This window comes from Rutidosis leptorrhynchoides, chromosome 1, assembly GCF_046630445.1.
Source record: "Rutidosis leptorrhynchoides isolate AG116_Rl617_1_P2 chromosome 1, CSIRO_AGI_Rlap_v1, whole genome shotgun sequence".
NCBI lineage: Eukaryota > Viridiplantae > Streptophyta > Magnoliopsida > Asterales > Asteraceae > Rutidosis > Rutidosis leptorrhynchoides.
The window spans coordinates 557799406-557871494 of NC_092333.1; the positions used below are offsets into that span (position 1 = coordinate 557799406).

Below are 72089 nucleotides of genomic sequence, written 5' to 3' on the forward strand. Positions count from 1 at the left end.
CCACCACGACACCATAACAAACAAACGTTGTTATATATAATTTTATGTGTGTCTTCGTTCGAACCACACAACAATCTCCATCACCATTATGAAACCCATTTACTATTTCTTCTCCATTCTACTTCTTTTTGTTCATGTTTTATAATCGATCACCAACATCAATACGCACTCTAGTCAACCACTACAAGATCATCACGAGCCACCACCATCATCAAATTGGTAACTTCTTTGGCTCATCTTCGTTTCCTGTTTCTTTTTGAATCACTAAACCACCACACCATATTGAAGCCTACTTGTTTGCTTTATTTATGACCACAAATTACTCAACTTCTATTAAAAACCAATCACCGCCACCTTATTACTGCTCGAGAACTATTAAGAGTAACCATGACCACCCATGTTGCTCGAAACCATCAGCTTATCTGTTTTTTTTTTTTTTTTTTTTTCCGATTCACCACAAGTCACATAAATCGCCACCCTACAACCAAACCACCCATCGAACAACACCTTCCATTGCACCACCAAGAACACCACCACTTAAACACCATTACAGCCCAACCGTCGCCCTACACCCAGTTGCTACGGTTTCTACCGCAAGTTTTTTTTTTGTTTCTTTTCATTTTCGTATCTGTTCGAAGAGGGAGAATAAACTAGTATATTAACATACATTATTAGTTGATTTTTGAGAAAAGTAGCCAAGTGGATTAGTTGCAAGATAGTAGCCGACCAAAATGGACATTTAGGGACGTTTTGTTTTTATATTCCTTTTCTTTTGAGTGGGGCTACCATAATGGATTAAAAGAAGTGTTGAAAGATCATGCGTAAGATTTTTTTGTTTTACCAACTGCCTTTCGCATCCTATGCTATTATATTTGGGTTGTGGCCAAACGTGTTCTGTTATTGGACCGAAGAGTTTAAAGGTTGGGCCAAAAACTGATTTTTTTTTTATTGCTGATGAGACGAGGATTGATGATGCCCGTGGAAGATGATGTTTTGGTGATGTTGTTAAATGATAATGATCGAGTATTACATGATATTAATGATGTCGATATGATAATGAATTATGATTATGATACGATGTATATATTATATATTATAATCATAATGGAAGATGAGGAAAGATGACAGTGATAACATGTTGGTGATGATCTTGACAGTAGAAAACTGGGACGTTTGGTTGATATACATTAAGTCTTGGATTAACCTATTAAATGGGTTGATATCTTGAGCCATTGAATCAATTAATGGACTCCATCAATTTTGGGCCTGATTATTTATACATGGACTTTTTAAAATTACTTATAGGACTAAAAATAAGTGGGTTGCTTAAACAGGCTATTGCTTGTTGGGCCGGAGATGGATTATGATGACGATGATGTAGAGATAATAGACGAGGTCGAGAATGTTAAACACGATTAAGTTTGTAGAAGAAGAATAAAATTGGACGAAGGGTTTGGGTTGTTATTGGGTTAGCGGGACATCGCGGGTTCAAAACCCGGACTTGGGCATTATTAAGGGATACTCCTTTGAGGTAGTTAATTATATATTTATTATTATTATTATTATTATTATTATTATTATTATTATTATTATTATCAAAACTAATTATTTTCATTATCATTATTATTAAACTTATTATTTTATTGAAAACTACTATTATTATTAAAAAGTATTAAAATTATCGTTTGTATTAAAAATTCTCATTTCTAATAAAATTACCTTTATTATTAAAACTATTATTTTTATTATCATTATTATTATGAATACTATTATTAAAATATTTTAATATATTAGCATTAATGATTTACCTTTTAAATTAAAATTAAGTAATTATTTCAAATATTGAAAATAAATAAATTTAAGTTATTTATTAATATAACATATAAATTAAAAATACATATAAATAAAGTATATAGTAGAAATTAATAAATATAATAATATATAAACTTGTTTAATTATTAGGTGTTAATATATATACTTGATATAGGTTCGTGAATCCGAGGCCAACCTTATAAGTGATCAATGATGTTATATGTATTTTTACTACAAAATACATTAGGTGAGTATATAGTCCCACTTTTAAATTTTAAATTTTTCGGGATGAGAATACATGCATTTTATGATTTACGTTATAGGCACAAGTGACTAAAAATATATATTCTACGTTGAGTTGTACCACTGGCATATTTTTCCTGTAGCTTGGTAACTACAATTTACATGGGTATTGTAAACGCGAATCCTGTTGATAGATCTATCGGGCCTGACAACCCCAACCGGACCGGACGACCAGTATTTAACGGTTGCACAGTACTTCGTTTCGTTACTACACTTGGTACGGTGTAGGGAGATTTCATAATAAAGGGAATATGCGACGTTGATTAAATGTTAAGTATGGTTACCAAGTGCTCAACAACTTAGAATATTTTTATTAAAATGTTTACATATGAAATCTTGTGGTCTATATTTATATCGCTGCTAGCATCAAACCTATATCTCACCAACTTTATGTTGACGTTTTAAAGCATGTTATTGTCAGGTACGAATTAAGTCTTCCGCTGTGCATTAGCTCATACTAAAGACATTACCTGGAGTCGATCATCGCAAAGGAACCAAATGTTGAAGACTTTGTCCGGGAGGATTAGGACAGGGTCGTCACAACGCGCCTGCAGATGACAGTAATTTTCTCTCTCCTGCACTTTTTCACCTAATTACAACGGATAAAAGTGTGTTTCATCTTACATAATAACCTTCGGTTATTCATTATTCAAAACACACACACTTTTACTCTCAAAATCTTTTCAATCTTCAATCTTCAAATCTTCATCCTACATTCATCAATGGCAGAACAACAACAGCAATCACCACGTGCTGCAAGCCAGCAAGAGGAACAACAGCAACAACAACCTCAAAAAGTCGAACCACAACCTGCCCCACAACCGGCACCGGCACCGGAGGAACCGGTGGTTCAAGAACAAGTCGTTCAAGGACCACTGTTCAATCTCCACCCCAACCTGATTAGGGCTCCCAATGCACCTGATCACTCACTGATTCGCCTATCTAGAGGCAATGCTGCACATGCCCTCTCTATCCCCAAATCGAAGGTTAACAAAGGGTATGAGGCCCTAATCGAATATATCCGTCAATCACCTCTGGCAAGAGCAATCACCGGTGTACCTTGCCGATTCTATGCTGCCTGTTTGGCACGATTTTGGTATACTGCCACTGTTGCCACCACTCCCGGCAACGTTTCATGTATTCGTGGCATGGTGACTGAAACCCTAAATTGCTCTGTCACCGTCGAAGCTATTAGACGTGCTCTTCAATTGCCCGGTGGACCATTTGTTGATTCACCTACTAGTGACGAATTCAGAAGGGAGGTGTTGGAGACCATTGGGTTTGCTGGACCAGTGGCACATACACCGTTGAGAAAGCATATGCCACCACTGTGGTACTACTTCTTTGGGTTGATGACTCAGTGCATGAGTCAAAAGTCAGGGAGCTTTGACCAATGCTCAGATTTTGAGCTCAAGCTTGGTCATGGGTTGTTGTTCAACAGGAACATCGATTACGCCCTTGAAATTTATTTGAGGCTAAGGGAAATGGTGACTGCTAGAGTAAGAACCAACTTGATTCCAATTCCACGATTCTTAAGCCTGGTATTTGAAAGTGAACTGGGTGAAGCTTATCAGCAAATTGCTGATCAATCATTTGAGGTCCCAGTAAAACAAGGGGGCATGCCAAAGGATGTACCTGCTGCTCCATATGCTGAGTTGACACCAGCAATGAACGAGTATCTTGCTGCTCGTCGTGGAGCCACCCAATCGACTGCCTCTGGTTCTGCACCAGCTGAGGGGGAGGGTCCTCAGCGAAAGCCAGCAACGCGAAGGAAGCAGCCAGTTACCTCAACTAGTACAGCCACCGTCTCATATACTGGTAAAGCAGTAGTTGTATTAGAATCTAGTGCTCTCTGATCATAAAGAACAGCCCTAGTCTTATATACTGACTACCCAATTCTAGTGTTGGAATCTGTTGCTCATCTATTTCTTGGTTACAGGCAAACCTAAGCGTGCTAAAGCTAGCTCCAAGCGAACCACAGGGGAGATTGCACCAGTCTCAGCTGCTGCTCCTGCAAAGGATGTAGCTATGGAACCTGGTGCGTTTCTAGACCAAACAGCAGAACAATCTAACTTATTTGAAATTTTTTTAACTGCTGACTTGAAAAATGTTGAGGGAGTTAACGGTATAACCCTGGCTCCCAAGCTGACTGGTTTTAAAACAGGTGTCAAGAAGAGTAGCAACCCATACTCTTCTAACCAGGCACTTCCACATTTTTCTGAAATGAACTTAATGCAATACTTTCTGCTGACTGTACAACCAGCAGAGAACATAACTGACCCCCAAAGTAGGCTTGAGCTGGGTCTTCATCGTGTTGAACCAGCTCAGGTGACTGCACATCCAGTATGTCACTCGGATACTGATAAGAGTCACACTCCTACATCATTACCAGCCAGATCTCTTACACTATCTGGGTCAACATGTGTTGCCAATGAGTCAGCAGAGTCACCGCTGTACTTACAGACACCTTCTTCTGTCTCATTCGAAGGGCTGACCAAATCACAAGTCTGTCCCCAGAGACCAAAAACAGATGCAATTGTTGAGTCAAATTTATTTGGTTCTACAGTTGTTAACATAACTTGTTCTATTGTTTCAGTTCTTAGCAGGGTAGATGAACAGGCAGAGGGGGAGCAAAATAAATATGTTGTTATTCCTACTGGTGATATTGCTGCCTCTGCTACTGGTGTTGGTGCCACTGATTCTGTTACTGGTGGTGCTGATGCTGGTACTGTTGATTCTGCTGCTGCTGGTGTTACTGATGAGTTGGTTACTACCACTGTTCCTCCTCAAACTCTCAGTACCACTACTTCCACTACTGAGCATGATGTGGAAGATGTTATCATGGAAGAACCTCCTGTTCTTGAGAAGGTTATTGACAATATTGTCAAGGATGTTCTTCTTGATGAACCTGTCACCCAGCCAAGAGTGGACTCTGCATTAATGTCTGATGAGCCTGCTGATTCTTCTGATTCTTCTACTATGGAACGTCAAGTTCTTACAGAATCTGCAGTTCGTCATCCTATTGGTCCAATTTTGGTTGCTACTGAACCAACTGCTGAGATGGAGTTTGAAACCATTCAGCCGAATGCAGCTAATGTTATTGTCATTCCTGGTTCTGATTCTGGTATTGTTACAGCTGATGCTAGTGCTAGTGCTACGTTTCCATCTGATTCTGCTATGGATACTGGTACTAGTGCTACTTTTCCTTCTGATACTGGTGCACAGGTTGCTGATGTTAAGGATGCTGGTACCTCTGCTGACACAACTACTGATTCGACTACGGCTCCTGTTACTGAGGAAACAAAGCCATATGTTGTGCAGGTACCAGATCCAGATGAAGTTGTTCCTAACTTCATTTTCAAGGGAGCTTCAATCTCTCCCAAGATTGCTATGCTGGTCGATCAGCTGACCATTGATCCCGAATCTGCAATAGTCTCAGCCAGCAGATTACCTCGTGAAGAGATGGTTGAGCTATTATCTCAGCTTGATAGACCAGCTAGAGAAGAAATTTATGAGAGGATAGCCCTGCTGGAGCAAATCAATGAACAGCCTTACTATCATGTTTTTGGTATGGCTCCAGCTGCTTCGCCATTTCCTGGTACATGGAGGCCTCTCAAGTTTGTCATCGATCCTACTACTGGTAAGTGTGTTATGCAAAATGTCCCTGATTCGCCAGTACCTTCTTCTTCCTCAGCTTCTTCCTCCTCATCTTCTTCTGATGGGGATGCTGATGAAGGTTCTAGTAAGGGCGAATCAGTCATTCCTGATAACGTGACTGGTTCCAAAGACAAACCAGTGGATCTTACTGATGACAATGCTGATAATAATGCTGACAAGGATATCAGTGGTTCTAAGCCTTCGGGCGAAGGTAAAAACGATGGTGATCATGGTGATGTGTCAGCTCCTGACCTTCCACCTTCACCACCCCACGGTGATACTCCTCTGTTAGCTGGTGCTGACCAACCTTCAACCTCTGCATACTTAAAGTTCAATGCAGATGAGGTTGCTGATATTTCCACCTTTGCTGTCTATAAGACACTGCAAGGGATCACACCAAATTTGGAGGAAACTATTCGCAGAGCTATTGTTGATAGTGTCTCTGCTGCTGTGAGATCTGCTGGAGAGGCTGTTACAACTCCTATTGATCTTAAACTCCAGCAGGTGTGTGCTTTTGCTGATATGGCAGTCGAAGCAATCACAAAGCACCATGAAGATGAAGAGGAGCTTGAAAGGCGAATTATCTCTCACAATGAGTACTGTGAAAATATCACCCGACTCCAAGCTGATTTGGATGCTGCTAACCGCAGAAATACTTTCTTAAATGAGGAGAACAGGGTGTTACATGAGAGATTGGAATCGCAGGAAGCTCAAATGGCTAACATGATTCCTGCTGCTGCCTATGTTCAGATGGTTGAAAATATGCAACGAATGGCTGCTTTGCAAGGTGATGTTCGAGCCATCGTTGAACAAATGGCTATGGGTGTAGCCAGGAATGAAGTTAGATCCTCCAATCTTCTGCTAAGACAATTTGGTGTGGATCCTGGTGCCCATCTTACACCAGAGGTTGCTGAGTGGAACAATTTTGCCTTCTCTGCTCCTCAGTCAGACAGTGATCTTGATGCTACTATCTCCCCTTCTATTCACCCTACTGCCCGTGCTGATGACAAAAAGGGGGAGAAAAAGTCCAAAAAGAAATCTAAAAAGAGAAAACAGTCTGAGGGGGAGCATGAACATGAAAAGGCTCCTAAACAACCCAGGAGAGATGGAGATGGTGATGGTGATGGTCAAGACACTGGCCCTAAGCCCAGCAACGCTTATACTGAAGCTGGTGGTGCACAGGCAACTGGTGGTACTCAACCCAGTGTGTCTGCCACACCAGTGGATGATATTGGTTATGGTAGTAAGCCCAGTGATGTTTCTGATATGGCTGTAGCTGAAGCTTTTGTGCTGTCTCAATCTATTGAACGTAAAATGAAGAGGAAGTTAGAGAGACATCAAAAGCGACAGCAGGAACTAGATGATGCCTTCAATGCCAAGTTTGAGGCCTTTGCTGAACTTAAACGTCGTAAGATTATGCACAGAAGATGGCTGAGTCCAAAAGCAATGGAAATCGATGATGACCTGACTGCCTTTGATAAACACAGAAAAGAGGCAAGAAAAAGAAATGCCAAGTTCATGGTCAAATACGACAAACAGAGGGCAAAGCTGTATGCACAGAGAGCAGAAAGAATCAGGAACATGACTCCTGCTGAGATGAAGGATTACCTTGATTCTACTGAGTCAACTGGTGGAGTTAGAGCTGATATTTTCATGAAATGGGTTGATGCTATGTTAGAAGCCAGATCTACTCCTCAACCAGCATCTGCTGCTCAGCCAGCTACACAACAAACACAGCCAACAGAAACAATCATCCTTGATGATGATGATGCTATTAGTCAGGGGGAGCATCTTGCTACTGTTCCTTACCTGCCTCCTATTCAACCAGTATCGACACAAAAACCATCAGCTGAACCCAGGCCTATTGACAAACACAGGGTGAAATCTGCTCCTAGGGACAATCAGCCCCTGAGGAAAGGACCCCTATTCGAGGCAGCTGATGAAGGTACTGAAGTGGTTGAGCCAGCTGATACTAATCAGTCAGCTGGCATTGAAGACACAGCAAGGAGTGCTGTGATAGAAGACCCAGCCAGAAGTGTGCTGCTGGGTAGTACAAGTGTTGAAGACCCAGCAAAGTCGGTTGAGCTGGGTGCTAAACAAGTAGATGATGAAACGGTTGATCCTGCTGACTTCACAGTCTGGGGAAGAGACAGCCAAACATTTGTTCTATCTCCTCTTCCTCCCCAGATTCAAGTTTACTTTGACAGAACACAGGATAACCGGGTCAATCAGCATCCAGTTAGTTCATCTGGCAGCTATGAATCATCTATGTATCCTCCATTTTCCCCAAGGGTTCATGACAAACATATCACTTGGGAAGATGACTCAGTAACCCATGGTGAGCCGAACATCAGAAAAATGAACCCAGATGAAAGAGATGCCTACAGACTTCAGATTACTGTTCCAGAGCTGCTTGAACAAAGACAAATTGAGCTTAATGAAAGAATTCGTCAAGTCAGGCTGCTGCATCATCCTCTTGATCAGCCACGCTATATTGCTGCACTAACCTTTGGCATTGACATTAGGGTGTACTTGAATAACAGTGGTCTCAGGCTCTCCACTACTGATGAAAGAATTCATTTTGAAGATGCTCTCCAGCTGGGTATGGATATAAGGGAGTATTGTGCTGCCCTTAGTACTGAAGAGGGTAGAAAGATGGTTGAAGCAGTAAGATCCCTGAACATTTCTTATGATGATTATCTGATGGGTTTAGCTGCTGAAAGGGAAGCCAGAGAAGCTGCTGATGCTGAACTTGCTGAACGATCAAGGCTTCAGGATATTGAAGACAGATTGGCTGCTGACAGAAAGCAACAGGCTGAGTCCCTCAAACTAGCCAAAGCCATTGTCAAAGAACAGGATAAGGTTTTTGATAAGATAGAAGCTGCTGAGAAAGTACCTACCACTGCTCCTGTAGTACCTGATCACAATATTGAGTTTCCTGATACTTATTATAAGAGCAGGTATGGTAATGTGATGAATAGAAGATCTAATCCCTGCAGAATTATCAAGGTAAACAGAGGGACAAAAAGGGCTTTCAATGTTGTCAGGGATAACAATGTTCAAGAAAGGATTAGTTTTGATGACTTAAGAACTCTTGGATTCAGTGAATGGATAGAAATCTTGGAGTATTTCATTGGTAAACGTGAGAGTGCTATCAAGAGTGCTCTTAAGACTGAACTCCAACAGCTGTTCAAGAAGGCAACTAAGTTTGGGAATGCACCAGTAGTTGATGTTGATGAATTTCTTGCTCAAAAGCCTAAAGGGAAGCAACCTACTGGTGAAGGACCAACTGGGAGAAGCCGAATTGTTCTACCTCCTTTCATCCCTGTTTTTGACCCTGCTGAATTACCTCTCCTGTTCCCTGAAGCCTGGAAGATTAAACAAGAGGAGCTATCTGATGAAGAAAGAGAAAGAGAAAGGGATAAAGATAGATAGTCTCCTATGTGCTTAACTTGTATCTTTTGTAATTTACTTTTCATTACGAATTATCTTGTAATTATTGTATATATCCGATGTAACGAAAGTAAAGTGAGTTTATCTTCAAAATCATATCAAATTATATGATATAGATAACTCAGCAAAAGATCCCAAAACAAACTTAAAGGGACGAATTTACTGTCTACTCTCACTTGGTCCCTAAGTGCTGGCTTTAGTGTTTTCTCTTCAAGTCATAGGTTTTGTCATCATCAAATAGGGGGAGATTGTTGAGTCCCCAAAATAATTAAGGATTTAATTATGACAAAACAATATTTATTTGCACTAAAGTGTTATGTGCAGCCAGCACAAGTTTGTTTATGTATAGTCAGCTAATATAGCTGTGTCGAGTGTTTAGTATGCTGCCTAGTCTATCAGCACAAGGTAGAAATGTATTCTTCGAATCAGCACAGGATGTGCACCCAGCAAATCAAGAATATCAAGTGACTCAGCATATGAAGGACCAGTAAGTCTGGATATCAGCATACAACACAAGACAGCCATGCTCCATTACAAGCATGGTAAGTTTCCCTGAGTGGTCTACATCAAATGCACTATTCAACCTAAGTCGAAGACAAAGTTGAACAGAGAAGGACACGCGTCGGCGGCTGACAAGTGACCTTACAAGACCGCATGGGAATGCAGAAGTTTAACTTATGTGCAGACATAAGTTATCCGTTGTCAACACCTAGGGAACACAACATTCTATTTGTTTAATCAAATAGTGGTGCCAAACCGAATTGGGGTGTTCCTGCAAATAGCTACTAAAGAGGAAAGAAAGGGAGCACGCCTCCTTACACAATTGTCCCCTCAAGTACAGACATCCTATGTACCAGTGGACAAAAGATCAATTACACAGTTAATAGAACTACTATATATATTGTTGTATCCACTATTGTAAAAACTAGTGGTGTGGGTTTATCTGTTAGAGTCCAAACCGTGTAATAGCTTTAGTTTATCTCTTAGCTATAATCTAGGTAATCTGTATCAACCAACTATCATTTCCGCCAAGGATAGTTGTGATTCTTTCTGATTCAATCAATAAAGAATAACCGTTGAAAATTACCTGTGACTCTATCTTATTTACTACAGAATACTTAACGTGCTTAACTGACTAGTTTATTAAGAAAAGAATTGTATTCACCCCCCCTCTACAATACTCCTGTTGTTATTAAGGGACCAACATTCTAATTTGATATTTTTTTTTCATTATTGAATTATTTATATATCAACTTTCTGGTGCTCCAAATTTCATTTTCGTTTCACAAAAAAGTAAATAATAAATTCCTTCAGTTGTTTATGTCCATGATAGAAGAGGGGAAATAGTAAATATAAGTTTTTAAGTAAATAAGAGCCTGAATTAATTCGACAATGTCTAAATGTTTTCATCACTTGATGAACAATTCTATTGAATCAAATGGCACACTTCATCAACTCATATTCACATGTACGTAACATATAATGTATTTAGCTTCCGACTCTTGTGAAAAAGTAAAAATTAAAAGATTAGTTAATAGTATACCATACAGAGTATATCACATTATCTAAGAAGATATAACATGATCAGCCCTACTTCAATTGTTTATTAATTTATATTAATTAATATTTGATCAATAATTATACTCCAATAATTTATAATCTATAATTTAATTAACTTGAACGACATAAGAGCTAGCCGGCCTTATCCGGTCGTGTAACGCCAAAAACTTTGTTCACCGTTTTCAAATGATCCTATTTACTGTTACCATTACTAGATAGCAATATGAATAAGTAATTATTACTTTCTCCATTAATTAACATACAACTTTTCATTTAATATTATTATTTCCCCCAATTATTATAATATTATATATATATTTAAATTATCAATTTTTAAGAAAAATAATTACTCCATACGGAGTAAAAAAATAAATGACACCACAATTCAGCCTCATCTAATACATTCGATATTTTGATCAATTATTTTGTAAAAACTCTCTAGTCTGTTGGAGGTTGAATTGAGATTTCGTGTAGGGTAAAATAATCGATAGCCGGATAAATCACTGAATCGTGGTATCATTTTCCGAAAGTAATTATTCGACCCTTATTGCCTGGGTTACACGAATATCACTTTGGGATAAGACAGAGATTAGTTCTTGTTATTGGCAGTAAACAAGAATTCTTTTGCATAAGAGTATTAAGGTGTTTTTCGTATTGATCGGAATTAATCTCGACCCATGGTACCGTGTTATCAAATGACGTGTTGCGTACATAAAGTACTGTGTTGTCAAATGACGTGTTGTGTACAATCATGAGGTCTTATTAACATAAATATAAATGTTAGTGAAGTTAATAAGAGTTAGATTACAGAAAATATAATTCAGGCGGTATAACCGACCATATATAACTTAAATAACATAAATATAAATGTTAGTGAAGTTAATAAGAGTTAGATTACAGAAAATATAATTCAGGCGGTATAACCGGCCATATATAACTTAAATAACATAAATATAAATGTTAGTTATGATGATAATAATATTTATCTTAGTAATAAATAATAGAAGATATTGTTAAAGAATTTTTTTTTTTTTTTTTTACCTTGATTAGTATAGGTTTAAGAAAGAAGTAGAAATAAATAAAATGAAATCATGTTCAGGTTGTAGATCGGAGACCGATCTATTCAAATATGCGATTTTAATTTGAAGAAATTGAAACAATTTGAGTAGATCTGCTCTAAGGACGAATTTCGAAGCTTTGTCCGTTATTGGCAAGCTTAGGTTCGAAGCTTTTCCATAAGATCTCCTTAATTTTTTTTTATGGAATTGATTTGTTGGACAGTTTTTTTTGCAAACAAGCTACTAAACATAATAATCTTCTTATATTTGAAGCAAATTTTATATACTATACAAGATTTTCAATGTTTTTCTTTACTTTATACATTATTTGAAATCTTGAAGGAAAGATGTTTTTACCTTGATTAGTGACTTGCTTGCTTAGATAAACCTTAATTATACGGAGCACTTCGTGCTGATAACGTGTTATAATTCAGTAGGCTTATAACTACCTTTAGTGGTTATAAGAACAAAGAGAGAAAAAAAAAGAGAAGAAAGAGAGAAGAAATATTGATATTGATATTTCAAGAGAAATGGTACACCTTAAATGGCTACCATACATGTCTATTTATAGTGTAAAATATTACTATGCAAGCTATACAAAGTTGACTAAAATTTATCATCCATATGACTTTTTGTACCCATATTATAACAATTTTGAGTATTGAAGTATTGATTGATTGTGGCACGTATTTGATTTGTAATTGTATTGAGTTATATATATACGAGTAAAAAAAAAAAAAAAAACGTAATTTATAAACAAGAATTGAAATTAGCCTCCTGTACCCAAACACCCCTTTCCCAATAAACAACCCTAAACGTACTCCGTACGAGTAAATCCTACGCTCTTCAATTTACAAAAAATTAAAATTCCTCAAAATCTGAAACCCTAATACCTTCCTTCTCCATTTCATTTACAGCGATGGCGATGTCAATGGCGACTAAAATCTCCCGATCAATTCAATCTCTCCGATCTCCTCCCGTTACCGTCGCATCGCTCACTGAATCTCTCGCAACGATGAACCTAACTCCATCAATGAATCAACAAAGCCGTTTCTACAAGGTCGTGGATATTCAGAAAATGAAGTTTAAGAAGTACCGTAAAGGTCGCATCGACGGAATCAAAGACGGTGCAGAAGTCTGTTTCGGTAAGTACGGATTACAAGCACTTGAACCTGCACGAATTACAGCCAAACAGATTGAAGCTGGACGTAAAGCGTTGACATGGAATGTAAGAAGGGGTGGAAAAGGTGGGAAAGTGTGGGTACGTGTGTTTCCGTATAAATCGGTTACTGCGAAACCGTCTGAAGTTCGAATGGGAAGAGGGAAAGGTGCTATTTCGCATTGGGTTGCTCCGGTTAAACCGGGTCAAATAATTTATGAAATGGGTGGTGTTAATGAAGTGTTGGCTAAACGAGCTATTCAAATTGCTGGTTCCAAAATGCCGATTCAGACTAGGGCGATTATTCGTGATCCGATGACTAAAGAAATCGGTATTAGGTGATGGTATTAGATTTTTTTATTGTTGGAATGTTTGCTTTTTATTTGGTTTTATTCTGTTACTTGATGATTATGATTCAAGGTTAAACTTTGGTGCAAATTTGACTTTTTGTTTTTGTGAGTGTTATCATTTGCTAATAATAATATGAATTGTGATGTTTAAGTTTAGTTTTGTTTACTTTAGTTTGGTGACAAACTGAGAATGAATTTTGTCTGCTCTTGATATTCCAATTGTTCCGGTGATTGTCTAGCATCATCCACATCTTGTCTTTGTGTTCTACAAAGTGATGGTGAATTTGCTTACACAGTCGAGGGTCTTGTTAAGGAGGACGTTTTGGACAAGTGTATAAAAATGAACTGTGACCCCCAAAAGCATAGTCTGTCGTATACACTTGTCCAAAACGACAGTCATTGTAAGCATAGTATAATTTAAGCACAGTTCATTTTCGTATACACTTGTCCAAAACGACATTTTCTTCAATACGTTTTGTCGTATAATTTGCTTACACAGTCGAGGGTCTTCTTAAGCACAGTCGAGGGTCTTGTTAAGGTAAACTGTTTTTTTTCTTCAGCTGTTAATAACAATCGTGTGATAAAATATGTTCTTTAATATTGTACTAACCTTGTATTATTCAGGTTGTTGTGCTATTATTGCGCGCAGCGGGTCTCAGTGTTAACTTTCAGGTTGTTGTGCCATTTCCGCCATTTAGTTCTGCTTTTGCTGGATATTAACTTTCAGTGTTAACCTGGGTAAAGATTTTAACAAAAGGATTATTGAAAACTGAAATTGCTTAGCTTCATAGCTTTTTGCCCAGTATGAGGTAACTGCGATGGTCTATTGTATGGAACTATATTGAAGTTAGCCCTACATCTTCATTCCATAATGCGAAGTTTTTCACATTATCACTGTCATTTTTAGAGGTGTTAATATATATTAGTTAAAATGTAATAGCATTATATACGTTGTTTAGATTTAAATGCCTTTGTTACTTACTTTTGGTCTACTAACTCGAAAACCCTCTTGGTTTCGATCCCATTGGCGAATCCATGAAAACTCAATTGGGTTCCAATTTTTTTTTTTTTTCAAAGCTAATTATATTTGGAGTGTATTTAGTGGTTGTTTACCTAAAAAAACCATAAATTTAAAAAACATATGGGGTCCTATACTTAAATTTATTGGTGTATGTATTGTATAAAATATTTCCAAAGTAGTGATCGTTTTCAGGTAGAGCTTCCTATTTATTTATGTTTTGCTTCTATTATCAACTAAGTGCAGCCTAAATTGAATATTTTCTTTTTTTTTTTTTTAAAAAATGAGCGGAAGGTGCATTCATTTGCTGAGTATGTGGGAGAATTGTTGACATGTAAAATGATCCCTTCTATGTCTTAATTTGTGACTGTTATGATTAGATCCTTAATCCTTAATATTCAGAAAATCAATAGCAATAATATTCAGTGTTTTTGCTAAAAGAGGAATGTCAAGTTATGAAGTTAATTTGTTTCGACTTTAATTTGTACTTATTTTAAAGATAATGAACTTGACATGCTGGGTTTTTGTTACAGGCAAGAGATTTTGTTACATGGTAAGTTATAAAATCCAGTATAGTACGTACCTCAATTACATACATGTTTGAATTTTGATACAACTTAATGTTCATATATTATTGTATATCACATTGGATTTTGAATCCTCTCACAACCTTCTTCTGGATCTTTTCGTTCCTTTCATGATAATGATAACTTTAACTTTTTTTTTTTTTTAGAATGGCGACTTTAACCTTTATGTAATATGCCTTATGCCACCTTGTATCATATTCATAAACTATAAACTATATTGAAAGCTCCCGTGTAAATTCTGTTTCCTTATGTTAGGTTGATAAGTCTCAGTGAGTTTATTTTGACTCGTAATCGGTAAATCTTATACTTTGGGCTGTGCATTTGCAGAATGAAGATCACTTAGTATCAAAATATAGATGTATAATCTGTTATGTTATAAATAAAATACCTTCGTGTAGGTAACTTGACTCTTTTGTTTTTGGATTTAGTCATACTTTATCAATTATATTTTTATGACTCCATATTTTAGGATTATTTTGTAATACAGTCACTTATACTTTGACTACTCCTCTAGGTGAGTTATAGGCTGATTCTTTTGATGAGATATAAGCATAATGTCTTGTGTGTTGGGTCTAGGAGGTATTTAGAGCTTAGTTGTAAGTAAGGCCTTTGTACCTGCTGACCCGCAGACCCGCTTGACTTGGGGTTGTTATGTTGTTTGATGGGTGTTATGTATATTCTTTGTGGTGGCTATATCTTTGATAATAGTTGGAATTAGAAAGATGGGAGAGATTTTGAAGATGTGCAAAGAGTTGAAGTTCTGAATATTAGTAATTTCCTTGGTTATAGTTTTATTAGATACAGTAAGGATTATTGTGGTAGTTTCGTGGTTATTAGTGTAGGTTTTAACAATGTTGTAGAAGTATTTTGATGATATTGGAGTGATAGGTTTTTTAGTAAGTGTTTGAGGTCTTCATTAAAACGATCTATTCATTAGTTTTCTTATAACATTTTCTTCATTAGTATATTTATATGTTTTTTTCAGTATATACTTGAAGTGAACATGTATAAATTACAGTATTATTTTTTGAACAAAACTCGTGTTTTCATTGGAACTTTTAATAAACTCATATATACAAGACTTTTAATTCATATAAAATACTTAAACCCACATATACAGGACTTTTAATTCATATAAATTATATTGATTATTATGGACCATTCAATCAACCCGTAATTTCATGTGCCATTCAACTAGTACTCCGTATAAAGCATGAATACTAATATAAATGTTGAGATACAGCCGTTAACTCACAAATTTTACAAAACAATTCACACGATATATGTGATGTGGGGAAGGATTATTACTTTAGTCTGATTAAAATAACGATTATTATTATTAAAATTTGGAGTCTTTCATCAATAAATGAAGGATCCATTGTACCGGTACATCCAATCCACAAAACAAGGCTCGCTAAAAGTAAACTTGTTAGACCTGCACCCGAACTTAGACCTAGCTAACTCCAACCGATCGAGTCTCTAGAACCAATACTTCAAACCAACACTAACGAACTACAGAGTAAAACAAAACATCTCGACACCACCGAAACAACATACAAGTGACAAAACAATATGAGACGTAGATACAACAAATAATTATCTATAAAAACCAATTCAAAGAAACCAACACACATCGAATTAAGCGGCCTTCGATCCACCATTATGATTTCTTTCATTCGGACGTGACGTTATTCCATCTATCTCATCGATTCGAACTCCGTCGCCGTTTGGAGCAAAAAAATAATTAAATTTAATTAATTAGTTAATATGTAAATCTGTCATATTGTGTACAAGTTGTGTACAAATGGAATTAGGTACACCAGTACTAAAAGGACTGACTCAGACTTCATTTTGGGCTTTAAACTTCAGTTTTATTTAGCCCAAATATCAAATATGTTACACATACGCCACTTCATCTCTTATCAATAAACCCTTAACCCCACTGCTTCCCCCACACCGTATCCACATCACACATGGCGGCGACAACGGCAGCAGCGATGGCCATCGGCCGATCACTCCTAACCTTCCGATCATCGTCATCCTCTATATTCTCCAAACGTCTCTTTTCATCTTCTATATCTAGGGTTCCGCCACTTCCTGGTTTCACTAAACCGGTCCGGTCAACAGTATCTATTTCACACACTATCTCGTTTGCACCAGGCGCGATTCATCTGAACCAAATTCGGTGCCGAGTGAATAGGTCTGGTGGTGCCTACTCGCCGCTTAACTCCGGTTCGAATTTCAGTGACCGGCCACCGACGGAAATGGCGCCTTTGTTTCCGGGATGTGATTATGAGCATTGGTTGATTGTGATGGATAAACCTGGCGGTGAAGGTGCTACTAAACAGCAGATGATTGATTGTTATGTTCAAACCCTAGCTAAAGTTTTAGGAAGGTACTGCCTAAACCCTAATTTTGAAATTTTCAATTATCCGTTTTCTTTTTTTTTTTGTCAATAACTTTCTTTAAGGCAATTTTGCATGTATTTGTTGTTTGTAATAGTTGAATTTTGAGTAGAAATATTGGGAACTGAATGAATTTATATGGTCATAAAATTATGTCACAGAAAGCTACTGTATATATTTCTCATGTAATTTTGTTGATTGTGTTAGTGAGGAAGAAGCAAAGAAGAAGATTTATAATGTTTCTTGTGAGAGGTACTTTGGATTTGGCTGTGAGCTTGATGAAGAGACATCTAATAAGCTTGAAGGTTTGTATGATTATAAAATATTTTATATTTGCTTGATAATTATTCGTGTATTTTTATGGGGTGAACAGTCACAACTCTTGGTATTTTATACAGGACTGCCTGGTGTGCTATTTGTACTTCCAGATTCATACGTTGACGCTGAAAACAAAGATTATGGAGGTATGGCTAATTCACGAGTGGCTCTAATCACACTTTTGTTTAAGTTCGATGTTTTCCACACTAAACTTTTGCTCATTATATGTTCTATATTTCTTAGGTATGTTTTGCCATGTTACTGCTATGTTAGATTATAAATATAAAAAATAGAAAATGAGTCTCAATCGATTGAAATGTATGCCAACACCTTACCTTTCGCACTCCCTGCGTTTGCGAGATCGGGTATTGTTGTGTTTTATATTTCATGTATGCTTTTCTTATCTTGCATGAATGAGTTGTAAGTTAGTAGACTATATGCATCGGTATTCATTACTGGTCTTTAAACATATGATATCTAAAATTGGATAGATTTTTGTTAATCACAGACTTATCAGTATTATCTTGCTTGGATTTTTCAGCTGAGCTGTATGTGAATGGAGAGATTGTTCAGAGGTCACCTGAAAGGCAAAGGAGGGTGGAACCAGTTCCACAAAGAGTTCAAGATAGACCAAGATACAATGATCGAACCCGTTATGTTAGGCGTCGCGAGAACAGCCGGTAGTCGTGATATCTGAATATCCTGAATATGTAATGAACAGCTCAACTCTTTATTGGATTGGTTAACTATGAAGTCACGTTGTTTATCTATAAAGTAGTGTTGGTATTTATGGGTGTGATTGATCAATGTATTGAGCTTTTTCACTCTGTTTAGGTTGACTCATGTGTTAATAAGTAAATTAGGCCAAATTATTTTATCGAATCTACTTTTGTTATTCTCATTTCTTCGTTGATTGATAATCGTATTCTCAATGTGTTTTTCTTCTACTTTCAATTACTTTTTATAAAAAAATCATGTAATGAAAGGAACATGTAATGTGATTGTTGTCTAGCAGCATTAAACAGTTATGAAATCTTTCATTTAAGTACCACATTAAATGTGAAACCTTTGTAGTCAACGAAAGTAACTGACTATGATAACTCTCTTTATCTTTAAGCTCTGACACCTAATCTGAAGTCATTAAACTAACTTCTTAGGTTCTTCTGCATTATCAGTCTTTGTCTTGTCCGAGAACTCTGCTGTTTCGGACGAAGCTTCTGAAAAGCTTTGTGTGTCATCATCTGCTTCAATGGAGTTGCTTGAAGAATATTGAGACTGATATTCTTCACTCGCATCATCTAATGGATCAATGTCATCACTTGAGTGCCACTTTTGATCTTCTAGTGCTTCCAGCTCTCTAATGGCTTCCATGGCAGAGTTTGTAACTTTCGCATAATCAACCACATATCTGCAAAATTGTATATTTAGTATATGCATTTATCTCTATTATTCTAACAAACTCCCTGGTTTGAACAAATGAATTTAAAAAAATGGTTAGTAATAAAGTAAATTTGCATGTACCTGTTTAGATCAAATCCTGCAGAAAGAATGGCTGCTTCCATTTTTGATACAAGATCTGTTGAATAGTTGATCATATTCGTGGTTAAGTATTCTCCACGCTTAGCTATTTCGACGAGAAATTGCATATCAAGGGCAAACTGTTGTGAAAACATAAATTAGAACAAAATTGAATTGATTCATTGATATGATTATTATCCATAAATCCATAAAATAGCACCCTTGTTAAAAATATAATTCTCACCTGAGTCAATCTATCAGATTGCTGATCATTTGTTTCGTCGTTGTCACGAGTCATCAAGATTTTTTCACGGTTTTCAGAATTCCAGTCGAATGTTGTCTCGATAAGCTCCGTCAGTAAACTCGCCAACCAATCGAATTCAATAACATTGTCTTCAGCAAGTTCTTCTACATCCCTTAGTTCCATAAACAGTGTCTGATCAGTCAACTTTACACCGTTAGCTATGAAGTATGACATCAGCGTTTATGATGAATTCAAGAATTCATTAATGGTTACCTGGTATGGACGAGAAGGCATAGGGCCCTGCAACAAGTCAAAGTCAATATCATCCCTAATACAATATACTTCTTCATTAGACATAATGCGGTGTATAAATTGCTTGCAGAAATGAGTTCTCAGTATACTGCAAGTTCCTGCGACTGATATCATGTGGCCATCAATGACATTGTTTAACTGATTAATGTTCTTGAAGATGTGTCTTATCATGTCGGAGTAGATTTGTTGAAGTGTTGATAAGTTGGCTATAACCGAAACTTTTTGTGATAGTGATTCTGCTTTTTTGATTCCTGATGAGTCTTCTATAACATCATTTGTTTCATAAGTGAGAGCTCTTTCAAGGATGAAACTGTACACTGTAAACAAGCCCATGAGCTCTTCAAGAATTGAGCTTCCACAAATAGGAATCAAAGGTGAAACATCATTGATAACAGCCTGAGATTTTAAAATGAAACTAATATTAACAGGTGAATAATTTAAAGTGCTTCTTCCATTTCATTAATTTACAGACAAGGTTAGTTTTTAGTTTCGCGTTTCTATTTTCGTTTTTGCATTCCGCCTTTTAGTTTTTGTTTTCGCGTTTCAAATTTTAGTTTTGCGTTTCAGTTTTGTGTTTCAGTTTTCAAGTTTTTAGTTTCGTGTTTTGCGTTTCGCGTTTCGCGTTTCAGTTGGCGTTTCAGTTTTCAGTTTCGCGTTCTAGTTTTTAGTTTCATGTTTCAGTTTTAAGTTTTGCGTTCTAGTTTTGCGTTTTAGTTTCACGTTTCAATTTTTGGTTTCACATTTCGATTTTCACTTTCTCATTTCAGTTTTCAGTTTTCAATTTAGCTTTGTGTTTCGCTTTAGTGAAACACAAAGCTAAATTGAAAACTCAAGCGTAAAACGCGAAACTGAGATTGAGACGGAAAACACGAAACGAAAACTGAAACGCGAAACTGAAAACTGAAACACAAAACTGAAAACTGAAACGTAAAACTGAACACTAAAACGCGAAACTGAAAACCAACACGTGAAAGTGAAACGTAAAACTGTAACGCGAAACTGAAACCGAATACCAAATGCAAAACTGAAAACGGGTCTTCACCCAACCCGGCCCAAAAATTACAGATGAAAAAAGGGTCTCGGCCCAACTTGACCCGGGTCTCAACCCAACCCGACCCAGGTCTCAACCCAACCCATTCGATCCATTGAAAAACTGGTTGTTTTGACCCATAACCCGTTACGACCCAAACCCATTTGATCCTTGACCAGATCCAACCCCTTTGCCAGTATATCTATAACTATGATGAACCATGTTAACTTATAGGCAAACAGCCAGAACAACAATAACAATACTCAATCCCAAACAGGGTAATAAAGTCCACCTACAATATGCTTTTGTAATTCATTTTATAGATTCCATATAATATAAATTTCGAATTTGACAACGACAACACTAAATTTGATCTCAATGGGTCAAAATATGCTATGATTTTGGAGATTGATCATACCTGTAACAGTGACACAAATTTTCTACAACTATTGGTCAACAAGAAATATTCGGGACGTTGTTCGGTAACCACTGAAGACGTGCCATCTGTCAACATTCCCGATACAAGATATCTTCCCATAACCCAAACATCTGTAGACGCAAAGATGCAAATATGTTTCTTCAAATGATCAAAATGATCCTTCAAAATACCTTCAATACAAGGCGCAATATGCTCAATTAAACACGGTCGCAACACTAACTTTTGCCTTTCTAACATAACGCAATACGTCACAGCAAAATGCACACAATCAACAACACTTGACAACCAATCACCAATCTGCGAAATCGATTTCACGTGCCTATTGAAACAAGTAGCAAAAGCTTCTGTTTCTTCTTCGGCCCATTTAATAAGTTCTGAATTATAAGGAGAATTTTCAAATTCTCCGTATAACATAACAAAACTTTTTGCTGCTTGAGACACCATGGAAAAAACATGTTTTGATAGATCGTGAACAAAAAGACCGGGTGAATATCTTGCTGATGACTGCAAATTCTTTATACCAGATGCAATACGAGTACGATAATACTTGAACAATAAACGAGTTGCAAGATGATCGAAACCAAGGCGAGATAGTCCAGATAATGACTTTTGAAGTTCTGCTGCAGAGACTTGTACGTTATCAGCGACAAGTGTCAGCTTATCGGCAAGTTTGACCCGTCTTTCTGCCATGTCAGATTTATAACACATCCAAACATCTGGTGAAATATCTTCTTGAAACTTCACTTTAGGAAAATCACCATCTTCTGTTTCGAAAACTTCTAATGCTTCTTCTAATCTGTGCTCAAATAGAAGATTGTCTAACGTTTCTAAAACCTCATCTGCACAAGCCTTGAAGTTAGTCGTGGTGTCTTCATCGTCGATTTTGAATTCGTCGAGAAGTGTGTCAGTTGGATCATCTAATGCAGTTTTTAGATAGTCACCATCCATAAGATTCTTAACAAGCTGTTTTTGGGCCATTATATGATACTTTAGTCCCATCACTTCATTATTAATACCTTTTGTTTCTTTAAAAACCCTGCAAAACATGATAACAAATACAAAAACTCAACAAATCCTTTTTTTTTTTTTTGACATCAGTTTGGGATCACCCAGGGGACTAAACTACCCACACGTTCATCTCCCGTAGTTGCATAACCCGCCCAAATTACTGCCCTGGAGGAAATCCGGACCAATCCGAGGGCATGGCCGGTAAAACCCCCCTCCCTGCTGCCCCCACACTAAGCGAAATGCGACCTGGGTGGATACTTCAGGTCAGGGATAACATTGAGTGCAATGTTGCAGCCCAGCGGAGTCGAACTCCTGACCTCTCGCTCTGAGAGGCAGGTCACTACCAGTTGAGCTACAACTACAACAACCACAACAACAACAACAACAACAACAAAACCCAATACCACATAAGTGGTGTATGGGGGAGGTGAGATGTAGACAATCCTTTCCCTATCCGAGAAAAAAGACAAGTCATTTCTCCGCCCAGAGTGAAACACTCTCAAAAGTAGAGAAAGTCATCTCTCTCTATTCAACGGATAGAGAGATTGGTTCCGAGTGGACCTCCGGCCAATAAGTAGGAAAAAAATTTAAAAAAAATAAAATAAAATTGAGACGCCATGAAAATGGTAAAACCGAATTTCCATGGGTTTTAAATCCTGCCTGAAATTTATTTTAGGCTCTAAGAGTCAGTCAAATCGTCAATAAATCGACGCTCTAAGAGCTACAACTCAATGTTAAAAATCAACATACCTTCCAAAATGGGTTAAATGACCGAAACTTTAAATTATTGTATGTATTCAACTTTAAAATTTTCTATTGTATGTAGAAGTCTTTAAATAATTGCTATTGTAGAGCGTTTAAACCATCCCAAAATAGCGTAAGGATCAGAAATTAAGGTAACCATAAAATAGAATTTTGTAGCTCTTTGAGTTACGAGCGTTTGAGCTTTTGAATGAATAAAATCTGAATTCGTATGAAGGATATATGATCAAAAACGGTTACAACTCGCAAATTTTGCGAGTCTTCACCATCTTGATAATATCTCCTTCATACGGACTCCGATTTAGTTGATTCAAAAGCCCAAACATTCATAACTCAAAGGACTACAAGTTTCCTTTTTATTGAGGGGGTCACAGCCCCCACCCTGCCCCTGAAAAGCTGTCCTTAAACCGCGTACATCTGAGTATAAATATTTCACTCCTCCGGGTAGCTGAACAAAAAAACCTTTTTCGTTTACCCGTATATAATTACTAGGTTTGGACAACAATAATTAATAGAATACACCTCCAACCTAATTATACCTCCATTGTGTATTTTTGTGTCTTTAGCCCTACTAACAATGTAGTATTAAAGTTCACCTGATGAAGGATGTATAATTCGAAATTACATTCTCCTGAAAATCAACTTCTGATGCTTGCTTCAGCTCAATTAGCTCTAAACATAAATGATTAATCCCCTAAAACAATCAAAAATTCATCATCAGTACAATTAGATGTGCCAATCACTTGGCGTGTTCGAATCAGTAAAATAAATAAATAATAATTAATAAAACAATGCAAACCTTTGCGGTCATTGACGCAAGCTCATCAGACTCGATGTCGGACTCTTCATCATCGCTGGTGACAGAAGAAAATTCAGTGCTCGTATCACCGATGACAGATTCTCCGTTGTCCATATGGTTGCCGTGATCTCTGAATCGGTAATTTGATGTATGTGAAGATGTTTCCATAGCGATATGAAATTGATCCTGAAATGGTGGTTAATCCAATGGGATTATTCGGATCTTGATTTTGTGCCATTTTGAAATCTTCGTGAAATTAAGATCTTCGGTTTCTTCGTTCGGTTGGTCGCAAGGAGACACGGGTTATGTTCGATATGGATTTGTTTTATTTACCGGCTAAAGTGCTTATACGTTGTCGTTTTATTTGGCGGGAAATGCAATGCATTTCTATTGTGTTACAGGGAAACTTTTTTCGGTTTGTAATTCGTAACATTTGTTCGTTACAAAAAATAAATAGGTCCTAAATAGGTCCTCAAATATTCCTGTTTTGGTGACTTCCTTTTAGGTAAAATAAAATGCTGTAGTGTTGTAGAGTTGTAGGGTGAGGGCTCAAACCACGTTTGGAAATCACAGGCGGATAGTGGATAGCGTAAGAGGCATCTAAGGTTGTAATTTATTTTGAATTTTACAACTTAGTAATTTTTTATGGTTATATTTGACAATATAGTTTAATCTAAAAGGTTGTAGTTAATTATAAATTAATTTAAAATGACAAAAGACATCAAAAATACTTATATTAAAGTAATTAAGGAGTAATATATATTATTATTTCTTAAGATATTTTATTTTAAAATTTAGTTTAACTAGCGTTGTTCTTAAATATTTATTACTCCATTTCTTAAGATATTTTATTTTAAAAATTAGTTTAACTACCGTTGTTCTTAGATATTTATTTATCTTTTTGTGTAAAGTAGTAAATCTACGTCTACTCTATATATTAAAGCAAAGTTATAATTGAGTCAGATTTTAAAATTATTCCTTACAAAAACAGATCACCACCCTTAAAATAAAATATTCTTGATTGATCCAAAGGCTCACATTTATCTGATGTCAGAATTCAGTGTCTGATGTCAGATTTAAGTGTGCTTCCTAAATTACCCCTCTAAAACCTGAAACGCAGCCCATCAACCATTGCCTAAAATTAGACCTGGCAATTGTGACCCATACACTCAAATTCGGGTTAAATGGGTCAAGCTTTCAGGTCAATTGGGTCTTGAGAAAAATTAAGCCTAACAATGTAAATCAAAACTTAAAAAAAAATTCAAATGGGTTTCTCTCCAACCTATTAAGTCCTATAAAAAAATGAAGGAACGGGTCTAATGGGTATCAATACTCGAAGATCAATAAATAGAAATGGGTCTAATGGGTTTTGTGAATTGGTCAAATGGGTCGAACACAAAAAGTTTCATCCGTCAAAAATTTATGAAAGCATTCATGGTTATATCATTTATTATGTATATTAATAGTTCTTATGTATATATAATAAATGATAATAACTAAAATAATGTAATAAATGTAAAAAAAGCGATGTAACCCATTTGACCCAACTGACCTGTGACCCGTTTCGACCCGTTACCCAAACCGACCCAACCTGACCCGTTTAAAAAATTGACTCGTTTGACCTATGACGCATTTCAACCCAAAACCATTTTGACCCATTACCCAAACCGACCCAACCTGACCCGTTTGCCAGACATACTTAAAATCCGTTTCGCTTGCAAGTTAGTTTCCCCCTTTCAAAAACCAAAAACCGTCATCCCCATTCATCGTTTGAATTCCTCTTAAAAGCTAAGAACTGTCATATGCATTAACCGCATTCAAAATCCCCTTAATCTGATTCGATATCTGCTAATTTAACTTAATGGGCAATTTCAAATTTTGGTATCAGGCTGAAGACGTTTCGATGTTATTTTTGTAGGGTTTATCAATCCACTAATTGTTGATGAGAAGAAGCCTATAATTTGGCTAAACATCAATATAATAAGCCGCTTCCTCCTCCATCTTTTTTCACTTCGCCGATCATTTGGTTTTAATTTTCAATTACAATATATATAATCAGCGATTTATGTATCACTAAAATGTTTGGTGATTGAATTAGGTTTCTGAATTCTTTTTCATACTGCGACTACTAATATCTATTTAATTATCTGTTACCCGAAGATTAAAATTACGATTGAACGAGGTAATCAAACATTCAAAATTTTCCTTTTCTATATGTGACTTGTGTTTGTTTTACAAACGAACATTGGTTGCTTAATTATTGTTTGATAATATTTTTTCAAGTTTTATAATCATGTTCCTGTTGGAGAGCCTTGGGGTAAAACTCTTAATACAAAGACAAGGTTTCAGTTGTGATTCTTCATATATTTCATTGGTGATATCATACTTATAGTTATTGTTATAGTTATATTTATGTTAATGAGTGGTTAACAATGGAGGGAAGTTAAATTTGCACAAAAAAAGTTTATGATCTTAATATGAATTGATGGAATAGTGTTTATTAAAATCTGAGTGGCAAAAAACAACCGGTGTTGGTGATATTATGTTTATTGTTACTCTTTTTTCTTGTACCGTGAAAAGTTTGTTACTTGTTTTTTCGTTCAGGTCTACCAGGCTAAACTTACAGCTAGTGGAGATAGAGTTGCAATTAACGTGCATCTACATGGAGTTCAAGCATCCATTTCATTGGACATATCAATCTTGAGGTCTCTTGCAGGACTGATTCACATAGCATGGAAGTTTAATATTGATCTTCAGGTAAGCTTGCTCACACACAATTGATTTTTTCCTTTTCTTTACTTGATTAAATTTTTATTTGGTAAAATGTAATTCTCATTCTGATTGTATACAATATGTGGTTGATGAATGGGCGTCGAGCCTCTTTCAGTTATGAAAAATACTCATTTGAAGTTCATTCTGCCCCAAATCAAGTGGGAGAAGTTACTATGCCCGTTAACAAATATATTTTATGATTTAATCTTGCCTGGGTTATTGTTTCTCACACATTCTCTATTTAAATTATTGGGTGATCCAATATTGAATACAGGAAATCACATTGAATGTAGGAGATGGGTTACACTACTGAAGGATAAAGTGGAGTTAGCTTCAGGTGAGAGTTGTTGTTTTACCAGTTTGTTTTTGATCATGTTAAGTCCGAGTCATTAACACATCATATTTATTCATCGGCTACTACATATTCTATCATTTAAACATTACGGTTTCAATTTTATGGGATTCAAATTCGTGACTTGAAATCATGCATAATGTGTATACTACTTTCAATCTGATCCAGATAATATTTACATCAAATTAAGTCCAACTCATTCATCTGACTGAGTACTTCAATTTTAGGGTTTCTCACGAGTTGATTTCTTCAATTTCAGAGTTTCTACAATGACGTTATATGCTCTTTATTCATGTAATTTGTGGAAGAATTACAAAATCCAATATTACGATCCTTATTCATGTCAGGTAATTTTATGGTGGTTATTCAGTGATGTTGTTCTCAACCTCTTCTTTATTATGTTAAAGTTGAGTTTGTGCTGGTTGTTAATTCTCTCGTACTATCGATCGTCTAATTTATAGTGTCTAAGTTCAGAAATTCTTCGGATCATGAAATCTTATGGCTCACCGTTCATATGTTTTATTTGAGGTAAGTGTTGCATATCAATTATGATGCTTATAAGATAGTTAATAGAGGTGGCATTTTATACCCATTTACCAACAAATGGGTCAATTTGGGTTTCTATCTTATTTCCATCGGGTAACATACTAAAATTGGGTTAAAAAGGAAAAGGGTCCAAGGGTCTTTATTTTAGTTAGTACTTTATAACTATTTTTTTAGAAAAGGATTGGTTTGTAACATATAGTTTCTTATAATCTACTTTAAAACATAAAATTTGATATTCCAAACACTGCATAAAAGTAGTGTTTTCTTGCTGCTTAATCTCTAAAGTTGACACAATGACCAGCAATAAAAAATTATGTTTAGACTCGAACCAGTTTAGACGTACTACTCTACATGCACATTTATACTCCTTTAGCAATTACTTTTTACACTTGATTATTTTCTACTGGTTAACCACAATAATAACCCTCTAATTCCTCTAAATTTTTGGATTCAGTGGACTCATGTTTATGTATCAACAAAAAACTGAGCAAAGGCTATTCCGTCGTCAACGGTAATTTGGATTAATACTTTAATTCTGATTGGTTACAAAAGTATAACCCGATTGTCCATCCTGAATCAATCCAAGTAAGCATTCTATTCATACTTTATCATTCTTACAAATTTTCAAATTTTTTAATCATTCAAAAAACATTTCTAATGGATTTCCTTGAGAATGGCTGCTGCTCCTTGTAGAATTGTTGGTTTAAAGTCATCATCACTTAGTCACATATGAATGTCCGGGTCAGTTTTCTATTTGAATGTCTTCCATTGTATTTTACCCATTTGAAGAATTGTGACAATCCTTTGTTCTTCAGGGTTATACATCTACACTATACATTTGGGTATGGTTAAAATACTAGCAGGTACAGTTAAGGCTGTTTTAATCGTGCAAGTATTCTTTAGTATATCATTTTCACCTGCCTCTAAAGGTGCCTAGCGAGTTTGGGTCATTACAGCTATAGTAACTTCACATGGGTCATAACCAGTTTGTTCAGGTTGACCCATCTTTTTAATTAGGTCCTTTTCATTAATTTACAAATAACTACTGTATATAATATTCTTAGAAAATTATATTATGAATATAGTATACATTGTTGGTATGTACTATTGACTCGACTTGACCTATGAGTAAATATTTACGTATATTCTTGTATTGGAAAAGGAATAGGTTTTAAAATGAAACACTTCTGTATAGATGGATCAAAGGGAATTGATCAGGTAAATTGGTATTTGAAGAGACTAACAACACTTATTTTATGCTATATTATCAACCATTTTATGTGTCACTTAGTTGTTTGGAATCAATGATACTGCTTTTGGCACTGTAAGTTTCGATTATAATAGTATTAAACTTTGTTGGGTATTCTTTGACATATTAATGAAGTTGTGAAATTTTTGGTTACAGTCGCATGATGTAATGGACTATATATTCTTACATAGTTGTGGTAGATGAAGAAAAACAACAAACTTGTTCCTAAACCTGCACTACAAGAAAAGATTCAGAAAAACCATGATTACCTTTTTTTCGATGTTCCATGATCATTTATCTCCTATATACCTAGCCAGACTCGGATAGATAAATATGAAGATATTGCAACTGCGGGTTGCTATTGTTAATCGGTCTTTTTCATTGTATATTTCAAAATAATATTTGTTCATGGTTTCACACCTTATCCATTTCTTACATGTGGAATTCAATTACTAATTGTCGTAAAATGTTCATGAAAAAACTGCTAGAAAGAAATGGATCTTCTTACGATAGAGTTGTCTTTTGAAATAATTTTGTTTTCATTAGTAAAATTTGTTGCTCCGCATAATTATCTATTTATTTTTATTCGCATATAACCGATATGAATATGTTCATCGTCAATAATGCATATAAACATAAATTATTACGGAGTATATCTCTAATATCCTAATGATCGGCCGAATCAAATATTTTATGTCATGTTCTCGCAAAATTGCGGGTATTAAACTAGTTTTATCATCATAACGATGTTATTTTCTTGACTATTTTTATAAAAAGTTAAACTTTAGTAATTTAAAATAAGCTGAGTGTTTTAAGGTGTGTTTATTTTTTATTTAGGAGTCATTTATCATATAAAAAGTAAAACTTTAGTAATTTAAATTTTGAAAAAAACCTTCACACATTATGGAAAAAAAAACACTCGATAAATAACATGCAGCAAGATGAATGTTATCATGAATAACATTTATCAATAAATTTATTTTTTCAAGCGTTCTCTGTTCCAAATAATAACATTACGTTTTTAAATATATTTCATAATTTTCATATAATCTTAATATTTGAAAATATTTTATTATAAAAAAAAATAAAAAAAATACTCTCCCGTTCTCCAATAGAAATGGAGCATGAAAATGATTTTTTTTAAAGGGATTATCACTAAAATGCCCATTTTTTCTCCCATATTTGACTTAGAGCCCATAAAAATAAAAATTTGACAATTTGCCCGCTCAAGACGCAAGGACGCAAGGTGCTCTTTGCGACCTTGCTCCCCAGTGGACGCAAGGACGCAAGGTGCCTCTTGCTCCCTTGCTTCCCGGGGACGCAAGGACGCAAGGTGCCTCTTGCTCCTCCCTGATGTCATAATCAATGTTTTCTTTCAGACATTTCATCAAACACCTTACGTGCATATCTTTGTTTTGCTCTAAAAAATCGACAAAATGATTATGTAAAACCCTTTAATTGTGATGACAAACTATTACAAACACCTTACGTCATTTTTGATTATGTAAAACCCTTTCCCAAGGCTTACTTACGCTGAAGCAATGAGTCAATACGGTTCAGACAGACCAGATACCCGCTTTGATCTTGAACTCAAAGATGTAATTTATTTTATTTTTTATTTGTTTAGTATTATTTTTCTTTTTGGTGTTTACAGTGCAAAGCTTCTTCTTTAAGCTTTGTTGTATTGAAACATTCATGTAACTACTTATCTTGCTTTCAGTTACCATAAAGATTCCGTTTGTCATCACAATTAAAGGGTTTTACATAATCATTTTGCCGATTTTTTAGAGCAAAATAAAGATATGCATGTAAGTTGTTTGATGAAATGTCTGAAAGAAAACATTGATTATGACATCAGAGAGGAGCAAGACGCACCTTGCGTCCTTGCGTCCCCGGGAAGCAAGGTCGCAAGAGGCACCTTGCGTCCTTGCATCCCCGGGAAGCAAGGGAGCAAGAGGCACCTTGCGTCCACCGGGGAGCAAGGTCGCAAAGAGCACCTTGCGTCTTGCGCGAGCAAATTGTCAAATTTTTATTTTTATGAGCTCCGAGTCAAATATGGTAGAAAAAATGGTCATTTTAGTGATAATCTTTTTTTTTTTTTTTTTTTTTTTTTTTTTTATCAAAGGAAGCATACGTATACAATCAAAATCAATCAATCAATTCATGTCTCTATTTCCCCGGCGTCGACGAAAAATCTCCGACGGAACATAAAAACTAGCTTTCAGCCTCCTTCTAATCCAACCGCCAAACCCTCACTTAACCACTCACTCAATTAACCAGCGTCCCCCGACACACACGGCGTCAAATGACAAGGCATTTATATATAATCGCCGTAGTGTTACTTATCGTCGGAATATTGAATATAACCGTCGTTGTAAGTGGCGGCCAGTTTAATGACGATTACACGAAGTTATCAGGAATAATAATACCAGGATTTGCATCAACTCAGCTAAGAGCCTGGTCTATTTTGGATTGCCCTTACTCGCCTCTTGATTTCAATCCTCTCGATTTAGTCTGGCTCGATACCACAAAAGTATATATATGTATATTATTCATTATGTTTTCTTATTTATTGCTGTATATTGTTTTATACTTATATTTGTTCAATGATTTGTTGTTCAAGTAAGTGTGATATTGTGATTTTATATTTATTTGAAATTATTAGGTTATGATGGATAATGTATTTGAAAATTAGGTGTATTGAACTAATTTAGGTTATTGATCCTTAGTTAGATGATTTATAATTAAGATATTTTAATTTTAACTAGTGTAAAGACAATAATAAGACCAACGGCCTTCCAGCTGAGTGGTATCGATAGGGTGGGCCCGCGATTAGTTGCTAAGCAACCCGGGTTCATTCCTTGGAGTTTCATACCTAGCGTGCGTGATTGCAAATGAGAGCATTCGATGCCTCTCAAGCCGTTCAAAAAAATAAAAAATAATAAGTCTAGAAAAATGCCTTTCTAAAACATAGGAAGTTGACACGCTTAGTAAATGATATGAGAGATATTATGTGTTTTGAAGTAATTGTCATAAGGATCACCACTACAATTGGCGATGTAATGGCGTGTGTTAACTATATGAATATTGGACATTGCAATCTTGTGTGTGGTGGCTCGTTGAAGAGTTAAATCTGAAGGTAATAAGATGTAATGTTCAGTTGATGGTAGTGTCATTTAACCTGTAGGTTTTCAAAACTCAAAGCATTCCACGTTTTGTGGAAAACGTCACTTGTAGGTTTTCATAATGTTCAGTTGATGGTAGTTTCATTTAACCTGGGAATATACACTTCTTCATGTGTATATATCTAACTAAATGCATTCTGAATGTGCAACGATTTGATAAGACAAGTTGGATGTTGTGTTTAGTAAGTGCAATTCTATCATGCTATTGTCTTTATTTATGCTAGCATAAGTAGTGCTACGTTTTCTCATTTTTTATTCAATACTGTCGGTGGATGATAGAAGAAGGCTACAATCTACCGTGCAGTGTCTTTCTGCAATGAATTGCTGGCTTAAATGCATGATGTTGGATCCTTACAATCAAACTGATCACCCTGAGTGCAAGTCACGCCCAGACAGTGGCCTTTCTGCAATCACTGAGCTTGACCCAGGTGTTATAACAGGTAACACTTATCGTCTATATGCACCAAGAAATAGGGACATACATTTATGCTCATGCACACACATGTATGTATGTACCTAATTATGCATGCATATATGTGTGTACAAGTTGACATAGTATACTTATCATGTCTAGAACAATCCCCTCTTCAAGCTAACAGTGGGGCTTCTTTTGGTTATTGTGGATATTTTGTCACCATTTACTGACTTATCAGTATACTTGCTCCCCTGAAAATGAGTTTGTGACTCTCAGGCCCTCTTTCATCAGTTTGGAAAGAATGGGTTAAATGGTGCATCGAATTTGGAATCGAGGCGAATGCTATCATTGCTGTTCCTTATGATTGGAGACTGGCACCATCGAAGCTTGAGGAGCGGGATTTGTACTTTCACAAACTAAAGTATGTATATACCTTTCGTACATCTAATTTTTTCTTGAACTTCCGGTCCATTTTATGCCTCCTATCCCCTTTTGGTTGGAACTCATCATCAGTAGATAATCTTCCAGTGCACGACTTCCCGAAATTACTAGATTATCTTGCACCTTTCTTTCAAAAGACTAAATCATGATCTCTGTTTCTGTGCAGACTTACCTTTGAAACAGCTCTTAAACTCCGTGGGGGTCCATCAATTGTATTTGCCCATTCATTGGGTAACAATGTTTTCCGGTACTTTTTGGAGTGGTTGAAGCTAGAAATTGCCCCCAAAAAATATGTCGAATGGCTAGACGATCACATCCATGCCTACTTTGCTGTTGGTATAACAAACTACTTTTGGTCCAACTCAAGTTACATATACACACGTCCTGATAGAGGTGGCATTTTTAACCCTACTTAGGAATGGGTTGAATTGGTCTGTGTTTTTACCTAAAATGGGTCAAATTACTAAAAGGGGACCATGCCAAATGGGTTGAACATCACCAATAGTGTATTTTAGTTCTTACAACCTACTAAATACTTTCATTTAAAGATTTAAATTATAAATTATTCATGTAATTATATTGTTCTTCTAATAATCATCTACCCACTACTAAATACATAAGTTACTGAGTAGAAAATAGACAAAAAAAAAGTATTTGTGCGTCAATCAAACCTGACCCGGTCTGATTTGAATGATACTGAATAGTCACCTAGTTCGACCAAAAATCCCAGACCTGTGTTGGCTTGTTAACCAACCAGCCCATCTTGCCACATGTAGTGTCTAGTATCACTGACTCTGGGGGATAATCTAACCATTAATGTTTTCTTGTTCTTAATTTCAGGGTCTCCTCTTCTTGGTTCAGTTCAGACAGTTGAAGCAACACTCTCTGGTTTCACATTTGGTCTTCCTGTACCCGAGGTATATTATTCTCTCTATCTTATGTTATTAAATCTGTCACAAGTCTTGCTTCAATTTATTCGTGCATGTTGATGATCTGCAAGTATGTAATTTTTTCTGGTAGTTACTGCTATTTATAAATGTGTCATGTTTTGACGAGTTATCAGGGTACTGCTCGATTGATGTTCAATTCATTCGGCTCTTCACTATGGATGTCACCTTTTTCAGAACATTGTCGAAGTGAAAATGAGTATTCAAAGCATTTTACTGGCGGGCGCAGAAAGAAACACCATGTTTATCATTGTGATGAACTTGAATATCGGTTAAACTATTCTGGATTTCCTACTAACATAATCAATATCGAGATCCCCTCCGTTGTAGGTATGCCGTGCGTCTGATAATATGTTTTATGATAGAAGGTGCTTGATGTTGACTATATTAGTGGTTTCTATTTTTTCAGAAGCTTATCCATCCTTTGGAGATGAAATGCAGGCCAACTTATCTAACTTTGAATGTGGGGTACCTACTCAATTATCTTTTTCTGCTCGAGAAATAGCAGATGGGACATTTTTTAAAGCAATAGAGGATTATGACCCTGATAGCAAAAGGCTTCTTTACCAATTAGACAAGTGAGTAGTAAAAAAAACCGTTCATATAACACCTAAATCTTGCTTCTCAATATATTGTTGTCCTTTTATATTCATTGCTATATCGATTGCTGAAGTGGCAATTTTGACCATTTACCTATGAATGAGTCGATTTGGATTGTGTTTTACCTCAAATGAGAAACTTTTTTGAAAATAATAGATAAAAGGAAATGAGTCGATTGTCACGTGGCTGTATTTCTGTTCGCGCCACTTCATGTTTTTAAGATCTATCATTTATGAATGGCAAGTTTTGATAAGGAATTAAACCGTACTCTGTTATTCAGGTTATATCATGGTGATCCAGTTTTAAATCCTTTGACGCCTTGGGAGAGACCACCTTTGAAGAACATCTTTTGCATATATGGAGTAGATTCGAGGACAGAGGTACTAATTAAAACACTGCATTTCGTAATCGAATCATTAAAGCATAGGATACACAACACGAGGATCTAATATACTTTTTTTCCAATCAGGTTGGTTACTATTTTGCACCGAGTGGCAAGCCTTACCCTGACAACTGGATTATTACTGATGTTGTATATGAATTTGAAGGATCTTTGTATACCAGGTAACTCTTTTTACCATTGAGCTTATGATCATGCTTGACGGTTTTAAAATCATCTGTTTTGATAACTAGGAACTTGAATGGTAACTTTACATACTAGGGTGATAATTATTATAAAAGACTATTACTTGAACTGTAATAATAATAACCGGTATTACAAAAGGATGAATAGTATGAAATCCCTTATTTTCTTTCATGTAGGTCTGGGAATTTGATTGAAGGAAATCCTGGTGTTGCTAGTGGTGATGAGACGGTAAGCCAAATAAGCACGTGGATGTTTTAAATAAGAGACACTATATATACTTTTTCATTGTAGCAATCGTTTTTAAAAAAAAATAATTTTGTCATATAACCTTGACAGTAGCTAACATAATTGTTTTCAGGTACCATATTATTCTCTTTCCTATTGCAAGAATTGGCTGGGACCAAAAGTAAATATAACAAGAACTCCTCAGGTATCCTAAGTTGATGTACACTTAATATGTCAATTTTGCATTTTTTTTCATGTTAGTTTTTAGTTTTGCAGGTTATTAATATAACTTAATGGTATATATGCCAATCTTACCAAAAAACAGAAGCTTTCCAGTACCAAATTTGTAAAAACTTACATTGAAATGGCAACCTTGTTTCAGTCGGAGCATGAAGGTGATGACGTGCAAGTTCATCTTGACGTTGAACACCATTCTGGGGCTGACATAATCCCCAACATGACAAGGTCACCTCGTGTTAAGTATATAACATTTTACGAAGATTCTGAAAGCTTGCCAGGACAAAGGACAGCAGTTTGGGAGCTTGATAAAGGTACCTTTTATTTCATTCATTCATCTATGTAATTAGTTGCTTTTTAAAATGAATAAATGGCAACCTGTTAATTGGATGTACAATATGGGTGACAGCAAATCATAGGAACATTGTGAGATCCCCAATTCTGATGCGGGAGCTATGGCTTGAGATGTGGCATGATATTCATCCTGATAAGAAGTCAAAATTTGTTACCAAAGGTTGGTTCTTCCTTTTCTAGATTCCTATTATTTATTATTTATAGATTTATAGATAGATATCAGAAATTTAGAACAAAGAGTTTTCGAATTTTGACTTGTAAGTTTAACAGGTAAGCGTGGACCTTTGAGAGATGAAGACTGTTATTGGGATTACGGTAAAGCTCGTTGTGCATGGCCCGAGTATTGTGAATACAGGTAAACCCTTTGAGAAAATGATGTTGCTCTAAAATATTGGTTGTTTATATATGTATGTAAATGGCCGCAGATATATTTTTGGAGATGTTCACTTGGGTCAAAGTTGCAGAGTTAGAGGCTCCTCAGCTGATCGCCTTCTGAATTATGTATAACAACTACGAGGTAGTTTTTTGATCTCTTGTAAGTATAATTTCAACTAGTAACACAATTCTGTAAGCACTAGCAAACTCAAAGAAATTGTGTTTGGTAGTAGCATTTTAGAGGTGGGAATTTTAACCAATTTCATGATGAGTGGGTCAATTGGAGTTATCTTGTGTCAAACAAGTAAAACAGAAGTTAGATGAAAAGGAAATTTGGTCAAAAGCATTTTTATAATTTAATTCCGAAGTATAAAATTCAGATCACTAGTGAAATAGTAATCACATTTGACATAATAGTTACAAGACCAATACCTAATCCCACCAAAAACTGATTGTGGGGAGGTAAGATGTAGCCAGTCGTACCTTCACCTTATTTGACATGCTTGTTATAGATGTTAAACAGAAGGTTTAATGTTATGTGAATGTATTCAAATGCATGAAACCCTTCAAACACCTTACTAAAATTCATTTTTAAGTTGACCCTCTACTTTGTCTTAATGGGTCCTGCCCTCTAATTTCGTAACCCTACTGCTCTATTATGTTTTCCTGACAAATAGAACATGTCAATGCAGGATTAACAAACTAGAGATGAGAAGATGGTCCGATCTGTGCTCAATTAGGGCCGCATATGATCCTGGAATCATATTCAGTTGCACTATAATTGCATTGATGTACCATGATGAACAACTACACACAATTCTTACATGCGATTTTGATCATCATCCGAAGACAAGGGTTTCTGCTTTGAAGCCTTCCACAGTCATTAGAAATTCAAGTATGTAGATCCACTATGGACCATGTCAAACAAATAGAGAACATGTCCATCACTTTTGCCTTGAGATAGAACTTCATCTAGGCAAATCAGAAATCCACTATTTATAGTCATTTTTTATGACGGGTCCCCCGCAAGTTTTTCACTTTGGATGGTGCATTGATGATTGCTAACATCTAGGCAAATCAGAAATCCACTATTTATAGTCATTTTTTATGACGGGTCCCCCGTAAGTTTTTCACTTTGGATGGTGCATTGATGATTGCTAAATGTTCTTGTATAATCTTTTTTTTTTTGTTCGTTTTGAACCCAGAGTCGTGCATGGTGAACTTATGTGGTTGTAAGAGGGCAATAGTTTTGGGAACAAATTTACACGTCCGCACTGTTCATTAGTAAGCTTATTAGTACATCTTTATGAGAATGTTGCATTACTCTTAGTGTAAAATAAGATCTTATTAAAACCCGGGATATGGTAGTTTAAATATGCGTTGAAAACTTAGACATATGGATAGTTTTATTGTCTCTAAACAATCACATTCATTCAAATTACAAGTTAAAAAACTACAACACAAAACAAAATTTTCAAAGAAGTGCAAAGGCCCCCTACATGTACTGTTTATAATAGAAGTACTAGTAAAAGGCTGCTCTTTTTAGAAGCATGAAACCGAATCAATGCATAACGTACAACTCGCTGAATAAGATACAGAATGCTTTAGCAGACTAGCTCTGGACACTGGACTGAACAAGTGACTTACTCATAACAGAAGTTAACAACTCACTAACATTTTTAAGTTCACTAGTGAAAAAAATAACAATGGACGCCTTTAGACTTGAAGAATGAAAATTTTCGACTTAATTATGACAAATAAACTAACTTTTCTTCTTGATCTCAAAAGAGAAATCAAGTTCCAAATGACACCTCTTGTCATCATCTTCAAACTGCATCATCAAATCAAACGAAATTAAAGTGACTTCATGAGTTGTAGGACCTGTAATAATGAAATAATGACAGGACCAATAAAAATGAAGAATATAACTTACCCTCAGCTTTGCTGTATATATTCCTCTAGCAAAAATGCCAGATGGGGCGGTCTCCTCGTCTAAGAGTTCAACATAGGCTTCCTTTTGGGGTGCAAACGTACCCAACATTCCTTTAATTTGATCCACTGACAACAACATCCAACGATCATGAATAAAAAAGAACAATAGAAGCAGAAAAGTAACTAAAAAACTCAAAAGATTCATACTTTCTACACATGGTTTGACTTTTTAGGTCAAACATGATAGTTCCCGAAACTTGATTTGAATTCTACAAACTTGATTTGAATTCTACAAAAAATAAGGAAAAGTTGATACTGATATAAAAATGTTACCTTGAACACCTCCTTTCCATGCCGTATTGATACATGTGAGACCCGAAACAATGTTGTGGAGAACCGTGAATGTTGGCTTAAGCCGATATTGAACTCCTTCTTTAAGTGTAAAGAGGGGACGGCCGCTTTGACTCTCTTTGAGCGGTAACGATATTGTGATCTCCCCAAGGTCCTTTGATATGATTCCTATCGAGTGGAATTTAACTTCGGGATCCTTTTGCCCTACCAAAAAGACCTTGAATGTGTAAAACCTTTAACTGAAGCTTCTGAAATACTTTGGAATTCTGACCACTTTTATGTGATTTACTAAAATTTTGATTGCTTTATTCAGTTTATTGTATTACAGCAACAAGATAGCCAATGTACATTGGTTGTGTATATTGTTTTCCTTTATTTAGCAATTTATATACATACGAGTATTCCTACTCTGCAATCTGCATTACTTAAACAGAACTTAATAATGTGAAACGATCAAACTAACCATTTAAATCACTTTCGACACAACCAAGCAACTTCTCTTTCCACCTCCTTAAACTCTCATCGTCCTGTAAAACAAAAATCAGAAATCATCACGTTTGATAACTAATAGCCACCGCCCTACATAGTTAAGCAAGAAAATAACTTTTTAATTCAAAATCTAAGTCTCAAAATGATTAAACCAAAAAGAGAGACGATGACTTCATAGTACATCATAAACCGAGTATTCGAAAGTTATTAAAAAGACTCCTGTTTTCGAAATCCTAAATATGAAATCCTGCAACTAAAGGTAGTTTTGTTATGCGTCACTTGGATTGTGCAAATTGTACACTTATATGTTTCAACAAGTTGAAAATACAAGAATCACAGAGACACTCAAAAAAAAAAAAAATAAAAAAAAAAAAAATAAAAAAAAAAAAAAAAAAATTTGAACAAGATTTTAACTTTTATATGTGTTGATTGAATCTTAACATGGTGCAGCAAAAAAAAACATAGTTAATCACTCAATCTAATTACCCAATTTTCATTAATCCACAAATGCAAAGCCTCTTAAGGGATCCAAATTCTAACAGTATGTACTAAAAGGGGACTAAAAGGAAAGAAATCTAAAAAGAATGTTAGGGCAAATGATCTCCCTTTTCACTAACCCTAAATTGGAACAGATACTGATAATTATCAAATGACATTTAAGTATTTTTAACATGAAAGGGGTGAGGTTGTAAATTATTTAAACCCTAAAACTATACTAACATGAGAAATATTGTATTTAACACAAAATACAATAATAGACTAAAATAAATAAAAAAAATGGTAAAAACCTTATCCTTTTCCAGCTGATCCCTGAGAGGAAGAAGAGGACCAGGGACAAATTTAGAGAAAACCTCTTTATGATGATCATGTTCAAGTTCATCATCATCATTATACACATGTTCATAAACCCTAATTATATTTGAAGGGTTTTCTGTAAATTCCTCTGTTTGTTTGTTCTTCAGATCAACATTAACAAGTGAAGATGATGACCCAGATGATGTTCCTGCTTCCTTCACACCTTCCATCACTGTTTTATTTTTTTCTTTTTTGCAGAGAGACAAATATTATCTATGTGAGTAAACAACAAAATTAAGAACAAGATAATTTCTCTGTTTATTTGTTTTCTAAAAAATAAAATAAACCTTTTATATCCTTTTTTGGTTTTTTGATATAGACAGTAGTGACACTGTTTCCGGTAGTAGCAAGTATTTGTTTGTTTGAATGTCTTTGTCAAATAACTTTGCATCAAAATAGGTGCTGTCCCTTGGCCTTTTTTCAATGAACATAACCTTTTTTTTTATTTATTATTTTTTTTAAAATCATATATACATATCTTCCCCTCTTTCTATTTCTATTTCTATTTAACTATATACTTAATTAGCGTAATTGTTTCTACCCTTAAATTCACTGTTCAACTGTAGCGTTTTTTTTTTTTTTTTTTTACGGCCTTCTGGTATCTTCTTCCCTGTATCATTTGAACCAATTAACTTCCGATTGTTCTTCTTCTATGTATTTTTTTTCTTAATCAATATTTTTGGCATCTTCTCTTTACTATGTTGGCTTTCTCCTTATTTCATGTTTCAATTCATCATATTGATCTTGATCTATTTTTTGAAACCAACAACTACTTTTGCAATTGAATTGGTAGAGACCACGATATCTTCCTCATCAAGATTCTTCACTTCATTTTTCAATCAAAATTTCATCTTCTTCGACGATTCTCTAGAGTATCATCATCAGGTGATTTCTTCATATATTTATTTTTCAGAAAGTAGGCCCGATCGGTGTGAGTTTTTAAATGACTGCTTTCAATATATTACTCCGTATCTTGACAGGGATAAGGTTGAAGGGTATTTTGATTTTGAACTTTTGAAGCTGAGGAAGGTGAATTGTTAGAAAACTTTGAAGGCTTTCATATTTGTCTACTTCACTCATTTCATTTTTGTAACTATGACAATTTTGATGGAATCACATGCATATTTGGCTGCACTCAGTGTTTGTTAAAATGTCAATGTTAATATATTGTGACTATGATTTGTTTTATTCATCCATAACCAATTAAGTAGATGGATAATTGGTAATTTGTGCTGTAACTTTTGAGGTGAATTACTGTGACGACCCGAAAATTTCTGACTAAATTTAAACTTTATCTTTAAATGATTTAATGTTTTCGATACGATAAGCAAAGTCTGTTGAGTCTCAAGTTTTGGAACTATATTCATGTAATCAATTATTCTTTGACTGTTCTCGAAGATTCACGAATAATATATATATATATATATATATATATATATATATATATATATATATATATATATATATATATATATATATATATATATATGACTTCAAGTTATTTAGTAAACGATAGTAACATTCGATTATTGATTCGATTGATATTTAGATAAGTTAACTAAAACGTTTAAGATGAACCAGTAAAACACTAATTTGCTACAGTATTTTCGAATTGCTACAGTACCCGAAAAGCTACAGTGTTTTCGAAAATCACTATTTGCTACAGTAAAAAACTTTGCTACAGTAACTTTGCTACAGTAAAACACTATTTCAAAATGAAAATGTATATATATATATATATGTGTGTATATACTACGAGACGATGATTTATAGAAGCAAATAATCAAAACACTTAATTGATTAAAGCTACACTTCGAGTAACATAGTTTATCAATGATTAAGTTTAATTTTTGATAAAGGTACACGTTGTGTAACGAAAAGTACTAGTTTTCTAAGCGTACGAAAATGCATTCGAGAAACCGGAACCGGGACATAAGTCGAGTGACAACGTACGAGTCAACGGACCAAAAATTACAAATCAACTATGCACGTGAATTTAATATAATATATAATTAATTATATAAATTAAATATATTATATTTATATTATAAAAACATGTCGACAAACTAGAAGTTAAAACGATGAGTGCAGGACAGCTAGCCCATGCGATCGCATGGGAAGCACCCTACAAAGCCATGCGATCGCATGGCAGTCAGGGTCACAAAACTTCTATAAAGCTCGATCAGTTTTTCGGACGAATTCACTCAACAATCTATCTCTCAATCTCTCTGTCTCTTTATTATTATTATTATTATTATTATTATTATTATTATTATTATTATTATTATTATTATTATTATTATTATTATTATTATTATTATTATTATTATTATTAATCCTAATATTATTAGTAGTATTGGTATTAATATTATTAGTATTATACATAAAATACTACGACGAAGTCATGAGCGTGTCACTTTCAAAATGGGTTTTCAAGCGGGATAGAGCTAAGGAAACTATGGATTATAATTATGGAGGTTATGGGTAATGTTCGCGGGTATTATTTGCAAGTCAAACCTAGTGTTTATCATCTCTGTTGCGTCTACGTACTTTCCTGCAATATTGATACGTGAGCATTCATATCTTATCTTTTATATATTAATAGTGTATCCGTGGCTAGTGCTCGAGTATATATGTTTATGCATGCTTGTATGCTAAATTTTATCATTAAACAGTTTATGATGAATCACGATACTGATAAAAGGTTTATGATATGCATGTTTTTGGAAAGCTGGCGAAAAATCAATAACTTTTCATTTAGAAATCGCGTAATTTCGATGAACGAATTTAAAGATATGGTCAACTGAATTATGATTAACATTAATTGAAATTGCTTTTGAATCTGCAATTGATATTTAAACAACTTGTTTATAAGATTGATAAATTGAATTTTTAAATATTACTAATCGAGTAAGTGAATTTTTATATAAAGCACGTCTCGTCTTGTTGAGCAATTGTCAAAACTGATTGTTTTATCATATTTTAAAGCCTTATAAAAACTATAGTTTAATTTTACAAGAATTGGGAAACTATGTGAAATGTTAAAATGTTTCGATTGACATGATCATTCAACTATAGTATTGAGTCAAATTGACTTTTTGAAATGACTTTTGATAACTTTTGTATGTCGATCTCGAGCATTAGGATTGTGATACACTATGACCTGACCTAGCTTGATAGACATTTATTGACCAACATATGTTCTCTAGGTTGAGATCTACGATTATTTGGTATTCCGAGTTTCGGTCACATTTCGGTGAACGACTTTATGTGCTGCTAAGGTGAGTTTCATTTGCTCCCTTTTTAGTTACTTTTGCAATCTATATTTTTGGGCTGAGAATACATGCACTTTATTTTAAACGCAATGGATACAAGTACATACTAAATTCTACACCGAGTTTGAACCGAAAATCCCTTAGCTTTGGTAACTAGTAACTGCAGGTTATAAAAACTGGTGGGCGCGAGTAGTTATATATGGATCCATAGGGCTTGACATCCCCGTCTGTTCCAGGTATAGAAACCTTAGCCTGAACTATAAAACAGACGTATGCTATTTGAGTTTAGTACACGTTGGTTTGCGTGTATTGTACATGTTGGTTGCATGTATGTTAAAACAGGGGTACTTATTATAACGTTAAAGCTTAGTTACCAGGGTGCTCAATCTTGTAGAATATTTTGATAAACGTTTCTAGATGAAACAACTAAAATCTTGTGATCCATCTTTATGTACAGATTATGCAAAACATTAAAACTATGAACTCACCAACCTTTATGTTGACACTTGTTAGCATGTTTATTCTCAGGTTCCCTAGAAGTCTTCCGCTGTTTGCTTATATGTTAGACAAGCTATGTGCATGGAGTCTTACATGGCATATTTTTCAAGGAAACGTTGCATTCACCAAATCATCACCATGTATCTTATTTTGACTGCATTGTCAACGGAAGTACTATTGTAAACTATTATTTACGGTGATTGTCTATATGTAGAAATCACCAGATGTCGAAAACGTTTGATTTAAATATTCATTTATGGTGTGCCTTTTCAAAAGAATGCAATGTTTACAAAACGTATCATATAGAGGTCAAATACCTCACAATGAAATCGATGAATGACGTGTTCGTCCTGGAGCGATCGTCACAATTACATTCTCATTAATTATAAGTTTTATATTGTATTTTCCATTTTGCAACTAGAAGGCTAACTGCCAACCCTCTTTATTCGGATATGAGTAAATAACTTAGCTTGTGTTGATTTCATCAGGTTTAATGGGATGGCTTTTAATATCGAGTTGAAGATTAGTTATCACTTATCAAGTTTGTATTGTTGGTAATGAGTTCTCTAACTTTCCCCTGTAGTGGCCTTCTTATGGGTTGATGTTTGACTTAAGATAATTTACATCTTTTAATTTTTAGGTTTTGCTTTTAGGTGCTCACTGAATGAAAACTGCAATAGTAAAAATGACTACCCTTTGCCACTTTGATTTAAGATTTGTGTTATTATAACTAATTTGTTAATTAATTGGATAAGACTTAAATATATAAGTTATACATGGATTCCGTTTTGTATGGATTTATGTTATTTCATATATTATGCTCTTATACATGGATCCATTAAAAACATGACTTCATATTTTGAGTTATCTAACTTTTCTATGCACTGACTCTGCTATGTATATGTATTTCAATTTCAATGTAAAGATATCAATATGCCAATGACAACATTAGGTGTGCTTGCAATAGCTATAGTAACTGACCTACTTTGTATAGCAATGTCACTCATCTAATGTATGCAATTTCTTTTAATAATGACTAGGATAAAATAACTGTTGTGAAGTGCCATATAAATGCATGAACAATTTATTGTTTATTGATTAAATTGTGATAGCTGTAGTAACTTTCTTAGTAGACATATACATCTTTCAAAGTAGTCAAACCTCTTCTAAATCATAAAATAACTAAGTTTGGTTAGTTTCGTAATTTGATGACAGTTGAACTGAAGTAAGTTTGGTTTGAAGTTAAAAGAAGTCATTTAAGGAGTGGGGTAGACATGAGATGCTAACCAAACTTTAAGTTGAATAAATCTGGTTTGGCTAATTAGCTTTAAGTTACAAGGGCATGTAGCTATGGGGAGACAATATAACGGCCTCACTAATTCCCACCACCCAGCCCAACAATAATAGTAAAGAAATAAGAACAATACACAACACAAGATTTAACGTGGAAACTCCAAAACAGGAGAAAAACCACCGGCCCCCAAAGAGAGAAATACACTATATCACAAATTGTTACAATGATATAGACGACTCTCTTAAGCCAACTACACTCTCCAAAATATTTAACTAATACAACTCTCAAACAAGGGTAAGAAAGAAAGAAATAATCAAATACTTAAAGTGTATTGATTGGTGCAATTTGGAATGAAGACTTAGCCACTCTTATATAACCAAGTCACTCACCCCTCACATCTTCCTCCCACCAATGTGGGATAAACATATCTTCTACTAGCCAAAATAAACCAACAAATCTCCACCTTTTGGATAGAAGAAGATAACCATGCTTCCACATTGCAAGGATAACCGATGTAGACGCTTCCTCGACGACAACTTCAAGATCCTCATCTTTATGCCGTTGACATTATCTCCCAAGAGACAAAACTTGCATCTTCATCGAACATTGTCTAAACCGACAATTATTGTCATCACAGACAATCATAACTCTTAACAAGAGTTATCATACTCCACCATTAAGAGTATAGCACTTAGAATATCACATTCCAAGCATTTCACCTCGGCACATGTTGTTGAACAACCAGCTGAAACTTTATGGTGCAACTTCCCTGTTTGGCTTTTCCGAAAGTCCCATCAGCTACAACATCAGTTTCCACCACACAACCTGCATAAATGTCAAACCAATGCTCATGTGTAATTGTGGAACCGCTAACGAACATCCCTTTCCACGGTGGCGCGGACACACCATGAGGATGACGTGACTTCAGAGGAATTCGTCACTCTCCGTAACAACGGAGACAATGTTAGCGTCTTTGGAGCCATTTGCCGGATTAGCTCCACCTGGACAATTAACCCTTACATGCCCAGTCTTCCCGCACTTCCAGCATGTCAGATTCTTTCTAGAGTTTCTCTTCTGCCTATCCGAACACAACACTATCGTATCTCCTGATGACGAGACCCCGTTACCTTCCAGTCTTTTCTCCTCGGATAGGAGCTTGCTAGTAACGTCTTCAAACTTCAGAGTTTTCTTCCCATACATCAAAATAGGTTTCATGTGTTCATAAGACGATGATAAAGATAATATCAACCTCAAAGCTTTATCTTCATCATCCGTTTTAACTCCAATAGCCTCCAGTTCTGAAACAATACCGTTAAGAATACTTAGATGATCTGAAATCTTTGAACCCCCATCCATACGCAGAGTATGAAATTGTTCTTTAAGACACAACCGATTTGAGATGCCCTTGCCCTGGTACAACTGCTCTAGTTTAACCCAAAGCTCCTTTGCCGTTGATAACCCGTGCACATTTGCAAGTACGTTCTTTGCAAGACACAAACGAATCGCACTTGCTGCCCTCAAATCCATATCATCCCATTCTTCTTCATCGAACTTACTGCTAGAATCACTGCCAAGAACAAGGGTGGGTTTACCCTTCAAAGCCTTGTGTAAACCGGACTGAATCAACACATCCTTGACTTGAACCTGCCATAAGCCAAAATTGATCATCCCATCAAATTTCTCTACATCAAACCTCATTGGACTGAACTTCGACATCGTATCCGTATCCTATAGACAACAACTTTCTCTGATTTTGCTCACGTTTCGAATAGCCAAAAGATGTAGCAGGTAGCCAGGACCCTTTAAATCGGAAATCCACAACTAGGCCACTAACAAATCCAACTATTACTACGAATCAGAAAAAATATTGTCTAACCAGATACCCTATACGATCAATAGAACTCGTTTCTGATGTGGACGATCCACTCACGTGGCAACCACAGAGCATACTCCGACTCCTATAACCGAGACCCCCGTCAAACCTGACGCTCTGATACCAGTTGTTGGGAAATTACGGCCTCACTAATTCCCACCACCCAGCCCAACAATAATAGTAAAGAAATAAGAACAATACACAACACAAGATTTAACGTGGAAACTCCAAAACAGGAGAAAAACCACCGGCCCCCAAAGAGAGAAATACACTATATCACAAATTGTTACAATGATATAGACGACTCTCTTAAGCCAACTACACTCTCCAAAATATTTAACTAATACAACTCTCAAACAAGGGTAAGAAAGAAAGAAATAATCAAATACTTAAAGTGTATTGATTGGTGCAATTTGGAATGAAGACTTAGCCACTCTTATATAACCAAGTCACTCACCCCTCACATCTTCCTCCCACCAATGTGGGATAAACATATCTTCTACTAGCCAAAATAAACCAACAGAGACAATATAAGAGATAAGATGGTTACCATGAATCGAAATCAGTCATAAGATAAGAAACTTCGATCCAACTAATCAGGAAGAGAGAGCAATATCATAAGTAGGGTATTTAGATTGAACAAGCAACTGAATTCAATATCAAAGTGAACACACATAGTAGAAGTCACTTTGGGAAAGTGTGCTTTGTTTCGCAACGTTTTAAATACTGATTGTTAGACAAGAAGATGATAATGGTGGTTTTTGGAGGAGTATTTCTTCTTTGTATGAGATGCTGAAAATATTGTAAGTTTGTAAGTTTAATAGATGGATGTACAATGTTTTAGTAGTATATGTTATCGCATAAAGTGTATATATTAATGTCAATTTTTTAAAAACCATGTTACATATTTGATTTAATGTCAAGTGGTAAATAAGATGAACCTATGTTAATGTAATTAGGTATTTTCCTTTCAAATTAATATTGTAATGGCAACTGGTAAAAGAAGTGTGAGTGACAACAATATAATCACGCATAATTTTTTTTTTTTTAATTCATCAAAGAGACGTAAAACATCTAATACAAAAGGCGTTGTTGATGTGTGTTCCTCGGACTATGTTGTCACTAATGTTGGTGTTTCCTCTTCATCTACATCTGCTAATTATTATATTTCCAATAAGCAATTGGGTAAAAGGCGTGCACTACAACGCCAAAATTTATCATCATATCTGTCTTATAATTCAGATGCAAATGAATCTTATGCCTTCAGTAGCGTACAAGGTTGTTCGCACTCGACTCAACATTGTTAATTTCTTAATCTATTTACATTTGTCATTTTGGGAAGTTAGTAGCTTACTCTTAACTGTGTTGTTAAATGTAGGTGATGTGATGACCCGGAAATTTCCGACCAAATTTAAACTTAATCTTAATATAGTTTCGACACGATAAGCAAAGTCTGTAATGTGAGTCATGAAAAGTTTTGGAATTATATTCATGTAATCAATTACCTTTCGACTGCTCTCGACGATTCACGAACCATTAATCGTAATAGAAATGTTTATATATAAATAATTATATATGTAAATAATTATATATTATAAATTAAATATATTAATAAACTAGTATGTGATTTAGATAGAAAACTTAAAAGTGATATTTAAAACATGGTTATATATGAAGTAGTTGAAAAATATAAATGTATAAATATGTATACATATATATATATATAATTAATATAATTATAAATTAAATATATTAATAAACTAGTATGTGATTTAGATAGAAAACTTAAAAGTGATATTTAAAACATGGTTATATATGAAGTAGTTGAAAAATATAAATGTATAAATATGTATACATATATATATATATATATATATATATATATATATATATATATATATATATATATATATATAAAATTATTAATTGTATGTATATATAAAATGTAAAAATATTAAATGACATATAATTGCACCTTTTAATTTCATTCATGAATGAAATCCTAGCTTTTCAAAAAAAAAAAAAAAATGACATATAATTGCTATTATTTAATATATATTATATTACATAAATAATAATATGTGATATTGATATATTCAATTTAAATTTAATAATAAATAAATATAGTTGTTATGTGATGACTCGGAAATTTTCGACCAAATTTAAACTTAATCTTTATATGTTTCGAACACGATAAGCAAAGTTTATTAAATCGAGTCTCAAATATTTCTGAACTGTTTCATATATTCATTTGACCTTTGACTATTACCGACGATTCACGAACGATTATTTATAAATAAATGTATATATATATATATATATATATATATATATATATATATATATATATATATATATATATATATATATATATATATATGTGTGTGTGTGTGTGTGTGTGTGTGTGTGTGTGTGTGTGTATATATGTGTGTGTGTGTGTGTGTATACAATAGTATAAAATAATAAAATGACAACTAATCAGTAGATTTGAACATGTAAATTAATATATAATATAAAAAGTTTATAAAAAAAAATATAAATAAATCTATAGATATGATTCTTATATACAAATAGTATTATATGTATATTATAATATATATGAAATTTATAAATAATAATTAATCAATAAACGTTGTTATGTTATAGATAATTTTAGGATAAGGTATAAATGTTATATTAATGATATGATCATTACTATCTGTATTATTATTGATAGTAACATTAATAATTGTATTATTAATAATATTATACCTAATATAAACTATATAGATATGACTTATATAAGTGACGATATTATTAGTACTATTATTATCCTTAACGAATAAGATCATTATTATCATCGATATTAATATTACTAATAATTATAATTATTAAAATTTTCATTAATGTTATTCTTAATACTATGAAAATTAAGATTTTTAATAACTTTTCTAAAGTTATGATTCGATATTATTATAATTTACAAATATATCATTTTTATTAAATGTCAATAATATTGATTTCACTTTTAGTATTATTGTGATTAGTAATTAATATTTAAAAATATTAAGTTTATATAAATAAAAATCAGATATATAAATATATGTACCGATATATATATAGGCGATATATTTATCTAGTATATCAATCAGATATTTTTTTTTTTTTTTTTGTATTTATCCATCGAATCTGTTACACCTGTGATACTATGTCGAAATCACCAACCCTACCATCAGATTTTGATCGATTATTATTACGAAATAAAATCTTTTAACAGAGTTGTATAACCACTCTGTGATTTAACAAAGAAAAACAGATTCATTATGTATTTTTTTTTCTTCTTTCTTTCTTCCTGGCGTAATATTTGTAACCCATTTAATCTTGATCTAATTCGAGACAAATTGAAGTAAAGGGAAAATGCAGAAACCTTCTAATTCCTTGCTTGAAACTTTCTTCAAAATTACAGAAGCTAATTCGAAGAAACGAGCAAGAATTTTGAAGTCAAAGGTATTTTTCTAAAAAGTCAAAATATGTGTTCATCAAGAAATTCGCGGTTGTTTTGATGTTATACATTAAATTAATGATTCTAAAAGTTTACACGAACGATTTAGAATCATTTTCGTGTTATAGCAATTTTCTAAAACATCTTATAAATCAAAATTCGATTTTTTTTTCTTTAAACCTACTGCAGCAGCGACGGTTCTATTTTTATTTTTTTATTTTTTGTTTTATTGTTAATTAATAACACCCTTCCTAATTTTAAGATTCTTTACATGTGTTTATTAAAAACCACAACGAAAATAGTTTTTTTTATTTGCTCTTAAACTTCCTGCTCGAATTACTGAGATGGAGAATGAAATAAGAAAACTGATATAATATATATATATATATATATATATATATATATATATATATATATATATATATATATATATATATATATATATATATATATATATATATATATATATATATATATATATATATATATATATATATATATATATATTGATATATACGCGTATAAATCAGAAAGACATATTAGACTAGATGGTTTAGAGGGTGGTTATTTAAACAGGAGGTCCTGAGTTCGATCCTAGCTTGCAGCAGTTTATTATTTTTTTTTCATTTAACAGATGGGCCGTAAATGTATTGGGTCGAATTCTTATTCTATGCTTTGTTGGGCTTAATGTTGTTAAGATCTGTTGGGCCAGAGTAGAACTATGATGGTGATTAGTATTAGGAAAAGGAAAACCAAATTTATTACGGTTTATAAAATATATGTGGGGGAAAATAAAATAGATTCATGGTAATGGAAGAATGGTTACGAGGTGTTGTGTGTAACCGAGAGGTCTCGGGTTCGAGTCCGGGCAAGGCGATTGTATTCTTTTTGGAACCTATTCTTGTGAGGTAGTAGTATTTTATCCTTATTATTATTATTATTATTATTATTATTATTATTATTATTATTATTATTATTATTATTATTATTATTATTATTATTATTATTATTATTATTATTATTATTATTATTATTATTATTATTATTATTATTGTTATTATTATTATTATAAATATAAATTATTAATGTTACTGATTACCATTATTAGTATTTGTAATATTATTAAGTATTAGTATTATCTTATAATATTCACTATTATTAGTAGTGACATAAGTATTATTATTAATATTATCGTTTTCGTTAATATGAATAACATTAACTAGTACTGTTATTGTTAAAAATTAATATAATTACTACTAAAAGTATCATTACTTTAAATCTATAATTTTATAAAAATTATTATTAATACTATCATTATTATTAGTAGTAGTATGAAAATTATTATTAGTATCATTGTAATTATTCCAGTGCTATTATAATTAATATTTTGGAAACCAAAGAGTAATTATATAAAAATACATTTAACACCCATAATTTAAATATATTAATACTTCTAGTTATCTAAAATATACAAGATAAATATATAATAAAATATATAAGTTAATAAGATAAAAATTGTCACTAATAATAATATAAGTATTTGTTCGAATACGATTATATGTATTAATATATATAATTGATATAGGTTCGTGAATCCAAGGCCAACCCTGCATTGTTCAATATGGTCATATGTATTTTTACTACAAAATACATTAGGTGAGTTTCATTATTCCCTTTTTATATACATTTTGGGGCTGAGAATACATGCAAAATGCTTTATCAATTGCTTTACAATATTTATATGCGTGAGTTTCATTTGCCTTTTTTACCCTTTATATATTTTTGGGCTGAGAATACATGCGCAATTTTTATAAATGTTTTACGAAATAGACACAAGTAATCGAAACTACATTATATGGTTGAATTATCGAAATCGAATATGCCCCTTTTTATTTAGTCTGGTAATCTAAGAATTAGGGAACAGACACCCTAATTGACGCGAATCCTAAAGATAGATCTATCGGGCCCAACAAGCCCCATTCAAAGTACCGGATGCTTTAGTACTTCGAAATTTATATCATGTCCGAAGGAGGATCCCGGAATGATGGGGATATTCTTATACGCATATTGTGAATGTCGGTTACCAGGTGTTCAATCCATATGAATGATTATTTTTGTCTCTATGTATGGGACGTATATTTATGAGAACTGAAAATGAAATCTTGTGGTCTATTAAAATTATGAAATGATTATTTATGTTAAACTAATGAACTCACCAACCTTTTGGTTGACACTTGAAAGCATGTTTATTCTCAGGTACGAAAGAAATCTTCCGCTGTGCATTTGCTCATTTTATAGATATTACTTGGAGTCATTCATGGCATATTTCAAAAGACGTTGCATTCGAGTCGCCGAGTTCATCAAGATTATTATTAAGTCAATTTTAGTTGGATATATTATGAAATGGTATGCATGCCTGTCAACTTTCGATGTAATGAAAGATTGTCTTTTCAAAAACGAATGCAATGTTTGTAAAATGTATCATATAGAGGTCAAGTAACTCGCGATGTAATCAACTGTTGTGAATCGTTTATAATCGATATGGACTTCGTCCGAATGGATTAGGACGGGTCTCTACAGTTGGTATCAGAGCAGAGATCTTAGCGAACCAGGTCTGCATTAGTGTGTCTAACAGATAAGTCGATAGGATGCATTAGTGAGTCTGGACTTCGACCGTGTCTGCATGTCAAAAATTTTGCTTATCATTTCGTGTCGAAAATTATTTGCTTATCATCCTTAAAGTCTAGACACGTCTTACTGCCTCTATTGCATAGACAGTGTATAGATAAATTCATATCTTAGCGTATATGTTAGTGTTACCTTTGCCTGACAGCTTCCGTAGATTCCTCCGTAACTTATGGGATTTTTAGTATTATATATGCATATGTAAATTATGTATTGCAGGGTACTAATCTGCATCCTATAATCTATATCTTATCGAAAAATCCTTCATCTGATCGTACGAGATGAATCCCTCCACCAGTTCGAGTCCCTCAAATTTCGATAGCTATTCCGATAGTTATTCCGACAGCTATTCCGACATGGATATTCACCTAAGCTCCAAAAGCAGTGTCACCAGAATGTATCAACCAATCAGCCATCCCCAATTCATCTGAGGGGTTCGTAGTCTACTTAATCAATGGAGACGCTTAGAAGGCGATCCCTTCCACCAACCGAATTCACCTTTCAGCGAAGAACCTGAAACACATACCGGCGAATCTCTTCGAAACACTATTTTCTCTCTTATTTCCAGAGTATCTCAACATGATTACATTCTATCCACAATTCTAAACCTTATTCATCCTCTTGTTTCGACTGACAATCATTCCGGAATAATGGAAGAAGTCAACAAGCTTCGCGCCCAAGTTGTAGCCTTGGAAAATATGGTGCAAAATTTACCAGCTTCAGCAAAATCACCGGCACCAACAGTACCATCAGTAACAGCACCAGTATCATCAACCATCCATGCCTCAACATCTCATTATGTACCTCGAGTATAATCATCATTCTACGTATCGTTCTACATCAATTATCTTCGTTCTTCATGGCAATTAAGTAATCTCTAAATGTTTTAGAGATTACGTATTCTAGTTCTAACGGTAAACCAAATGAGTTTAATATCATATTAACTCAATGAATCCATGATTACATCTGAAGAAAATATATATGTATGTATGTTTTCATAAAGATTGTAATTAAAATTCTTTCGTAAAAAGTGTTAATTGTGAAAATATTTTAACGGGTAGGTAATACCCGAGGAATATTCAGATTTCACATTAATAAGTTACACTGTACATTCTTCGAAGCTGATTCAACAGTCGTTTACTATCCTATTTACAACCACCGATATAGAATCCGTTCACCACAGAATAACCATATTCATCCAATTTCATATTGGGATTTTGATTTATCAGAATCCAACAAGTGGCATAATGAAGAAAACATTTGTCAAAATAAAAATTTGTTAGAAACAAACAAATTAACTATGAGAAATTTTGTTAAGAATCCACGCTAACTGTTCCTAGCTAATTGTTCCTAGCTAACTGATTACATTTTATTTATCGTAATTTAATTATCGCAATTTACATTCTCGCAATTTTAATTATCGTCATTTAATTTCTGTTATTTACTTTACGCACTTTATTTATCGTCATTTAATTTCTGTTATTTATTTTTGCGCACTTTAAATATCGGGACACGTATACAAGGTTTTGACATATCATATCGACGCATATATATATATATATATATATATATATATATATATATATATATATATATATATATATATATATATATATATATATATATATATATTATTTGGAATAACCACAGACACTCTATATGCCGTAATGATCGAGTTCGCTATACAGGGTTGAGGTTGATTCTATAATAATATATATACTTTGAGTTGTGATCGAGTCTAAGACATGTACACGGGTCACGATACGTATTAATCAATTCGAATATTATATATTAAATTATATATGAATTATTGGACTGTCAACTGTGGACTAATTACATTGGACAATTAAAATGAATTAAAATATTGATTATAACATATGAAACTAAACAATTCTTCAAGTTGCCACTTGATTTCATCTTAAACCTCATTTGTATCTTGACGATTCCAATCTGCGTTCAAACCTTTCATGATTCTTGAAAACACCTCAATTGAAAGGATGATCCAACAACACGTTATCTACAAAAGGGAGAACCTATGCATATAGTTATGCACCTGAAAAACTCTCGGAAACTGAGTAAATGTTTAACACGTAGTTGTGCTAATTCCTTTAGCGTTATTATTACACAAAATAATTTTGCAGTTCCTTTTCAAATTTGCCAATTTTATCACAGCTCCAACAAATCAACTTTGATTTTCATTCGGATTAGCCTTACTATAACCTTGATATATATGATTACCCTTTTGTTACGGAGAACCTTTCATATTCCACCACATTAGCAATAAACTTATTCACAATTTCACTGATATTCGACCTTCCAAAGAATCATTATATTTATCGAAACCCCCTCCGCATCTTGTAACAATATGTCATGACAATTACTGAGAATCAGCAATCAGTATTTTGAGATCTTGCAACATGTCTACGCCAACAGATATACATGTACAGATAATGTCTATCTCCTGGACTTACATACTTCGAATGTGAAGTTTCTGAGAAGTACCCTGAACTGCGAACTAGTTCTCGAAATGCTAATGAAGCAGTAAAAACTGTACACGACCTTAACCGTCGAAAGTTTGATGATAAAGAATGGAGTATTGGAAACACTAGATAGAAAATTTAGTACCGAAAGGCGGATTATGCGAAACTATGAAGGAAGCTGTGGACAAATCACAAAGAATAAGTTTGACTTCAAAGAATCCAAATGATTCAATGCCTGCTGAAGTCTTTAGCGAATATCTTGCTCCTTACTTTAAACCCTTGCGGACAATAGTTTCCATCATCCTCTGATCTTAGATATTCAAAGATATTATCGTATATTTCATTACAAATATCCTCCATATTTCTGAAAATATTTTCATAACTATTCTTATCTGAAATCAATAATCTCTTCGTGCTATCAGTGTTACATCATATAGAAACTGTTAGTTTCTATATTCTATAAACTTTCGAGCTTAAAATATGAATGTTTTTGAAGTAGTGTTGGGAACTGATGCATGAGTTATTATAATATAATGACACTTGATCAACGTGATTATATTACAGTAATTCATGCTGAGTTTCTAAATGGAACATGATGATTCACATATTATAACGTCATCATGTGTCATGTTATATAACTCTTTCATTCTGATTAACTTCTGAACATAGTTCTATTCTCAATGATTCTGGTAATTTGACAAATCAAATCATGCTATAACGTTCTTTCTTGTTTAGAACATTAAATTCATTCAAAACTCCATATCTACGAATTCTGGACCATTACCAGAGATGTCCAATCGTAAAAAGAAGAAACGAAGGGACAAAGCTCCAGAAGAAATAGAAAATTGGAGTATAAATCGCAGCAAAATAGGAGAGAGCATTAACTGTGGATGACAATGATTATAGAAAACGGAAGCAGGGATTTCGAAATATAAGAGAAAATATAAAGCCCAATAACAACACGGAGATTACAAACCAAGGATATTAATACAAATAGCAATATAAAGACACGGTAGAATTAAGAATAGTATCACCCCAAGGTAATGGTAGAAGTAAATGGATTTTTCTGGTGGAAGATTGAAAAGAAGAATACAGAAGTGATAATGAGAAAAATATCAAGGATTAGAAAGGGATTAAGCATATTTACAATATTTTGGATGTATCAAGTAAGAAATAAAGTATAGGAATGGTGAGAATAATGGAACGGAAGAGTTTAATTTATAAGGGAAATATCAGACAGAGCAATCGAGGCAGATCACCGTATTTAATTATAGAGATTTTAATTTCCTTACTCACCGAAGAATCAAATCTTTTGGATTTCGAAGATTCTCTTTAAATCCCTTGAATTCCGGAATTCAACCAAGTCAACGTCAAAAGCTAAGACGCACCTTATTTTCTAAATTCAACCCTGATTACGTCAAAAGCTAAGGTGAATCTTATTTTCCTCATTTCAATCTTTTGTGATAGCTTCATTCGTGTTCTTCGATTAATCGAATTGTTTTATCCATATTACTCAATAATGATAAAACTCTATTTATCAGCTCATATTCGTGAGGAAAACATATTTATTGTTAGCCATGACGACCTCACTCAAATTTCAGGACGAAATTTCTTTAACGGGTAGGTACTGTGATGACCCGGAAATTTCCGACTAAATTTAAACTTAATCTTTATATGTTTCGAACACGATAAGCAAAGTTTATTAAACCGAGTCTCAAATATTTCTGAACTGTTTCATATATTCATTTGACCTTTGACTATTACCGACGATTCACGAACGATTATTTATAAATAAATGTATATATATATACATATATATATATATATATATATATACATACAATAGTATAAAATAATAAAATGACAACTAATCAGTAGATTTGAACATGTAAAATAATATATAATATAAAAAGTTTATAAAAAAAAATATAAATAAATCTATAGATATGATTCTTATATACAAATAGTATTATATGTATATTATAATATATATGAAATTTATAAATAATAATTAATCAATAAACGTTATTATGTTATGATGGTGATTAGTATTAGGAAAAGGAAAACCAAATTTATTACGGTTTATAAAATATATGTGGGGGAAAATAAAATAGATTCATGGTAATGGAAGAATGGTTACGAGGTGTTGTGTGTAACCGAGAGGTCTCGGGTTCGAGTCCGGGCAAGGCGATTGTATTCTTTTTGGAACCTATTCTTGTGAGGTAGTAGTCTTTTATCCTTATTATTATTATTATTATTATTATTATTATTATTATTATTATTATTATTATTATTATTATTATTATTATTATTATTATTATTATTATTATTATTATTATTATTATTATTATTATTGTTATTATTATTATTATTATAAATATAAATTATTAATGTTACTGATTACCATTATTAGTATTTGTAATATAATTAAGTATTAGTATTATCTTATAATATTCACTATTATTAGTAGTGACATAAGTATTATTATTAATATTATCATTTTCGTTAATATGAATAACATTAACAAGTACTGTTATTGTTAAAAATTAATATAATTACTACTAAAAGTATCATTACTTTAAATCTATAATTTTATAAAATCTATTATTAATACTATCATTATTATTAGTAGTAGTATGAAAATTATTATTAGTATCATTGTAATTATTCCAGTGCTATTATAATTAATATTTTGGAAACCAAAGAGTAATTATATAAAAATACATGTAACACCCATAATTTAAATATATTAATACTTCTAGTTATCTAAAATATACAAGATAAATATATAATAAAATATATAAGTTAATAAGATAAAAATTGTCACTAATAATAATATAAGTATTTGTTCGAATACGATTATATGTATTAATATATATAATTGATATAGGTTCGTGAATCCAAGGCCAACCCTGCATTGTTCAATATGGTCATATGTATTTTTACTACAAAATACATTAGGTGAGTTTCATTATTCCCTTTTTATATACATTTTGGGGCTGAGAATACATGCAAAATGCTTTATCAATTGTTTTACAATATTTATATGCATGAGTTTCATTTGCCTCTTTTACCCTTTATATATTTTTGGGCTGAGAATACATGCGCAATTTTTATAAATGTTTTACAAAATAGACACAAGTAATCGAAACTACATTATATGGTTGAATTATCAAAATCGAATATGCCCCTTTTTATTTAGTCTGGTAATCTAAGAATTAGGGAACAGACACCCTAATTGACGCGAATCCTAAAGATAGATCTATTGGGCCCAACAAGCCCCATCCAAAGTACCGGATGCTTTAGTACTTCGAAATTTATATCATGTCCGAAGGAGGATCCCGGAATGATGGGGATATTCTTATACGCATATTGTGAATGTCGGTTAACAGGTGTTCAATCCATATGAATGATTATTTTTGTCTCTATGTATGGGACGTATATTTATGAGAACTGAAAATGAAATCTTGTGGTCTATTAAAATTATGAAATGATTATTTATGTTAAACTAATGAACTCACCAACCTTTTGGTTGACACTTGAAAGCATGTTTATTCTCAGGTACGAAAGAAATCTTCCGCTGTGCATTTGCTCATTTTATAGATATTACTTGGAGTCATTCATGTCATATTTCAAAAGATGTTGCATTCGAGTCGTCGAGTTCATCAAGATTATTATTAAGTCAATTTTAGTTGGATATATTATGAAATGGTATGCATGCCTGTCAACTTTCGATGTAATGAAAGATTGTCTTTTCAATAACGAATGCAATGTTTGTAAAATGTATCATATAGAGGTCAAGTAACTCGCGATGTAATCAACTGTTGTGAATCGTTTATAATCGATATGGACTTCGTCCGGATGGATTAGGACGGGTCTCTACATGTTATACTAATATTATTATTACTTCATGATTATTAATAGTAATATTAATATCAGTACTATTAGTATTACTACATATGATATATAAATATGAAAGTTTATACATTTAAATTATTATAATTATTACTAAAATTATTGTTATCATCATTAATATCATTTTTATTACACTTAGTAATAAATGTTATGATCTTAGTCATTATCATAAATATTATTAGTGTTAATGTGATTATTAATATCTTTATCATTATTAATATCATTATTATCTTAATTAATAGAAAAATTATAATTAATATTATTATTATGATTACTATCATTATTATTACTAAAAATTATTATTTTTATATAAAATTATCATTATCATGGTTCTTATTAATTTTATCATTATTATTAATATTACTAGTATTATTTTATTAACATTATTATTATAAATCTTACTAAGGATATTAAAAGTATTATTATTATTATTTATATATTTATATTCAATAAATAATATTAATTATATATTTTATATAAAAAGTTAAGAAAAAACTATAGAAAGCAGATTCCAAATTTGATTTTTTGTACACTTTAACTGTTATGATTTTTGTTTCTGGTCTGCAAATTGTGAAGTCGACTTCAATCAACCCAATTTGAGCAGTTATAAACACAATGTATAATTAAATTCTGTCATGTATCATAATCAGGTTTATTTATTTATTATATTTTTTTTGTTCTTGTCGGACTCAGTTGCACGTAGTGATCGAACTGTACTTTTTTTTTCCTTTTCCAATTTTGTTTATGTCGAAGGACTGTCTGTAATCAGTTAGAAGTCGACATCCAACTATCACTACACAACAATTTTTATTGACTATATGCATTACAACTCATTCAATCACTCAAACAAACCCATTACTCTCTGCAATTCGAAAATAACACAGAAAAATTAGAAAGAAAAACTTCGTACCTCTGTCTTGATAACTTTTTGGCATTAGCTTGAAATCGAACGAAATTTCAAAATGTAAAAATGCAATCTTGTTAGGTTTTCTTTACTCAAACTACCTGCAAAATATCAAGTTCCAATTCTTACTATCGAATTCCAATTTTTGGGTCAAAGATTTGAAACAAAAAGTCAAACGAATCGTTCATCGCGAAATTCGAGTTTGTTTTGGTGTTTTTAGTTAAATTGACGATGTCAACAGGTTCTAGGATTGATTTTCAAATTATTTCATGAAGAATGTGTGAGCTAAAACAAACTTAAAATCAAACTGTGAATTTCTTTTTTTTTTCTGTTTTCTCGAACAACAACTATGGCTGTTTATTTTTTTTATTTTTATTTTTTTTTATCAAAAACTCCCCTTTCTAGTTCAATAATTGTTTACAAGTCTTAAATGATATCATATATTCTTTATGTTGGTATTGATAGTCCTCTGGTCGATCCTGTTTTAATCGAAGGAGATGAACACAGGAAAAGTTAGTTAAATATAAAAGGGTTGGGGTTATATTCAGAAAAACATCATTGATTGGATGGTGAGGGGGTGTTTGTTTGAGCGGGAGGTCGCGGGTTCGAGCCCGGTTGGGGCGATTTTTAAAAAAAAGGCTTATTATTGAGGTAGTTATTTATTTATTCATTATTATTACCATTATATTTATTATTATGATTATTATTATTATTGTTATTATAATTATTATTGTTATGGGTGTTATTATTATTATTATTATTATGAAAATAATACAAGTTATCATTAATCTCATTAATATAGTATTAGTATCACTTTTGCAACTATTAGTATTATTATTATTATTATTATTATTATTATTATTATTAAAATGTATCATTATTAACAATATCATTATTATTATTAATATTATCATTTTTAATAAAGTTTATTATTATTATTAATAAATCATTAATATCATAACTATCATAAACAGTAAAATCAATATTTTCACAAGTATTATTATTAATATCATTGTTATTATCACTAATATAGTTATTATTAACATAAGTATATTATTAATGTTATTATCATTATTTTTACTAATATTAACTTAGTATAATTAGAACTACTGTTTTGATAAACAAATGAAATACATAAATATATATATTTAACACATATAACATAACAAAATTTAATATTTTTATATACAAAATAAGCATATAAAACATATATATATTATTAACATAAAAATGATATAACTAATACATTTATATATATGTGTTCAATTACAACTATGAATATTAATAAATATACAAATGATATAGGTTCGTGAATCTGAGGCCAACCCTGCATTGTTCAATATCGTCATATGTATTTTTACTACAAAATACAGAATAGTGAGTATCATTTGCTCCCTTTTTAAATGCTTTTACAATATATTTTTGGGACTGAGAATACATGCACAATTTTTATAAATGTTTGACGAAATAGACACAAGTACTTAAAACATTCTACGAATGAGTTATGAGTACACCGGATATCACCCCTTTTAGTCTGGTAATCTGAGACTTTGGGAACCGAGCCCCAAATTGACGCGAATCCTAAAGATAGATCTATGGGCACTAACAAGCCCCAGTCAGAGAATTTGAACTGCTTTAGTACTTCAAAATAGGTATACAACCGCCAGCTTTAAAAGATATGATCTGTTTATGAGGTGTACACAACCATCATATTTAAAAGAGTGGCCTGATTGTATGCTTTTTGCATGACCGTGTGGAATGCCGGTATGCGGGGGATATTCTATATGCATCTTGTTAAGGTCGATTACCAGTTGTTTATATATCGTATGAATGATTTTCCAGCAGTGAGCAGACCTGCACAGATTGTTTTCGAAATATGAGTATCTTGTGGTCTATTATATTATTGGAAATGATTATTTATGATAAACTAATGAACTCACCAACCTTTTTGTTGACACTTTAAAGCATGTTTATTCTCAGGTATTAAAGAAATCATCCGCTGTGCATTTGCTCATATTAGAGATATTATTTGGAGTCATTCATGACATATTTCAAAAGATGTTGCATTCGAGTCGTCGAGTTCATCAAGATTATTACTAAGTCAATTATAGTTGGATATATTATGAAATGGTATGCATGCCTTCAACTGTCGATGTAATGAAAGTTTGTCTTTTAAAAACGAATGCAATGTTTGTAAAATGTATCATATAGAGGTCAAGTACCTCGCGATGTAACCAAATGTAATGTATTCGTCCAAATGGATTAGGACGGGTCATGAAAGTTGGTATCAGAGTGGTGGTCTTAGCGAACCAGGTCTTGCATTAGTGTGTCTAACTGATAGTTGTTTAGATGCATTAGTGGGTCTGAAATTCGACCGTGTCTGCATATCAAAAGTTTTGCTTATCATTTAGTGTCGAAAATTATTTGCTTATCATCCTTAAGGTCTAGACACATCTTACTGCCTCTATTGCATAGACAGTGTATAGATAAATTCATATCTTAGCGTATCTGTTATTGTTACCTTTGTCTGAAAGCTTTCGTAGATTCCTCCGTAACTTATGGGATTTTAGTATTATATATGCATATGTAAATTATGTATTGCAGGGTGCTAATCTACATCCTATAATCTATTTCTTATCGAAAATCCTTCATCTGATCGTACGAGATGAATCCCTCAACTAGTTCAAGTTCCTCGGATTTCGACAGCTATTCCGATATGGATTTCCACTAGAGCTCCGAAAGTAGTGTAACCGGAATGAATCAACCAATCTGCCATCATCAATTCTGGATGAATTGGAGCTGAGTTCGTAGTCAACTTAATCAATGGAAATGAGAAAAGGGCGATCCTTTCCACCCATCATATTTCCCTATTGGCAAAGAACCTGAAGCACTTACCGGCGAACCATTCCGAAACACCATTTTCATCATCATTTCCAGAATATCTCGCCATGATTATATACTATCTACAATTCTAAACCTTATTCATCCGCTCGTTTCGAATGACAATCATCCTGGAGTAATGGAAGAAGTTAACGAGCTTCACGCTCGAGTAATCAATTTGGAGAATATGGTGCAAAACTTACCAGCTTCAGCAACATCCCATGCCTCAACATCTCATTATGTACCTCGAGCATAATCATCGTTCTACGTATTATTCTACATCATTTATCTTCGTTCTTCATGGCGATTATGTAATCTCTAATGTTTTAGAGATTATATATTCTTGTTCCATTTATCTTCGTTCTTCATGGTGATTATGTAATCTCTAATGTTTTAGAGATTATATATTCTTGTTCTAACGGTAAATCAAATGAGATTAATATCATATTAACTCATAAATCCATGATTACATCTGAAAAGAATATATATGTATATATGTTTTCATAAAGATTGTAATTAAAAATTCCTTTGTACAAACCGTTAATGGTGAAAATATTTTAACGGGTAGGCAATACCCGAGAAATATTTAGATTTCACATTAATAAGTTACACTGTACATTCTTCCAATCTAATTCAACAGTCATTTACTATTCTACTTACATCCACCAACATACGTATCCGTTCACAACAGTATAACCATTTTTATTCAATTTCATATTTGGATTTTGACCTATCAGAATTCAACAAGTGGCATAATGAAGAAAACAATTGACAAAAATAAAATTTGTTAGAAACAAACAAATTAACTATGATAGATCTTGTTAAGAATCCACGCTAACAAAATTCTAGCTAACTGTTCCTAGCTAACTGTTAATCCCTTATTACATTTATTTATCGCAATTTATTTATCGCAATTTAATTATCGCAATTTTAATTCTCGCAATTTTATTTATCGTCATTTAATTTCTGTTATTTATTTTACGCAATTTAAATATCGGGACACGTATACAAGGTTTTGACATATTGTGATGACCCGCACAAAAATAACGTGTACGGATCATCAACAACAGGATCATTACAAGGTCAAACACTATATGTTGTTTTAAAATAAGTTTGCATTCATAAGAAATGGTGACGTCATAACCAACATCAAAAGTTTTACAAACGATAATAGGCTTCTACGAATAGAAGCAATTAACATAAGTACGAGACCCAATGGTCATTACAAATTCATTGTTTCAAAAGTAACATAGTTGTGAATGCAAGGTAAACGTTTCATGCAGAGACATCTCTAACAAAAGCAGCGGGAGCCTACACAGCAAGACTACTACAGCGGAAGCATCAAACCTCTAAGCACCTGAGAAAATATGCTTAAAAACGTCAACACGAATGTTGGTGAGCTATAGTTTAAGTATAACAGTAATGTAAGGTAGGCCACGAGATTTCAGTATTTCAAAACAGTATGAAAAGTATATGTTCAACCGTGGGCACTTGGTAATTAACTTAACGTAAATATCACCCCCTAAAAGTACACTTGGCGAGTGCGTAAGTTTACGAAGTATTAAACACCCGTTAAATGCTAGCGCAACTAGCCCGAGTGGGGATGTCAAACCCTATGGACCCATATCTAAGATTCGCGTTCACCGGTTCAAAGACCAATGACTAAACGTTACCGAGCTAAGGGGAAAGTTTATGCCGTTGTATAACCCATACATATATAAAGTTTAAGTACTCGTGCCTAGTATGTAAAATGTAAAAAGAACATGTATTCTCAGTTCCCAAAATAGTTAAAGTAAAAAGGGATGCTATAACTCACAGTGAAAAGTAGTAAAGTCGGTACGAGATAAGTAAGCAAGTAGTTGGTCCGAAAGGTCCTCAACCTAAGTCAAAAGTTACTAAGTCAGTAAATCGTTCCCAAAGGTTTAAAAGTATGTAAATTAGGTCTTAAGTATCATCATCATTCATCATAAGTCAAAAAAGGGTAAAGTAAGTATCAATCAAGAATAGAGATCGAAACAAAGGCTGACTTCGTTCAGCTGCTACGACCACTATACAAATCGAAAAGACGCGTAGTCAGTGGCTATGGCTCCGTATGTGAGTCTTCCAACCATTAACCAATTTTCAGAACCAAACTCGTCTTCGTTTAACCTTGGCGATGGTTTAAGTGCTAGTAGGTCAGAAATTTTCAGCACAACGTTACAAAGGTGTAGTGACTTTCGGAAGGCTATAAATCCTAAACCGTAAATCGGATTAAGACGAGTCTTAAACGAAAAATCATCTACTCGAACCGAAAAATCTGGAAATTAACTTTTCCAGTAGCCCAGGTGACTGATCAGATCTCAAAAACAGTAAGAAAAGTGCTCTGGTGGGTTCTTGGTGCTTGATGTTCATCACGGTTCTCATCCTTGATGCTTGTAGCTTCAAGTGTACAACTCGTTGATGTGTTTGCATCATATTTACCAATTTTTGACCATCATGACACTAGTGTATGTCTAAGATATGTAGCACAACTCATTTAAGGGTTGTAAGAAGGTTGATGAACCAAAGTTACATCAAGATCTTAGATCCGACACATACATGAGTTCTAATAGTAATATTAAGCTATAAACTTGAATGTAAACTAAATAAACAAGATCATAAGTTGTAGAACTTAGATCTTAGTTAGATCTTGAAGATCCTAGACTAGAAAGTCTAGATCTAGTGTTCTTAAGTTAAATCCTAAGTTATAGAACTTGGATCTTCACTTTAATAAAACCATAAGTTATGAAACTTAGATTTTAATCTTGTAGAATGTATATATAAGCTTATAAGCTTTTGTTTAAAAAAAAATTGGAAGACCATAAGCTATAGAAACTTAGATCCAACATAAGTGTATGAAGTTATAACTAGAAAGTTTAACTTCCATGTTCTTGAACTTACAAAGTTTAAACCTTAGTTTCAAGAAAAATGAGATTAAGTTTAACTAGTAACACTTGACCAAAATAATAAAGTCACGAATTTAAATACTTACAAAAGGAAGAAATAAATTAAAGTTACAAGTAATAAGTTTATGTTTGTTTCATACTTAAGAAGATTCAAGCCAAAGCTTGGATCTTAAGAAAATAAACCTTAAGTTTCCAAAACATGTACACAACAAAGATCTTAAAGCTCATGAACTTTAGATCTTTATAACTTTTCAAGTGTAGAACCATAAGCTAACAAGCTTAGATCCTTGTTCTTGATTTCGATGGAAGAAGCAAGATTCATGAAGATACAAACTAGAAAGTTTGATCTTTAACAACAAACAAGTAAATTGATGATGATACTTGGTGATTTTTAAAGGAAAGAGAAGAAAGAAGAATAAAGTTGTTACTTACAATTTAGAGAAAAAAGTTTAGAGAAAGAAGTAGTGTAAGAAGGTATGTGAAAAATGAAGTTCAAACTAGCAAATAAGTAACAAAAAAGAAAAGAAAATGGATCTCCCTTCACCCATGCCTAAACCGTCGGCCTAGGCCTCCAAAAGGGGGTAGTCAACTTCAACTTTCATATGTGGGAGAGTGTTGTATGCTAGGAAGAGTATAAGGTTGAATACATGGGAAAGAGGTGCAAGCATGCTTGAAACATTCTTGTCTCCAACATTTAATTAATCTATGTTTAACCTTAATAAATCACTAGTAATAATGGGCTCACTAATTAGTCCATTAAGAAATGTAGGGTGGGCTTTGATAGTCCAAGTCCAATAATAAAAGCCCATGTATAAGTATGCAACAATTTAGTAACAAGCCCAAGTAATTAACTACTTACATTAGTTAATTAAGAATAATTAATAATAATTAATTATGAACGTAAATAATATTCAAAATATTATTCGAGAAAAGCACGTGTCGAAAAGACGAGTCGGGACATGGAAAGTCAAATACGGTAACAAGTAAAATGTATAAGAATACATTTAGTACAACGCAAGTATTAATAATAAATATTAATAATATAGTTGGAAAATTCAGGGTCGTTACATTACCCACCTGTTAAAGAAAATTTCGTCCCGAAATTTTAAGCTGAGGTAGATGGAGGAGTTGGGAAAAGGTAAGGATACTTCTGTATCATTTGATCCTCTCGTTCCCAGGTAAACTCGGGTCCCCGTTTGGCATTCCATCGGACTCGGATGATCGGAATCTTGTTGCGTTTCAAAGTTTTGACCTCACGGCCCATAATTTCAATAGATTCTTCCACGAAGTGGAGTTTGTCATCAATCGTAAGTTCCTCCAGTGGTATGATAAGTTCCGGTTCAGCAAGACACTTCTTCAAATTCGATGCGTGGAAGGTAGGATGAACTGAGCTCAATTGAGTCAGAAGATCCAGACGGTAAGCAGCGGGTTCAACACGCTCCAAGATTTCGAAAGGACCAATGTATCGCGGGTTGAGCTTCCCACGTTTTCCAAAACGGATTACACCCTTCCAAGGTGCGACCTTCAACATTACACGGTCACCCACATTGATTTTGAAGTCTTTACGTTTAAGGTCGACATAACTCTTTTGGCGATCACGGGCCGTCTTGAGTCTCGCTTGAATTTGGACAATCTTCTCGGTTGTTTCATGGACGAGTTTGGGCCCGGTGATTAGCTTTTCGCCTACTTCGGCCCAACAAATAGGAGAACGGCATTTGCGGCCATACAATGCTTCAAAAGGTGCGACATTAATACTCGAATGATAACTGTTGTTGTAAGAGAATTCGGCTAGCGGCAAATGCCTTTCCCAAGCCTTTCCGAAATCAATAACACAAGCACGCAACATGTCCTCCAAAGTCTGAATTATGCGTTCGCTTTGTCCGTCGGTCTGTGGGTGATACACAGTACTCATGTCGAGACGAGTCCCCAAGGCTTCTTGCAAGGAATGCCAAAATCTAGAAGCAAAACGGGCATCTCGGTCTGAAATAATCGATAAGGGCACACCATGATGAGATACAATTTCCTTTATGTATAGTTGAGTGAGTTTTTCCATCGTATCCATTTCTTTCATGGCTAAGAAGTGTGCAGATTTGGTAAGACGGTCAACGATAACCCAGATGGTATCGTATCCGCCCACCGTCTTTGGTAGTTTCGTGATGAAGTCCATCGTTATCCTTTCCCACTTTCATTGCGGGATTTCTGGTTGCTGAAGTAACCCATAGGGCCTCTGATGTTCGGCCTTAACTTTCGAGCAAGTCAAACACTTCTCAACATAAGTTGCAACATCCTTCTTAAGATTTGGCCACCAATACTGTTCCTTGTGATCGTGGTACATTTTACCGGCTCCTAGATGAATCGAATATCTTGACTTGTGGGCTTCGTCTAGAATGAGGCTTCACAAATCCCCATAACTAGGCACCCAAATTCTTCCGGCGAAGTATCAGAGTCCAGTCTCCTTAACCTTGAATCGAGAGACGAGAATGTTCAAGTGTTCATGAGAAATATTCTCATCCTTGAGAGCCTCATCTTGGGCTACTCGGATCTGGCTATTGAGATTTAAATGGATGGTGATGTTCAAGGCTCGGATACGAAGAGGTGTCACCCTCTCCTTTCGGCTCAAAGCGTCGGCTACAACATTGGCCTTGCCAGGATGGTAACGAAGTTCACAATCATAGTCGTTCAGCTTCTCGATCCATCGTCGCTGTCTCATGTTCAGTTGTTTCTGATCGAATATGTGTTGGAGGCTTTTTTGGTCGGTGAAGATAGTACTTTTAGTTCCATAAAGATAGTGTCTCCATAATTTGAGCGCAAAAACAACGGCTCCAAGTTCGAGATCATGAGTAGTGTAGTTTCACTCGTGAATCTTCAGTTGACGAGAAGCATAAGCAATGACCTTCGTCCTTTGCATCAATATGCAACCAAAACCATTTTTCGAGGCATCGCAATACACAACGAAGTCGTCACTGCCTTCAGGAAGGGATAGGATAGGTGCTGTGGTCAATTTCTACTTCAAGGTTTGAAATGCTGATTCTTGTTCAGTTTCCCAAACGAACTTCTTCCCTTTGTGAGTCAGCGCGGTCAAAGGACGCGCAATCATAGAGAAACCTTCAATAAATCTTCGGTAGTAACCGGCGAGACCTAAAAATTAGCAGATATGAGTCGGAGTAGTGGGGGTTTCCCACTTGCTGATAGCTTCGATCTTTGTGGGATCAACTTTGATACCTTGATCGCTCACAATATGACCCAGGAATTAGACTTCCTTCAACCAAAACTCGCACTTGGAGAATTTGGCATAAAGTTGCTCTTGTCTCAAGAGTTCAAACACTAGTCGAAGATGTTTCTCATGTTCTTCTTTGCTTTTGGAGTAGATGAGGACATCATATATGAAGACGATAACGAACTTATCCAGGTATGGCTTGCATACACGATTCATGAGATCCATAAACATGGCAGGTGCATTGGTTAAACCGAATGGCATCACGAGAAACTCATAATGACCATAACGGGTTCTGAACGCAGTTTTCATCACATCACTCTCCTTCACCCTCAACTTGTGATAACCGGATCGCAAATCGATCTTAGAGTAAACGCTTGATCCTTGCAGCTGATCGAAAAGATCGTCAATTCTGGGAAGGGGATACCGATTCTTGATCGTCAACTTGTTGAGTTCGAGGTAGTCGATACACATGCGGAAAGATTCGTCCTTCTTCTTCACAAACAAAACAGGTGCGCCCCAAGGCGAAGAACTTGGTTGAATAAATCCACGGTCTAGCAGTTCTTGTAGTTGGCTCTGCAACTCTTGCATTTCGGAAGGTGCGAGTCGATAAGATGCACGAGCTACAGGTGCAGCTCCTGGCACTAAATCGATCTGAAACTCCACTGCCCTCGTTGGCGGTAATCCAGGCAATTCTTCTGGGAAGACATCGGGAAATTCGTTCATAATTCGTACATCATCCACGCTCTTCACCTCGGTTTCTAATGTTTTCACATGTGCTAAAATAGCAAGACGCCCTTTCTTCATGATCTTTTGTGCCTTCATGCAACTAATGAGGTTCAGCTTCGAGTTACATCTCTCTCCTTAAATAATCAGTGGCTCACCATCTCCGTGTGGTATACGAATAGCTTTATCTCCACAGATAATGTAGGCCCTTACCTTGGTCAACCAGTCCATACCGACAATCACATCAAAACTTCCCAATTTGATGGGTATCAAGTCAATCTCGAAATCCACACCAGCTATGTTGATAATACCTCCTCGGCTAATTTGGTCAACTTTCTCAAGTTTTCCATTGGCTACCTCAACAAGCGTACTCTCCTTTAAAGGAACTAACGACCAATCTATCTTAGAGCAAAAGTGTCTACATACATAACTCCTATCGGCACCAGTATCAAACATGACAGAAGCTAATAGATTGTTGATAATGAATATACCTGTAACCAAGTCGGGGTTCTCACGGGCATCCCTTGAGTTTACGTTGAAAGCTCTTCCACGCGCTGGCCCGCCGTCCTTTCTCTTGTTGAGACATTCATTCCTGAAGTGGCCCTGTTGTCCACACTCATAGCACTTCCTTGGCCCAGTTGGGTTTGTCTTCACAGTTGGGGTGGTGATCTTAGTCTTTGCCAATATGCCCAGTCCTTTTACACTTTTTACAGACCACATTGTAGTACCCGGTATGATGCTTGTAGCATCTATTGCACTGCGGGAGACTACCCTTGTAGTTAGGGTTTGAGCTAGGGTTCAGGTTGGGGTTCCTCCCGTCGTTGTTTCCCTTGAAACTTTCATGCCTCTTAGCTGGGTTTTGATCAGAGACCCTTCCCTTGTTGCTGTCCCACTTACGTTTCTCATTACTAGCTCCCGATTCTGATTTTCCCTTTTCTGGTTCCTTGCTGGTAATTTGGTTCATCAGGGTGTGCGCCATGCGCATAGCTTCCGGGACATCAGCTGGTTTTGAAGAGGTGACATTTCCCTGAATGGACTTGGAAAGTCCCCACAAATACCGTTCCATTCACTTAAATTCCGGGGTAACCATCGTGGGGCACATCAGAGCTAATTCCAGGTACCTTCGGTTATAACCATCAAGATCGGTTACCTCTACCTTCAACTCCTAAAACTCAGCTTCCATTTTATGAATCTCCATTCTGGGGCAGTACTCCTCGATCATAGCCCCCTTAAATTCCTCCCACGGTGTAGCATAAGCCTCGTCAATACCCTTAGCCTGAGCAAGTGTGTTCTACCAGGTTAAAGCGCCGTCCGACAGTGTACAGGAGGCATACTTAGTTTTGTTCATTTCTGAGCAGTTGCTCACACAGAACACAGCTTCCAATTTCTCAAACCATCTTGTCAGTCCAACTGGCCCCTCAGTACCACTGAAATTATGGGGCTTGCAGCTTTGAAATTCCTTATAGGTGCACCCGTTATGATTGTGTTGGTTAACTGGTGGAGCTTGGGGGTTGACATTCACAATTGCTTCGGCTACTCGAGCAGTTATCATTTCCTCAATTTGTGCCACTGTGGGCATTTCCCTTGGAATTCTTGAACCGTTTGCCATTGTTCTTCTGAACAAAAGTTTTGACTTAAGTCAAAATCCAGCATTCAATAAATAATAATACGGTATATGGTAACCAACATGGAATCAACACATCGCATGTTAATTAAGTAATGCAACTAGATACAGATACCACAAAATCATCATACAGTAACGTAAATAGAACACTGTACAAAAATTAAACAACACTAAGTTCCATTCATTAAATTAAAAAGTTGCATACATCCGCATAAGGTTCGTACAATACATGAGTAAAACATGAAACTACAAACGAGATTACATAATGAAATCTAATACAATAGCCCTATGGTGACGGTGGGTAAAGGATGTCCATCATGTGGGACACCTGGTCCTCGAGCTCAGTTACCCAAGCACGGAGGATATGTACTTCCCTCTTCAGTTCCTCGACGACGGGGGATGCTGGTGGGGCAGGCGGTGCAGATGGTACAGGTGGAGCTGGTGGTGCAGATGATGCTGGTGGAGCTGGTGGTGTAGACGGTCCAGCACCAGAAGTAGACAGAGATGAAAGCAGAGATCGTATGTTACAAAAATGCAATTCGCATTGTATGAGAAGAAGGAGAACCCTTAATGGTGTACGGAGAAAAGGGCAACACGAAGCTACATCTTATTA

At 34.2% G+C, this 72089-nt stretch overlaps 5 protein-coding genes across 8 annotated transcripts; 3 read left to right on the plus strand and 2 right to left on the minus strand.

Moving 5' to 3' along the window:
• The first annotated feature begins 12639 nt into the window (after positions 1–12639).
• On the plus strand, positions 12640–13492 carry LOC139880459 (large ribosomal subunit protein uL16c). The gene has a single exon (XM_071865479.1). The coding sequence runs from the start codon at positions 12763–12765 to the stop codon at positions 13342–13344; it is 582 nt and encodes a 193-aa protein (XP_071721580.1). The 5' UTR covers positions 12640–12762; the 3' UTR covers positions 13345–13492.
• Positions 13493–16831: 3339 nt separating this feature from the next.
• Positions 16832–18562, plus strand: LOC139880475 (multiple organellar RNA editing factor 2, chloroplastic-like). The gene is made up of 4 exons (XM_071865480.1): positions 16832–17352; positions 17570–17667; positions 17761–17826; positions 18222–18562. Exons 1-4 carry the CDS (start codon positions 16931–16933, stop codon positions 18362–18364), a joined length of 729 nt encoding a protein of 242 aa, XP_071721581.1. The 5' UTR covers positions 16832–16930; the 3' UTR covers positions 18365–18562.
• Positions 18563–18820: 258 nt separating this feature from the next.
• Positions 18821–23960, minus strand: LOC139843913 (exocyst complex component EXO84B-like). The gene is made up of 7 exons (XM_071834101.1): positions 23793–23960; positions 23590–23687; positions 21203–22259; positions 19716–20150; positions 19443–19634; positions 19202–19338; positions 18821–19088 (listed from the first exon to the last, which is right to left on the minus strand). Exons 1-7 carry the CDS (start codon positions 23958–23960, stop codon positions 18821–18823), a joined length of 2355 nt encoding a protein of 784 aa, XP_071690202.1.
• A 6890-nt stretch (positions 23961–30850) lies between these two features.
• Positions 30851–37336, plus strand: LOC139880491 (phospholipid--sterol O-acyltransferase-like). 3 transcript variants are annotated; one of them, XM_071865481.1, is made up of 16 exons: positions 30851–31244; positions 32201–32336; positions 32588–32732; positions 32919–33145; positions 33593–33669; positions 33816–34029; positions 34109–34277; positions 34580–34679; positions 34769–34863; positions 35062–35113; positions 35244–35315; positions 35493–35661; positions 35757–35861; positions 35972–36056; positions 36127–36218; positions 36769–37336. In XM_071865481.1, the coding sequence occupies exons 1-15, from the start codon at positions 31017–31019 to the stop codon at positions 36206–36208; spliced, it is 1956 nt and encodes a 651-aa protein (XP_071721582.1). In that variant the 5' UTR covers positions 30851–31016; the 3' UTR covers positions 36209–36218; positions 36769–37336. The 3 variants fall into 3 exon arrangements, with proteins under 3 accessions (XP_071721582.1, XP_071721583.1, XP_071721584.1); XM_071865482.1 differs by having other exon boundaries at positions 32919–33088; XM_071865483.1 differs by having other exon boundaries at positions 31107–31244; positions 32176–32336.
• A 277-nt stretch (positions 37337–37613) lies between these two features.
• Positions 37614–40030, minus strand: LOC139880527 (rho GDP-dissociation inhibitor 1-like). 2 transcript variants are annotated; one of them, XM_071865485.1, is made up of 6 exons: positions 39991–40030; positions 39637–39890; positions 38823–38886; positions 38342–38563; positions 38010–38134; positions 37614–37907 (listed from the first exon to the last, which is right to left on the minus strand). In XM_071865485.1, the coding sequence occupies exons 2-6, from the start codon at positions 39871–39873 to the stop codon at positions 37839–37841; spliced, it is 717 nt and encodes a 238-aa protein (XP_071721586.1). In that variant the 5' UTR covers positions 39874–39890; positions 39991–40030; the 3' UTR covers positions 37614–37838. The 2 variants fall into 2 exon arrangements, with proteins under 2 accessions (XP_071721586.1, XP_071721585.1); XM_071865484.1 differs by lacking the exon at positions 39991–40030 and having other exon boundaries at positions 39637–39950.
• Between the last annotated feature and the right edge of the window lie 32059 nt (positions 40031–72089).

Bases quoted from the DNA above. Each gene is read 5' to 3' on its own strand.
- LOC139843913 (XM_071834101.1), bottom strand. From the start codon at position 23,960: ATGGAAACATCTTCACATACATCAAATTACCGATTCAGAGATCACGGC. The intron at 22,260-23,589 runs GTGAACTTTAAT...CATGTTTTGCAG, and splicing joins AATTATACATCCTTCATCAG to GGTTTTTAAAGAAACAAAAG. The intron at 20,151-21,202 runs GTATGATCAATC...TTAAAATCTCAG, and splicing joins AATTTGTGTCACTGTTACAG to GCTGTTATCAATGATGTTTC.
- LOC139880459 (XM_071865479.1), top strand. From the start codon at position 12,763: ATGGCGATGTCAATGGCGACTAAAATCTCCCGATCAATTCAATCTCTC.
- LOC139880475 (XM_071865480.1), top strand. From the start codon at position 16,931: ATGGCGGCGACAACGGCAGCAGCGATGGCCATCGGCCGATCACTCCTA. The intron at 17,353-17,569 runs GTACTGCCTAAA...TGATTGTGTTAG, and splicing joins CTAGCTAAAGTTTTAGGAAG to TGAGGAAGAAGCAAAGAAGA. The intron at 17,668-17,760 runs GTTTGTATGATT...TATTTTATACAG, and splicing joins GACATCTAATAAGCTTGAAG to GACTGCCTGGTGTGCTATTT.
- LOC139880527 (XM_071865485.1), bottom strand. From the start codon at position 39,873: ATGGAAGGTGTGAAGGAAGCAGGAACATCATCTGGGTCATCATCTTCA. The intron at 38,887-39,636 runs GTTTTTACCATT...TTTGTTTTACAG, and splicing joins ATCAGCTGGAAAAGGATAAG to GACGATGAGAGTTTAAGGAG. The intron at 38,135-38,341 runs GTAACATTTTTA...TGTTGTTGTCAG, and splicing joins ATGGAAAGGAGGTGTTCAAG to TGGATCAAATTAAAGGAATG.
- LOC139880491 (XM_071865481.1), top strand. From the start codon at position 31,017: ATGACAAGGCATTTATATATAATCGCCGTAGTGTTACTTATCGTCGGA. The intron at 33,670-33,815 runs GTATATTATTCT...ACGAGTTATCAG, and splicing joins TTGGTCTTCCTGTACCCGAG to GGTACTGCTCGATTGATGTT. The intron at 34,864-35,061 runs GTAACTCTTTTT...TCTTTCATGTAG, and splicing joins GAAGGATCTTTGTATACCAG to GTCTGGGAATTTGATTGAAG.